The sequence below is a fragment of the Notolepis coatsorum genome (genome assembly GCF_963971535.1).
Source record: "Notolepis coatsorum genome assembly, chromosome: 5".
NCBI classification, from domain to species: Eukaryota; Metazoa; Chordata; class Actinopteri; order Aulopiformes; family Paralepididae; genus Notolepis; species Notolepis coatsorum.
In genome coordinates this window covers 58,425,814-58,497,902 of record NC_140169.1, presented here as the reverse complement: position 1 = coordinate 58,497,902, position 72,089 = coordinate 58,425,814, and the positions used below count along the sequence as shown (strand labels likewise).

General features: G+C 47.2%; 1 protein-coding gene across 1 annotated transcript; it reads right to left on the bottom strand.

Annotated features, from left to right (window-relative positions):
• Positions 1–33,030: 33,030 nt before the first annotated feature.
• On the bottom strand, positions 33,031–71,236 carry rad51 (RAD51 recombinase). Its single transcript, XM_084314504.1, has 10 exons — positions 71,155–71,236; positions 65,902–66,014; positions 56,102–56,239; positions 52,072–52,189; positions 48,633–48,724; positions 43,447–43,541; positions 40,719–40,832; positions 39,214–39,343; positions 35,809–35,930; positions 33,031–33,517 (listed from the first exon to the last, which is right to left on the bottom strand). The coding sequence occupies exons 2-10, from the start codon at positions 65,983–65,985 to the stop codon at positions 33,394–33,396; spliced, it is 1,017 nt and encodes a 338-aa protein (XP_084170630.1). The 5' UTR covers positions 65,986–66,014; positions 71,155–71,236; the 3' UTR covers positions 33,031–33,393.
• Between the last annotated feature and the right edge of the window lie 853 nt (positions 71,237–72,089).

Genomic DNA, 72,089 nt, shown 5'->3' with positions numbered 1-72,089 from the left:
GTCTTGTTTAGACTCTTCCTATTCTATGCTGTTTAATTAGTCTCAATAAACAAGCCCCTGTTTTTGGCAACTCTGAATCCTACTCTCTTGTGTCGTTGCGTTTGGGGTCGGTGTCAAACCATAACAGTAAGGCCTTGGAACAGGGCGAGGGCTGGAGCTGCATACTGGGACAGAGAAAAACAGGGTAAGGCCTTGGAACACAAGCATTAATGAATGTTGCTGCTCTGCAGCTTCTCCCGGGATGGTAGTCTGGGGAAGCAGACGATGACATCAGAGCCGCTCTGCAGACTTCTCTCGGCAGAATCTCCGAGGTGGTAGCGGGACCGAGAGGGAGAGAGGGAGCGAGTTAGCTCAGAGTGCAGTTGGAACAGAGCAGGTGACAGGAGAGGTGACTTCTACCCAAAAACAGAGTAATCCAAGTGACTGAATCTTCGGTGTATATACACACTGTGAGTAACGTCCCAAACACAATTCCACGTGATAGAAATCTTCGGTGCAAAATAAACACTGTGAGCGAAGTCCCAAAATACAAATCCAAGTGATAATATCTTCGGTGTGTAAACACACAGTGAGCGATGTTAAGGCCAAAATATTATCCCAATGAAACAATCCAAAAAAGCTGAACGCTGGGTGAGTGACTGTCTGATAAAAAGCAGGAAATCTTCAGTGTTATATAAACACACGAAAAACGGATAGGATCAAAGACAGTCATAAAAACTCACCCAGGCGCTGTGCGTAAAGAGCGTTGGAACAAAACGGAGCGAGCGCGTCGCCACGGGAAACGGGTTGTCCAAGCGGAGGTCTGAGTGGTGCGCGACTGCTTGGAGTACGCGCCGGTACGGAGGGCGCATCTGGCGCGGAGGTCTGAGTGGTGTCTGGAGTGAAGAGCGCGTCTGCGCGGAAGAGCGCGCCGGCTCGGAGAGACGCATCCTCCCGTAGAGTATTAGGAAGCGATGCGCGTCTGGAGTGAAGAGCGCGTCTGCTGCGCGGAGGTCTGGATGCGCGTCTGGGCGTCTGCTGCGCGGAGGTCTGGATGCGCGTCAGGACGTCTGCTGCGCGGAGGTCTGAAGTGGAACACTGGGATACCTCCCGTGGAAGTTTAGAGAGCGCAGTCCAGTGTCTCCCTCAGGCAACGGCGACAGGAGGCGAAGGCTGGAGCACATCTCACGCCGGAGATGAAAACAGCATAAACAGACAGAGGACCTCCCGAAGGAGTCTTGGTGATAGAGAATATGATACGGAATGAAACGGCACGACCCGACAAGGGACAGAGGGGAGAGCGAGGTACTTAAAGCCCACAGGGGAACTAATTAGAATGCACCACAGGTGCGTGAAGGTAATTGATACTTGAAACTAAAAGTGTGTGTTCTGCACCAGACCAATCAAACACATAATGACAGGTAGTCCAAGGGTGTGGTTGCTGAAGAGCAAACGAACGCGAGGGTGGGGGCTAGTGAGGTGAGGAGAATGCAATTGATTAACAGTAGGCTTAAAGGAACAGAGCGAGTAGGTGAGCAACAGGCTTAAAGGAACAGAGCGAGTAGGTGAGCAGCGGACAAAACCTCACAGTACCCCCCCCTCCACGGGAGCCACCCGGCGACCCAAAAATACAGACAGAGTGGCAGGGGACAAAACAAGGCAACAAACAAAAAGTACTGGGCCATGCCAGCAGGGGAAGCCACAACAAAAGTGGGGCTAGCAAAATAACAGGGTAGCTGAGGGGTAACTAGGGTAGCTGAGGGGTAACCATGGTAGCTGAGGGGCAACCAGAGGAGCTGAGGGGTAACCAGAGGAGCTGAGGGGTAACTAGAGGAGCAGAGGGGTAACCATGGTAGCTGCCAGGGCACTGATAGCTACAGGGCCTATGCTAGCTGTACTGCTACATTAACAAAGAGGCCGCGCTAGCTGCCGGAGCTAGGCTGGCAGACAGGGCTGGACCAGCATGAGAGAACAAGCTAGCTGGAAGACAGTCCTAGCTGTGGGGAACTGACCTCGCTAGCTGAAGGGGCAGTCCTAGCAGTGAGAGAAAACTGACCTTGCTAGCTGAAGGGGCAGTCCTAGCAGTGGGAGCAAACTGACCTTGCTAGCTGAAGGGGCAGTCCTAGCAGTGGGAGACAAACTGACCCTGCTAGCTGAAGGGGCAGTCCTAGCAGTGGGGGCAAACTGACCTTGCCAGCAGAAGGGGCAGTCCTAGCAGTGGGAGAAAAACTGACACTGCTAGCTGAAAGGGCAGTCCTAGCAGTGGGAAAACTGACCTTGCTAGCTGAAAGGGCAGTCCTAGCAGTGGGAAAAACTGACCTTGCTAGCTGAAAGGGCAGTCCTAGAAGTGGGAAAACTGACCCTGCTAGCTGAAAGGGCAGTCCTAGCAGTGGGAAAAAACTGACCTTGCTAGCCGAAAGGGCAGTCCTAGCAGTGGGAAAACTGACCTTGCTAGCTGAAAGGGCAGTCCTAGCAGTGGGAAAAACTGACCTTGCTAGCTGAAAGGGCAGTCCTAGCAGTGGGAAAACTGACCCTGCTAGCTGAAAGGGCAGTCCTAGCAGTGGGGCAAACTGACCTTGCTAGCTGAAGCGGCAGTCCTAGCAGTGGGAGCAAACTGACCTTGCTAGCTGAAGGGGCAGTCCTAGCAGTGGGAGAAAAACTGACATTGCTAGCTGAAGGGGCAGTCCTAGCAGTGGGAAAAACTGACCTTGCTAGCTGAAAGGACAGTCCTAGCAGTGGGAAAAAACTGACCTTGCTAGCTGAAAGGGCAGTCCTAGCAGTGGGAAAAACTGACCTTGCTAGCTGAAAGGGCAGTCCTAGCAGTGGGAAGGCTACACAAAAAGTGGAGGCCATGCAGAGGGACCGGGTTAGCCGCCTGGGCATGGCTAGCTACAGGGCCTAAGCTAGCTGCAAGGGCTGCACTAACCTAGAGGCTGTGCTAACAGCCGGGGCTAAGCTAGCAGACTGGGGCCATGCAGAGGGACTGGGTTAGCTGCCTGGGCATGGCTAGCTACAGGGCCCATGCCAGCAGCAAGGGCTGCATTAACATAGAGGCTGTGCTAGCAGCCGGGGCTAAGCTAGCAGACAGGGGCCATGCTGGTAGTAGAGGCCTAACAAGCTGCAGGGGAGCTAACGAGGCTAACAGGGAAGCAAACAGGGGAGACTAACAAGCTAACAGGGGAGCTAACAGGGCTAACAGGGAAGCTAGCAGGCTAACAGGGGAGCCAAACAAGCTAACAGGGGAGCTAACAGGGGAGACTAACAAGCTAACAAGGAACAAAAAAAAAAGTCAAACTCAACATACACCGTCTGTGCTGGCTGGGGTCGTCGATTGGTCGGGTCGTACTGTTATGGTTTGTAACCGACCCCAATCGCACAACACAAGACAGGTATGAGAGTAAGCCAAGAACTGGGCATTTATTGAAAACACACAGAAACGGCACTGTCCCTTTAAGGGAGAACACAAATTACAGGAATAACAAGAAAGGGAAAAGGCACAGTGCCTTTAAGAGGCGAGCTGGCTAAGGGGAAGGCTAAGGGAAGGCTAACGGAAAACAGGGCCGGGGCAAGGGAAGAAGGCAGGAAAAGGGAGGACTAGGAGGACTGGACAGGGAGGACTAGGAGGACTAGAGAGGGGAGACAGGGACAGAGGCCCGCGGAGGCGGGCTGGGGACAGGGAGGACTAGGAGGACTAGAGTGGGGAAAACAGGGACAGAGGCCCGCGGAGGCGGGCTGGGGAGAGGGAGGACTGGAAGGACTAGACAGGGAGGACTAGAGAAAAACAGGGTAAGGCCTTGGAACAGGGCGAGGGCTGGAGCTGCATACTGGGACAGAGAAAAACAGGGTAAGGCCTTGGAACACAAGCATTAATGAATGTTGCTGCTCTGCAGCTTCTCCCGGGATGGTAGTCTGGGGAAGCAGACGATGACGTCAGAGCCGCTCTGCAGACTTCTCTCGGCAGAATCTCCGAGGTGGTAGCGGGACCGAGAGGGAGAGAGGGAGCGAGTTAGCTCAGAGTGCAGTTGGAACAGAGCAGGTGACAGGAGAGGTGACTTGTACCCAAAAACAGAGTAATCCAAGTGACTGAATCTTCGGTGTATATACACACTGTGAGTAACGTCCCAAACACAATTCCACGTGATAGAAATCTTCGGTGCAAAATAAACACTGTGAGCGAAGTCCCAAAATACAAATCCAAGTGATAATATCTTCGGTGTGTAAACACACAGTGAGCGATGTTAAGGCCAAAATATTATCCCAATGAAACAATCCAAAAAAGCTGAACGCTGGGTGAGTGACTGTCTGATAAAAAGCAGGAAATCTTCAGTGTTATATAAACACACGAAAAACGGATAGGATCAAAGACAGTCATAAAAACTCACCCAGGCGCTGTGCGTAAAGAGCGTTGGAACAAAACGGAGCGAGCGCGTCGCCACGGGAAACGGGTTGTCCAAGCGGAGGTCTGAGTGGTGCCCGACTGCTTGGAGTACGCGCCGGTACGAAGGGCGCATCTGGCACGGAGGTCTGAGTGGTGCGCGACTGCTTGGAGTACGCGCCGGTACGGAGGGCGCATCTGGCGCGGAGGTCTGAGTGGTGTCTGGAGTGAAGAGCGCGTCTGCGCGGAAGAGCGCGCCGGCTCGGAGAGACGCATCCTCCCGTAGAGTATTAGGAATCGATGCGCGTCAGGAGTGAAGAGCGCGTCTGCTGCGCGGAGGTCTGGATGCGCGCCTGGAGTGAAGAGCGCGTCTGCGCGGAAGAGCGCGCCGGCTCGGAGAGACGCATCCTCCCGTAGAGTATTAGGAAGCGATGCGCGTCAGGAGTGAAGAGCGCGTCTGCTGCGCGGAGGTCTGGATGCGCGCCTGGAGTGAAGAGCGCATCTGCGCGGAAGAGCGCGCCGGCTCGGAGAGACGCATCCTCCCGTAGAGTATTAGGAAGCGATGCGCGTCTGGAGTGAAGAGCGCGTCTGCTGCGCGGAGGTCTGGATGCGCGTCTGGGCGTCTGCTGCGCGGAGGTCTGGATGCGCGTCAGGACGTCTGCTGCGCGGAGGTCTGAAGTGGAACACTGGGATACCTCCCGTGGAAGTTTAGAGAGCGCAGTCCAGTGTCTCCCTCAGGCAACGGCGACAGGAGGCGAAGGCTGGAGCGCATCTCACGCCGGAGATGAAAACAGCATAAACAGACAGAGGACCTCCCGAAGGAGTCTTGGTGATAGAGAATATGATACGGAATGAAACGGCACGACCCGACAAGGGACAGAGGGGAGAGCGAGGTACTTAAAGCCCACAGGGGAACTAATTAGAATGCACCACAGGTGCGTGAAGGTAATTGATACTTGAAACTAAAAGTGTGTGTTCGGCACCAGACCAATCAAACACATAATGACAGGTAGTCCAAGGGTGTGGTTGCTGAAGAGCAAACGAACGCGAGGGTGGGGGCTAGTGAGGTGAGGAGAATGCAATTGATTAACAGTAGGCTTAAAGGAACAGAGCGAGTAGGTGAGCAACAGGCTTAAAGGAACAGAGCGAGTAGGTGAGCAGCGGACAAAACCTCACAGTACCCCCCCCTCCACGGGAGCCACCCGGCGACCCAAAAATACAGACAGAGTGGCAGGGGACAAAACAAGGCAACAAACAAAAAGTACTGGGCCATGCCAGCAGGGGAAGCCACAACAAAAGTGGGGCTAGCAAAAGAACAGGGTAGCTGAGGGGTAACTAGGGTAGCTGAGGGGTAACCATGGTAGCTGAGGGGCAACCAGAGGAGCTGAGGGGTAACCAGAGGAGCTGAGGGGTAACTAGAGGAGCAGAGGGGTAACCATGGTAGCTGCCAGGGCACTGATAGCTACAGGGCCTATGCTAGCTGTACTGCTACATTAACAAAGAGGCCGCGCTAGCTGCCGGAGCTAGGCTGGCAGACAGGGCTGGACCAGCATGAGAGAACAAGCTAGCTGGAAGACAGTCCTAGCTGTGGGGAACTGACCTCGCTAGCTGAAGGGGCAGTCCTAGCAGTGAGAGAAAACTGACCTTGCTAGCTGAAGGGGCAGTCCTAGCAGTGGGAGCAAACTGACCTTGCTAGCTGAAGGGGCAGTCCTAGCAGTGGGAGACAAACCGACCCTGCTAGCTGAAGGGGCAGTCCTAGCAGTGGGGGCAAACTGACCTTGCCAGCAGAAGGGGCAGTCCTAGCAGTGGGAGAAAAACTGACACTGCTAGCTGAAAGGGCAGTCCTAGCAGTGGGAAAACTGACCTTGCTAGCTGAAAGGGCAGTCCTAGCAGTGGGAAAAACTGACCTTGCTAGCTGAAAGGGCAGTCCTAGCAGTGGGAAAACTGACCCTGCTAGCTGAAAGGGCAGTCCTAGCAGTGGGAAAAAACTGACCTTGCTAGCCGAAAGGGCAGTCCTAGCAGTGGGAAAACTGACCTTGCTAGCTGAAAGGGCAGTCCTAGCAGTGGGAAAAACTGACCTTGCTAGCTGAAAGGGCAGTCCTAGCAGTGGGAAAACTGACCCTGCTAGCTGAAAGGGCAGTCCTAGCAGTGGGGCAAACTGACCTTGCTAGCTGAAGCGGCAGTCCTAGCAGTGGGAGCAAACTGACCTTGCTAGCTGAAGGGGCAGTCCTTGCAGTGGGAGAAAAACTGACATTGCTAGCTGAAGGGGCAGTCCTAGCAGTGGGAAAAACTGACCTTGCTAGCTGAAAGGGCAGTCCTAGCAGTGGGAAAAAACTGACCTTGCTAGCTGAAAGGGCAGTCCTAGCAGTGGGAAAAACTGACCTTGCTAGCTGAAAGGGCAGTCCTAGCAGTGGGAAGGCTACACAAAAAGTGGAGGCCATGCAGAGGGACCGGGTTAGCCGCCTGGGCATGGCTAGCTACAGGGCCTAAGCTAGCTGCAAGGGCTGCACTAACCTAGAGGCTGTGCTAACAGCCGGGGCTAAGCTAGCAGACTGGGGCCATGCAGAGGGACTGGGTTAGCTGCCTGGGCATGGCTAGCTACAGGGCCCATGCCAGCAGCAAGGGCTGCATTAACATAGAGGCTGTGCTAGCAGCCGGGGCTAAGCTAGCAGACAGGGGCCATGCTGGTAGTAGAGGCCTAACAAGCTGCAGGGGAGCTAACGAGGCTAACAGGGAAGCAAACAGGGGAGACTAACAAGCTAACAGGGGAGCTAACAGGGCTAACAGGGAAGCTAGCAGGCTAACAGGGGAGCCAAACAAGCTAACAGGGGAGGTAACAGGGGAGACTAACAAGCTAACAAGGAACAAAAAAAAAAGTCAAACTCAACATACACCGTCTGTGCTGGCTGGGGTCGTCGATTGGTCGGGTCGTACTGTTATGGTTTGTAACCGACCCCAATCGCACAACACAAGACAGGTATGAGAGTAAGCCAAGAACTGGGCATTTATTGAAAACACACAGAAACGGCACTGTCCCTTTAAGGGAGAACACAAATTACAGGAATAACAAGAAAGGGAACAGGCACAGTGCCTTTAAGAGGCGAGCTGGCTAAGGGGAAGGCTAAGGGAAGGCTAACGGAAAACAGGGCCGGGGCAAGGGAAGAAGGCAGGAAAAGGGAGGACTAGGAGGACTGGACAGGGAGGACTAGGAGGACTAGAGAGGGGAGACAGGGACAGAGGCCCGCGGAGGCGGGCTGGGGACAGGGAGGACTAGGAGGACTAGAGTGGGGAAAACAGGGACAGAGGCCCGCGGAGGCGGGCTGGGGAGAGGGAGGACTGGAAGGACTAGACAGGGAGGACTAGAGAAAAACAGGGTAAGGCCTTGGAACAGGGCGAGGGCTGGAGCTGCATACTGGGACAGAGAAAAACAGGGTAAGGCCTTGGAACACAAGCATTAATGAATGTTGCTGCTCTGCAGCTTCTCCCGGGATGGTAGTCTGGGGAAGCAGACGATGACGTCAGAGCCGCTCTGCAGACTTCTCTCGGCAGAATCTCCGAGGTGGTAGCGGGACCGAGAGGGAGAGAGGGAGCGAATTAGCTCAGAGTGCAGTTGGAACAGAGCAGGTGACAGGAGAGGTGACTTGTACCCAAAAACAGAGTAATCCAAGTGACTGAATCTTCGGTGTATATACACACTGTGAGTAACGTCCCAAACACAATTCCACGTGATAGAAATCTTCGGTGCAAAATAAACACTGTGAGCGAAGTCCCAAAATACAAATCCAAGTGATAATATCTTCGGTGTGTAAACACACAGTGAGCGATGTTAAGGCCAAAATATTATCCCAATGAAACAATCCAAAAAAGCTGAACGCTGGGTGAGTGACTGTCTGATAAAAAGCAGGAAATCTTCAGTGTTATATAAACACACGAAAAACGGATAGGATCAAAGACAGTCATAAAAACTCACCCAGGCGCTGTGCGTAAAGAGCGTTGGAACAAAACGGAGCGAGCGCGTCGCCACGGGAAACGGGTTGTCCAAGCGGAGGTCTGAGTGGTGCGCGACTGCTAGGAGTACGCGCCGGTACGAAGGGCGCATCTGGCGCGGAGGTCTGAGTGGTGCGCGACTGCTTGGAGTACGCGCCGGTACGGAGGGCGCATCTGGCGCGGAGGTCTGAGTGGTGTCTGGAGTGAAGAGCGCGTCTGCGCGGAAGAGCGCGCCGGCTCGGAGAGACGCATCCTCCCGTAGAGTATTAGGAAGCGATGCGCGTCAGGAGTGAAGAGCGCGTCTGCTGCGCGGAGGTCTGGATGCGCGCCTGGAGTGAAGAGCGCGTCTGCGCGGAAGAGCGCGCCGGCTCGGAGAGACGCATCCTCCCGTAGAGTATTAGGAAGCGATGCGCGTCTGGAGTGAAGAGCGCGTCTGCTGCGCGGAGGTCTGGATGCGCGTCTGGGCGTCTGCTGCGCGGAGGTCTGGATGCGCGTCAGGACGTCTGCTGCGCGGAGGTCTGAAGTGGAACACTGGGATACCTCCCGTGGAAGTTTAGAGAGCGCAGTCCAGTGTCTCCCTCAGGCAACGGCGACAGGAGGCGAAGGCTGGAGCACATCTCACGCCGGAGATGAAAACAGCATAAACAGACAGAGGACCTCCCGAAGGAGTCTTGGTGATAGAGAATATGATACGGAATGAAACGGCACGACCCGACAAGGGACAGAGGGGAGAGCGAGGTACTTAAAGCCCACAGGGGAACTAATTAGAATGCACCACAGGTGCGTGAAGGTAATTGATACTTGAAACTAAAAGTGTGTGTTCGGCACCAGACCAATCAAACACATAATGACAGGTAGTCCAAGGGTGTGGTTGCTGAAGAGCAAACGAACGCGAGGGTGGGGGCTAGTGAGGTGAGGAGAATGCAATTGATTAACAGTAGGCTTAAAGGAACAGAGCGAGTAGGTGAGCAACAGGCTTAAAGGAACAGAGCGAGTAGGTGAGCAGTGGACAAAACCTCACAATTACTGTATTACTGTGGAATTAGACTGAAATTACACACCCAATAGGGAATCAGCGCAAAATAGCAGCCATGTGCTGTTCACACTGTGAATTGGGCCACTCTTGGTCTGCAGTGTGAACGCAACTTTCAAGTATAATGTATTTTTCAATATGAACAACGTGTTCAGGTACACAGAGATGATGATGATGATGATGGTGATGATATCAGCCTTGCTTCCTCGCAGGGCAACTCACTACATGGCTTTTTCATCCTGTGGAGGAAGATAAAAACTATTTTGAGTATCTAAACAGAGAAAGTTCCAGAGGATAAGACATTTACTGGCAGTGGCCTGAACGGCCCAGATTCTCAGTCGACCTTTTGACCCGTTGACCCTAAACTGAGCTGTTGAGGAGTAGTTAATGTTTTACTTTAGTTGTTTAGAGTTGTGCCACCACGAGGCCAGATTAACTCCACAGGCATATTTGTCAAGTTTGGTGGAAATTGGACAGTGTGTTCACAAAAAACACATTTACCATGCACATCATTTAGCAATTATTTCCCAAATTCCTTCAGAAATGTTATCTGGCAGGTCATATGGTTTGGCCTAAATGACACATTTGAAGATATTCACCCAGATAACACACAGCAGGTCTGGTCAACTCTGTGCATGAGGTCACATCATGGGTATCCTCAAGGTTATTGGGACAGTCCGTTCACAAGAATCTCTTCCTGTTTACCATGCTTTTCCTAAATTTGATTGGACCAGGTGCTCATATGGTTTTGGCCTATCAAAGATCTATGACACATTTAAAGGTGGTAGTCCCCAGATTCCACACAGCAAGCTGATATCTGAAGAACGGAATATGTCATTTCAGAGAAGAAAAAAAAAACATATTTGAAATTTTATGACGATAATATATATCTTTTTCTCTCTTGACTCTACATTAGCCTTTTATCTTCTTTTTATCCACTTTTTTCTCCTTATTTTCTATTTTTCTCCCATCCCAATTTTGTGTATCCAATTCTCCCCTCCCCTGTCTTGAACGTTGCTCGACTATGCCCTCCACTGGTCGGTTGTAGTGAGGATAGAAGCCTTGCATCATGTGTCCCCTCCGGCACACGAGGAGGCAGCCTGTCACATCTTTTCACCTGCCAGCGCGGACTCTCAGTGGCGAGGTGTAACGCATGGGAGGCTCACACTACCCTCGCCACTTCCTGTCTCTGCTGTGCAGGCGTCTCCCAACCGACCTGTAGCGGTCGCTGTCCACAACATCCAATCCCCACCCATCGACTTCCACCCGCTGACTCTGCCAAATGAGCCAGTACGACGGCCGGCCCAAGCCGAAGGCAATGCTGAGACTGGGATTCGATACCAGAGTCTCTTGCATTGGTGACGAGCGCAATCTCCGCTACGCCACCCAGCCGCCCGTATTAGGAGGGAGGGGGAGGGAGGAGGGAGGGAGGGAGGGGAGGGAGAGGGAGAGGAGAGGGGGAGGGAGGATAGGGAAGGAGGGGGAGGAGAGGGGGAGAGGGAGGGAGGGGGAGGAGGGAGGGGGAGAGATGGAGAGGGGGAGGGGAAGGGAGAGGGGGAGAAAAGGGGGGAGAGGGGGGGGGAGAGGGGGAGGGAGAGGGAGAGGGGGAGGGAGGGAGAGGGGGAGGGAGGGGGAGAGGGAGGGAGGAAGGGAAGGAGGGGGAGGGAGGGAGGGGGAGAGGGGGAGGGAGGGGAAGGGAGGGAGAGGGGGAGGGAGGGAGAGGGGGAGGGAGGGAGAGGAGAGGGGGAGGGAGGGGAAGAGAGGGAGAGGGGGAAGGAGGGGGAGAGGGGGAAGGAGGGGGAGAGGGGGAGGAGGGAGGGAGAGGGAGCTGCTCACTTGGTCCTGGACGATCTGCAGCAGACGCTCTACCGCTGCTTGGAGCTCAGCGAGGGCACGCAGGTCAGCAGAGGGCTGTCTTAAATGCTTCGAAGCTTCGAACGTTCGATTCGATGGCACAAGCTTCGAACATTAAAAAAAAAATCGAAGTTAAAAAAAAAAATTCTAAAAAAAAATAATTTTTTTTTTTTTTACTTCGATTTGTGTGTGTGTGTGTGTGTGTGTGTGTGTGTGTGTGTGTGTGTGTGTGTGTGTGTGTGTGTGTGTGTGTGTGTGTGTGTGTGTGTGTGTGTGTGTGTGTGTGTGTGAACTACCCATCCCAGTTAGGACAGCCGAATCCCGTCCAATCTTTCGCCGTCGACTAAAGACTCACTTCTTCAACCATTATCTGAAATGATAAAAAAAATAAATAAAAATCTAACCGTGACTAACCTTACTGTCATGCACTTGTCCTAATAAACTAACCTACACTGTAACACGCAACACTTTGATGAACATTGTTACTCAGCTGATAGAGTTGTACCCTTCTTGCTGTCTTGTCGTACAGAACTTGTAAGTCGCTTTGGATAAGAGCGTCAGCTAAATGACTAAATGTAAGTGTGTGTGTGTGTGTGTGTGTGTGTGTGTGTGTGTGTGTGTGTGTGTGTGTGTGTGTGTGTGTGTGTGTGTGTGTGTGTGTGTGTGTGTGTAGGTGTGTGTGTAGGTGTGTGTGTGTGTGTGTGTGTGTGCGCGCACCTTGTAGAATTCCACACATAAGAAAGAAAGATACTGGGATGAATAAACAAAATAGGAAATAAAATGTAGAAATGCATGCAATACATAAATAAATATGAATCTCCATATATGAAATATAACATTTAGATAAGGTGCTACTGAGATGTTTTGGTGAGTTCTTTGTTTTTTTGTGGAAGTTGCCCTTCTTAAAAATGCATGAACATTCACTGATAATTGGTCTGTAGTGGAGTCTACAAGGTCTACATTGCCGGACCATGTAGAATCCGGACCTTGTAGACTGACATAATTCTGTGCATAGTTTAGTCTACACAGGCCATATTTCAAATAATCAAAATCTTACTTCATTCATCTTAAACATTCTTGATTTGGGGGATTGGTAGTTCCCATGAAATCTGAAGTTGTTCAAACGACAACAGCGATCCACCTTGAATTAAATCACACAGCCGAGTGAAACCTTGTTGGATGCGTCAGTCACGAAAGGGGCTACTTAATTAATTAATCCAACCCACTTTATTTATAGAGCACATTTAAAAACAACAACGTTTACGAAAGTGCTGTACAAGTCCCACAGCATAAGATAAATAAAAAAAAAAAACACAAAAAAAAAAATATAAAAAAAAAAAAAAAAAAAAAAAAATTCGAAGCTTCGAATTAAAATCGAAGCTCGGCCCCGAAGCTTCGATTGCCAAAAAAAGCTTCGAAGGTCAGCCCAGACGCTCTACCTGCTTGGAGCTCAGCGAGGCGGACACGCCGGTAGTCACTGCGCAGCTCCAGCTCCAGCAGCTGCTGCTTCATGCGGTTCGCTTGAGGGGGAGAGGGAGGGAGAGGAGAGGGGGAGGGAGGGGGAGAGAGAGGGAGGGGAATGGAGAGGAGAGGGGGAGGGAGGGGGAGGAGGGGGAGAGGGAGGGAGAGGAGAGGGGGAGGGAGGGGAAGGGAGGGAGGGAGAGAGAGGGGAAGGGAGAGAGGAGAGGGTGAGGGAGGGAGGGAGGGGAGGGAGGAGAGGGGAGGAGAGGGGGAGGAGGGAGGGGAAGGGAGGGAGGGAGGGAGAGAGAGGGAGAGAGAGGGGAAGGGAGAGAGGAGAGGGTGAGGGAGGGAGGGGAGGGAGGAGAGGGGAGGAGAGGGGGAGGGAGGAGGGAGGGAGGGGAGGGAGAGGGGGAGGGAGGAGAGGGGGAGAGGGAGGGAGGGAGAGGGGGAGGAGGGAGAGAGGGGTGGAGGGAGGGAGGGAGGGGGAGAGGAGGGAGGGGAAGGGAGGGAGAGGGGGAGGGAGGGAGAGGGGAAGGGAGGGAGAGGGGAAAGGAGGGGCAGAGGGGGAGGGAGGGAGAGGGATGGAGAGGGAGCGAGAGAGGGAGGGAGGGAGAGGGGGGAGGGAGGGAGAGGGGGAGGGAAGGGGAGGGGGAGAGGGAGGGAGAGTGGGAGAGGAGAGGGGGAGGGAGTGAGGGAGGGAGAGTGGGAGAGGAGAGGGGGAGGGAGAGATGGAGAGGGGTAGGGAGGGAGAGGGGAAGGGAGGGAGAGGGGGAGGGAGGGGGATAGGGAGAGAGAGGGAGGGAGGGAGAGGGAGAGTGGGAGAGGAGAGGGGGAGGGAGGGAGAGCGGGAAGGGGAGGGAGGGGGAGGGAGAGTGGGAGGAGAGGGGGAGGGAGAGGGGGAGAAAGAACAAATACAAAAATGTTAAAGGAAAACTCCAACATTTTGGGAAATTAGCTTATTTAACATCTTCCCTGGAGTTAGACAAGAAGATACATACTTTTTTGTCTCTGTGCGTGCATTTAGCTTTGGGAACAGTCGCTCCGTTAGCGTAGCTTAGCTTCATCACTGGAAGTGGGGGGGGGGGGCCGGAGCCTGACGTTCCCTACAGGGTCTTACAGTCACCAAATACAACTTAGAAAACAGTAATCCAATGGCTGGTATTGATAATATAATACTAACTACTGCACGCTCGGAGCTAACCGGAGCTAACACAGAACATGATGGTAAAGCAAATATAATGACTTCCTTTCTGGGGTTTTCAAAATAAAAGTGCGACGTTTATAGCAGCGGAAAGCGTTTATTTTGTACATTATCTAACGTTAACACGAACCTAAACTAACTTTAGGTTAGTTGTAACGTTAGTTTAGGTTCGTGTTAACGTTAGATAATGTACAAAATAAATGTTTTCCGCTGCTATAAACGTCGCACTTTTATTTTGAAAACCCCAGAAAGGAAGTCATTATATTTGCTTTACCATCCTGTTCTGTGTTAGCTCCGGTTAGCTACGTGCAGTAGTTAGTATTATATTATCAATACCAGCCATTGGATTACTGTTTTCTAAATTGGGGAGGCTTTTAATTGTCAAGGTAAGAGGATTTTAAGTCATGGTATCCATAAACTTCAATCGGTTCGGATCCTTTGAAGGAATGAGAATATCAACAAACACGGCTTCACGTTGAAACCACTGACTGCGCCCAGAGACTCGAGTGGTTAGGCAAAAAATAGTTCAGAGTATATTTGCTTATAAAACATAATTGTCTAATTCAATAATTTTTTATTTCTCCACGTGGTGAATACACAGGTCACAACATGTTTACAGGAACGTTTTGGAGTTGTATTTGGTGACTGTAAGACCCTGTAGGGAACGTCAGGCTCCGGCCCCCCCCCCACTTCCAGTGATGAAGCTAATCTACGCTAACGGAGGGACTGTTCCCAAAGCTAAATGCACGCACAGAGACAAAAAAGGTATGTATCTTCTTGTCTAACTCCAGGGAAGATGTTAAATAAGCTAATTTCCCAAAATGTTGGAGTTTTCCTTTAAAGGATCAGTGCCAAAGCAGAGGCAGGAGGCAGAGACCCAAACGGCCCAGAGAAACCTCCACTTGAAAACAACATTAAACACAAAACTTAGAGATTTATAATTGTAAACATTCAGAGAAGAAAATGTTATTGCATTGTTTTGATAGTCATTCCAATGAATCATGAAGTATCTTCTCTTCATTTATACCTATCTAAGTTCTGTGATCGTATATTGTCTTTTATTACCCTTCTCCTGCATTGTTTGATATTTCAGATGTTCGGTTCAATTAAAGGGAAGCTGACGAGGTGGTCAAATCAACTGCTGTGTTTATTACTATTTCTTAATAAACCACAGCTTAGGAAATCAAAACACGTACATCGTCTCTTTGGTATATCTAATTGTCTCTTTGATGTGGCAGTTTGGTCCATGCTCGGATCAGCTTGCGGCCGTCAGAGCGTTCTTCTCTCGTGCTGGGGTGGTATGGTTGTTGTCTCGGGTTTCCCATGCCAACACTCGGCTTCTCTCGTGGTTGGTGGTGTGGTTGCCAAGGCAACCTGGGTCTCCGTGTATCAGCGCTCAGGCAGAGAGAGCGCTCGTTTTTCGTCTCTCCTCGGTGGTAGGCTCTCCTGCTGCGAGGCGATCATCTGTCATCGGGGGTGTCCCTCTCGCTGTGTCTCAGGCTCGGCTCTCGAGTTCTGTGTGGCTCGCCCTCCAGGATCCTCCCCGTCTCCGGGTCTGTGTCTCTCCTGTCCGTCCCCATCAGCCCTATTTAAAAAGGGAAGAACAAGACCTCTCCCCTGCCTGTCTAGTGACGTCACTCCCACAATCTGGTTTCCCCATTGGCCAAATTCCTTTTCTAGCAGGAACTTGTCTGTAGTCACGTCATCCTAGGTCTTGCGACAACATGTTACACAGCCTTGGTCTGCTGACACTACACAGTTTCACAATTAGAATCTGCCGGGCTGTTTAATTATTACCTTATGAGGGAATTCGTTTTTCACTGAGTGCCACATCCTCATGCTTGTGACAAAATGTTTACACAGTGGAACTTTGAAAAGACTGGTTCTCAGTGCCCAGACAACAAACCATATCCGTCCTTCAATAGAACACTTTATTTCTTGCTATTTTTCATGCTTGCTAAACCTATTATCAAATGTGTTTTTGTATGACAGTTTTACTTGTAGTTAGGTTATGCTAGCATTATTTCTAGAATGTATTTAACTCCATTTGGCTTTTCTAGTGTCCAATGTTCCTCATGTTTGATACCTAACTGAATGTTTCTGAAACTCCCTTGCTTCTAGACCAGTGGTTCCCAACCTTTTTCCCCCCAGGGACCCCCAAACATCTCTGATGAAATTCGCGGACCCCCTCCTAATAAGATAACATAAAATACTTATTTTTTTTTCATTTTAATAACAAACTGCTTATACACAGGCATATGCATCACAATTAGACCCACTATGCTTCTTTGACTTGTGCCTTCAATCAACAAATCTCATCTTGCACCATATGCATTTCAAAATGTTTGGCCAATATTCAAATGCTGTATTCATCCTCTCAAATCAGGCCCTAATGGTGAACGGTTTGCATTTATGGAACAAATCAATGCAACAAATTAAACTAAATATGAGACAGGAAATTCCAATCAGTAGCAGAGAGAATCTGTCCTAGCTGGGTTTAATACCTTTTTTTTGTCATTTTAATAACAAACTGCTTATACACAGGCATATGCATCACAATTAGACCCACTATGCTTCTTTAACTTGTGCCTTCAATCAACAAATCTCATCTTGCACCATATGCATTTCAAAATGTTTGGCCAATATTCAAATGCTGTATTCATCCTCTCAAATCAGGCCCTAATGGTGAACGGTTTGCATTTATGGAACAAATCAATGCAACAAATTAAACTAAATATGAGACAGGAAATTCCAATCAGTAGCAGAGAGAATCTGTCCTAGCTGGGTTTAATACCTTTTTTTTGTCATTTTAATAACAAACTGCTTATACACAGGCATATGCATCACAATTAGACCCACTATGCTTCTTTAACTTGTGCCTTCAATCAACAAATCTCATCTTGCACCATATGCATTTCAAAATGTTTGGCCAATATTCAAATGCTGTATTCATCCTCTCAAATCAGGCCCTAATGGTGAACGGTTTGCATTTATGGAACAAATCAATGCAACAAATTAAACTAAATATGAGACAGGAAATTCCAATCAGTAGCAGAGAGAATCTGTCCTAGCTGGGTTTAATACCTTTTTTTTTGTCATTTTAATAACAAACTGCTTATACACAGGCATATGCATCACAATTAGACCCACTATGCTTCTTTAACTTGTGCCTTCAATCAACAAATCTCATCTTGCACCATATGCATTTCAAAATGTTTGGCCAATATTCAAATCCTGTATTCATCCTCTCAAATCAGTCCCTAATGGTGAACGGTTTGCATTTATGGAACAAATCAATGCAACAAATTAAACTAAATATGAGACAGGAAATTCCAATCAGTAGCAGAGAGAATCTGTCCTAGCTGGGTTTAATACTTTTTTTTTTTCATTTTAATAACAAACTGCTTATACACAGGCATATGCATCATAATTAGACCCACTATGCTTCTTTGACTTGTGCCTTCAATCAACAAATCTAATCTTGCACCATATGTATTTCAAAATGTTGGCCAATATTCAAATCCTGTATTCATCCTCTCAAATCAGGCCCTAATGGTGAACGGTTTGCATTTATGTTGAATGAAGTAAGAATCCACTGCAGTAAAAATATCCTCACCTCGAGTGGTGGTAGTAAGGTTGACTGACATGAGAATGTCCTGCTTCAGATCCTCATTTTCAATATATTGCACATAAACGATGAGCACAGCCTCGTCTGCGACAGTTGTAGTTTCATCAAGTTGTATGGCAAATGGACCCTTTATTTTTTATTTTTTTTTGTCTTTTTCCCCCTCCATTTTCCTCCGATTTTCTCCCATCCCAATGTTAGTCGTATGCCAATTCCCAGTCCCTTCCTGGTCGCTGCGCACTTACCCCCCACAGTCAGATCATCTGGGAGAGTGGAGGCTACCACGTGCTTCCTCCGACACACGTCCAGCCAATCACCGCTTCTTTTCACCTGGCAGCGCGGATTCTCATTGAGAGGGCGTAGCGTGTGGGAGGACCACACTATCCCCCTCACGTCCAATCCGCGCTTAGCAGGCGCCCCGACCGAACTGTAGGAGTCGCTGTTTACAACGACCCGGACCCACCCCGCCAGCTTCTCCCACCCTCTGATACAGCCAATTGTATCAGTGCAGACGGCCAGCCAAGCTGGTGACAACCCCGGAGCTGTGAGCTGGATTCGAACAGGCAAATCCAGCTCAGCTCCGGGGCTGGTGACGAACGCAATCTCCGCTCGGCCACCTAACCGCCTCAAATGGACCCTTTCTAAGCTTTTCTGACAGCTGCTGCTCGCAATCACTTGACATCTTATCAATTCGGTCTTTCACTACATTGTTCGAGAGTGGTACTGATTTTAGTTTATCCGCCACCTGTGGGCCGCACAGTTTCTAAACCATTTTGATGCAGGCTGGTTTGATGAGCTGCTCGCCAATATTGTGCGGTTTCTTTGCTTTTGCAATTAAAAGCGAACACTCAAAGGAGGCTTCGGTAGCCTTCTGTAAATCACTGCCACCCCTGCTACACGCTACTCTAACATCAACAGGCTTGTTCGCCTTGAGAGACTGTTCTTTCCTCCGAAAAAAGTCTGGATCCTTCCCAACGGTTTCTGGGTGCTTAGACGCCTGATGTCTCTTCAGCTTGCTGGGCTTCAGGCTCGAGTTTGCCAACTTTTCTCCACAAATCACACACTCAGGTCGTTTTGTCTGGTCCCTCAGTGAAGCAAATGGTGATGTAATTTTCGCGATTGCTGTAGGTCCTAACTTTTTTTGCAGATGAGCTGCCGTCATCTCCTTTTCATTTGTCACACATTTTCGCCTCTGGCGGCTGACTGCAGACGAGCCGAGAAAGTTAACTAGCGTGCTAGGCTAGCTACAGAAAGTGATACAGTCAACTGATTCGCGTTTTAGCGGCTACCCGGTAGCCTACTGTTAATGTTCAAAAATCATGTCTAGATGTTTATTTATTTATCTTTATTTTTTATTGTAGTGGAGAGACTATTCATGCTTCTGATGATAAAAAAAAAATCAAAAAAAAAAAATCAAAAAAAAAATCAAAAAAAAGACCTCAAATCATCTGTGGTTTGGCGGACCCCCTGCGCCCCCTGGCGGACCCCCAGGGGTCCGCGGACCCCAGGTTGGGAATCACTGTTCTAGACTAACCTTTAGTATATGTGATAATTGTATTTGTTTAATTTTCTATACTCTGAAGCCTAGTCTCAGACCAGCTGCCGTAGCAGGGAAATACCCTCCAGTCCTTTTCCTGGGTCAAACGGCTGGTCAGCTATTATCTACAAGACCTCTGACCTCCACAATCGATGAGCCTTCAAATGCTAGGTTTCATCATCCTACAGAATGTATTCCCTTCCCCCCAGTCCTGTTCCTGCCTGTTTCTAAGATAATCAGTTCCTCTTTTAGTCTCTTACCAAATAGGTTCGACCGTGGGGGAAACAGAGATTAGTTGATTTCCTTTACCTAAAATCAACAAGCCTCTCTCCTTGCTTCCTTCAAGATAGCCTGGAGGGGTCAGTAATTATCTTAAGGTCAGCCAGCTGGTGGGGTGATGGGAGAGTCGACTGTCTCTACCCTCTTTAGCCTAGGGCCACAGAAATAACTCACATGGGGTGTTCAAATGACCCTTTCTATCAAATCAACTTCTCTATCTAATCATTACTTTGTACATTTCAGTTGCTATGTTTCATGTTTTCATTTAGAAATATACGACAATCACATCCTTGTATTTGAAAGATAATTTGCCATGGGAGGTAATAAGGAGTTATTATTATTATTATTATTATTATTATTATTATTATTATTATTATTAATAAGGAGGGTGGAGACGGGATGACTGCCTGGTGTTCTGCCTGTACACTTTTTTTTATTAATCTGGAAATAATTATTGAAGGGTTGGGAACGGACTCTGGGACACACTGATACTTGAAAGGAAAGGACAATGAACTAGACTTACAGCATTGGATAGGACGACCAACTCAGACTTCATCCTCATTTCAATTGTAAAGGGTTTACTTTTAATCCAGTACATTTTTGGTAGTTAATACTAGCACGCCGCTAATGCTAACCAACAACCAAAAGAGGATGTTAGACACTTTGCATTGTGGGCTAGATTAGGACGACTGAATGGCATCAAACATGGGGGCAGTCATACTTAATACAGTGTCAAATAAAAAAAACTTTGAAAACACTAACCGTTGTACTGTTGTTTACTATTATGCATACTCTGCTACTAAGGAATCTACCTTGCGTATACTACTATCTACTATGCTAATATGTCTTTACACTGTAGCACTCAAGTTCAACACTGTTTGACGAACAATGTTACTTACTTAGCTGCCAGAGTTGTACTCTTCCTGCTGACTTGTTGTACACAACTTGTAAGTCGCTTTGGATAAAAGCATCAGCTCTGTTACATCCCAATGTATATATTCCCCAGTGTGTGTCTCCATGTGTGTGTGTTCTCCATTTTGTTTCCTCCCTCCAGCCATTGTTCCCTTCCCCATTGGTCCCTGCCAGGCCAATCCTTCCATTATTGCAACACAGCAGTGATTGGTGGATGGCTTTCCAGACTCCAACACTCAATCCACACCACCCAATCATGGATCACCCCACACCTGTTAAAACATGGCTTCTCACTTCAGTCTCTCTCTCTCTCTGGCATGAGGCTAGGCCTGTTGTGATTTTGGTAAACCTGTAACTTTGACAGTATTGCATTTCGTTTATTGGCCTTTGGTGCTTAGTAGTAATTTCCTTGTGTGTGTATGGCCACAGAGAGAGCATTGTTAGTTATAGTTTGTTTTTGTACATATTCTGCTTTTGTTTCTGTATAATTAATGTGTTTTTCTCTCTTTCTCAGGAAGCACAGATGGGGTGAGCTGCCATTTCCTTTGGACATTGTTTTCTCCTGTTTTGGTTAGGTAAGAGTAGTTTAGGTAATGTAATCTCTTTTACCATAGATTAGATTGTGTTTATTTGGAGTATAGTGGTGTTTGTTTGTTGTTTTGGCCTGGGCTCACCCCTGAGCTACATGTGCTTCCTTTGCCTCTATTCAATAAATATCATTGTTGTTTACAAACCTGGTCCATCTTTTCTGTCAACCAACTGTTATGTTACAGCCCTTTACCCTTAGACTCACAGGGGTCGTAACATAAATGGGGGCTCGTCCGGGATCTTGTAACCCGTGTTCAATTGTTGGTTGATGGATTTGGTGAACTGTGTTTGTTTACACTTGTATAGTAATTAATTAATTTGTGTGTAAAAATGGCATTTGTGTAAAAAAAATGGCAGTTAGTACTTTTGATATGGGGAAATTCTTGAGCAATCCTACTTGGGAAGCGCTAGATAGCTGCCGCAAGGCAGACTTAGTGGAGATTGCCACACATTTTAAACTCTCGGTTCAACAAAAGCATCTTAAGCAGGATATCAGGTGTCTTGTGGTAGATAAGCTGTTGGAGCAGGGGACGCTTGTTTTACCTGCGGTCTCTGATGAACATGCAAGTCCTCCTGGTGAACCTACGGAAGCACAGCCTTCTGAGGAGCAAGCCCATGGTGCTGAAAAGGCAGGTGTGAACGTCACATTGCCACATTTTCACTTGACCTCTCCTGTGTCAACTGGGTCTCGAGAAGGGGCCCAGGTCAAGGTTAGAATAGCACGTCTCCAGATGGAGGCTCAGGAGAAGGCACAAGCACGTGAGGCGGAGTATCGGCTTCGTAGAATGGAGCTTGAGGCAGAAAATGAAAGGGCTGTTAACATTCGTAGGTTGGAGCTTGAGCATGAAGTGGAAAAAGAGCTCAGACTGCGGAGGTTGGAGCTGGAAGTCCTAAGGAGTGAATCCAACTATGCTACACCGACTCCTCCACAAGGCCCGGGTATGTCCTCCTCCACAGCTTATTCATCACACACTTTTGATATAAGTAAACACATTGCTTTGGTGCCTCCGTTCCGAGAGACAGAAGTTGATACTTATTTTAATGTGTTTGAGCGTATTGCTGCTTCATTGCGCTGGCCAAGAGAGGTCTGGCCTTTGTTGCTTCAATGCAAATTGACTGGTAAAGCCCAAGAGGTTTGTTCAACACTTTCCCTAGAAGATAGTTTACTGTATGATACTGTGAAGGCTGCCATCCTTCGTGCATATGAGCTTGTGCCCGAAGCTTATAGGCAGAGGTTTCGCAGTCACAAGAGAGCTGTCAACCAGACCTTTGTAGAGTTTGCTAGAGAGAAGGGAACTCTCTTTGATAAATGGTGTGCAGCAAGCAAGGCCTCAGATCTTAACTCTCTCAGAGAACTCATTCTATTAGAAGAGTTTAAGAATCGTTTGCCAGAGCGTATTGTAATTTACCTGAGTGAGCAGAAAGTGTCCACTCTGCAGCAAGCTGCTGTATTAGCTGATGAGTTTGCGCTAACCCATAAAACTGTGTTTGTAGATAGGCGTGACTCGTTTCTCCCCCATGATTTCTCTCAGAGACCTTCTGTCCCCAACCATTCAGAATTCACACACCCCCGACCAAAAATGTCACCTCCACGCTCAAAAGAGGAGCGGACATGTTACTACTGTCATAAATCTGGTCATGTTATTTCTGACTGTTTAACATTGAAACGTAAGCAGCAACCGTCCTCTCAGAACTTTAGGCAACCCAAAGGGGTTGGTCTGATTAAAATGGCACCTGATTCCGATCAACAGATGCACAATGATCAGGATGTTCTCGATCCTTGTTTCAGGCCATTTACTTCCAAGGGTTTAGTTTCCTTGACAGGGGATCCAAAAGATCAGTGTACAGTTCAGATCTTACGAGATACTGGAGCCTCACAATCCTTTATCCTCTCTGATGTACTACCTCTGTCTGAGAAATCTTCCTGTGGTTCTAGTGTCCTAGTTCAAGGTATTGAGATGGGTTTCGTGCCAGCCCCGTTACGCTGTATTCATGTACAATCTGATTTGGTCACTGGTTTCTTTAAAATAGGGGTGAGACCTTCCTTGCCAGTTAAAGGCATTTCCTTTATCATGGGAAATGATTTAGCTGGAGGACAGGTGAACGCTGTGCTGGAAGTGTTGGATCACCCAGACACAGATTCTCTGCCTGATGACTTGTCACAGAACTTCCCTGAAGTTTTTTCTGCAAGTGTTGTCACTCGGGCTCAATTGAAAAAGAGAGGTGATGAAATTAATTTGTCTGACTCTGTTTTTGCTTCAGCCTTTGTCAGGGAGGAGTTGCTGGCTCCAACTTCTGATACCGCTGACAAACCACCGACTCATAGTAAGGTACCCCCACAGACAACTGTAACTAGTTCCGACGCTTTGAAGTTACCCGTTACTCGTGAAATGCTAATTACTGCCCAGAAGGCTGACCCTTCTCTTGCAAAATGTTTCTCTTCTCTTGAAATAGAACAGAGGAGAGAGTTGCATTCTTATTTTGTGGATGGAGTTTTGATGCGTACATGGAGGTCCCATGGTACTAGACTGGCAGAGCATGCACAATCGGAGATAGGGCTACCAGATCAGGTACCAGACTGGAGCACTGTTTATCAGATTGTTGTCCCTGCAGTTTATCGTCAGCATGTACTGTTCTTGGCCCATGACCACCCTTGGTCTGGACACTTGGGAGTCACTAAAACATACAACAGAATACTTCAAAATGTCTTTTGGCCCAGTTTGAAGTCCGATGTAGCACAATACTGTCGTACCTGTAGTACTTGTCAGATCACCGGAAAGCCAAACCAGGTAATTCCACCTGCTCCCCTCTGTCCTATACCAGCGGTCGGTGAACCATTTGAACATGTCATAGTTGACTGTGTTGGTCCGTTGCCAAGGACCAAAGCCGGCAATCAGTTTTTGTTGACAATAATGTGTACCGCCACCCGTTTCCCTGAGGCTATCCCTCTTCGCAGAATTACAGCGCCTGTAATAATTAAGGCTTTGACGAAGTTCTTCTCCACGTTTGGACTGCCTAAGGTAGTACAAATGGACCAAGGCACCAACTTCCTGTCTAGGTTATTTGAGCAAGTGTTACAGTCCCTGGGTATCCGACATATAGTGTCCAGTGCCTACCACCCTGAAACTCAGGGGGCTCTAGAACGTTGGCATCAGACCTTAAAGTCCATGCTGCGTAAATATTGCTTAGACACAGAGAAAGATTGGGATGAGGGTGTCCCCCTTGTTCTATTTGCTGCGCGAGAGACCATACAGGAGTCTCTTGGTTTCAGTCCTGCTGAGCTCGTTTTTGGGCACACTGTTAGAGGGCCTCTGAAAGTTCTTAAAGAACGGTTCATGTCAAAGGGTGCCAGCACACCCACTAATGTGCTAGATTTTGTTAGCCAGTTTCGAGAGCGACTGCATCAGGCGTGCTCTCTCGCAAAAGAAGCGCTCTCTTCTTCCCAGAGAACTATGAAACGGCACTATGACGAGAAAGCTGTTTCTCGATCTTTCCAGCCAGGTGATAAGGTTCTAGTCCTGTTACCTATCCTTGGTTCTGCTCTTTCCGCTCGTTTTTCCGGACCGTATGCAATAGACAAGAAGATAAGTGATACAGACTATGTGGTTCGCACCCCTGATCGTAAACGTCACTCTCGTGTTTGCCACATCAATATGCTTAAACCATATTTTTCCAGAGATAGTGTGCAGGTGAAGACCTCAGACCAGACAGCCGGACTGGCCGTCTCTGCTGTTGCCTCAACTCCAATAGTTCCGGACTCTCCTGACGTTAGTGGTGAGGATGTAGATGGCTTGGAGTTGCGCAATGCAGCCCATCAGGGTGCTAGATTGTCCAACACTGAGATGTTATTGAACCTGCCCACTCACTTAGCACACTTACCTGAGGAGCAGCGAGAGGACATCACAAATTTGATTCAGGCCTACATGGCTCTGTTTGGTGATGTTCCCTCCTGTACTTCTGTATTGGCCCATGATATTAAAGTTAACAATGCTGTGCCTATCAAGCAACATGCATACCGTGTTAACATCACCAAGAGGGCCATGATGCAACAGGAGGTTGACTATTTGTTAAAACATGGTTTAGCCAAGCCAAGTTGCAGTCCCTGGAGTTCACCTTGCTTGTTAGCTCCCAAATCGGATGGAACTCCTAGATTTTGTACTGATTTCCGAAAGGTAAATGCTGTCACCGTGCCTGATTCCTTCCCACTGCCCCGCATGGAAGATTGTATTGACAACCTTGGATCTGCCACCTATGTTAGCAAACTAGATTTGTTAAAGGGTTACTGGCAGGTCCCTTTGACCCCCCGTGCCTCGGAAATCTCGGCGTTTGTTACTCCTGACAATTTTTTGCAATATACTGTAATGCCTTTTGGAATGCGTAATGCCCCGGCCACTTTCCAGCGACTGGTGACCCTAGTCCTGGCTGGTGTTCCAAATTGTAATGCCTATCTCGATGACCTGGTTGTCTATTCGACCAACTGGCGTGACCACATGACAACCTTGCAAACTGTCTTTGACCGCTTAGCTGGAGCCTCCCTGACCCTTAACCTTGCCAAGTGTGAGTTCGGCAAGGCTACGGTTACCTATCTTGGTAAGCAGGTAGGACAAGGCCAAGTGCGTCCGGTGGATGCAAAAATATCTGCAATCACAACTTTTCCAGTGCCTACTACTAGGCGGGAATTGCGTAGATTCCTTGGGATGGCTGGGTATTACCGTGGTTTTTGCCGAAACTTTTCTTCTGTCGTCACTTCTCTCACTAGCCTGTGTAGCCCGTCCAAACCATTCATTTGGACAGCTGATTGTCAAAATGCATTTGATAGTGTTAAAGCTCTCTTATGCAGTTCCCCTGTTCTCTCTGCTCCAGATTTCTCCCTGCCGTTCCAGCTGGAGGTGGATGCCAGCGGGGTGGGAGCTGGAGGGGTGTTATTACAGGAAGATCACGATGGTGTCAGTCACCCGGTTTGTTATTTCTCCCGGAAATTTAACAAACATCAACTAAACTATTCCACTATTGAAAAGGAGACTTTGGCTATGTTGTATGCGTTGCAACATTTTGAGGTGTATGTCGGTTCGAGCGTATTACCAGTGGTAGTATACACCGACCACAACCCATTGGTTTTTCTGTCGCGGATGTACAACCACAATCAGCGCCTCATGCGTTGGGCGCTCATAGTGCAAAATTATAACCTCAGCATAACGCATAAGAAGGGGTCTGAGAATGTGTTGGCGGATGCTCTATCTCGGAGTTAAATCTCTCGTGCTGTCGACTTGTTCTATTTTGCTGTCGACTCGTTGTCTATTGCTGTCGACTCGTTCTACTGTATTTTGCTGTCGACTTGTTCTATTTTTGCTGTCGACTCAGTCTCTCTTGCCGTCAACTCGTTCTGTCATTGTTGACCCGAGTGGTTGTTGTACCAACTGCTAGTTTTTTTATAGCTCTTTGTTTTGGAGTGCATGTTAACTCGGAGATGTTGAAAAACATGTTTAGTTGGTGTTAAGTGTCAAACATGTTTTTGTCTTATGTATGGGGGTGTTACATCCCAATGTATATATTCCCCAGTGTGTGTCTCCATGTGTGTGTGTTCTCCATTTTGTTTCCTCCCTCCAGCCATTGTTCCCTTCCCCATTGGTCCCTGCCAGGCCAATCCTTCCATTATTGCAACACAGCAGTGATTGGTGGATGGCTTTCCAGACTCCAACACTCAATCCACACCACCCAATCATGGATCACCCCACACCTGTTAAAACATGGCTTCTCACTTCAGTCTCTCTCTCTCTCTGGCATGAGGCTAGGCCTGTTGTGATTTTGGTAAACCTGTAACTTTGACAGTATTGCATTTCGTTTATTGGCCTTTGGTGCTTAGTAGTAATTTCCTTGTGTGTGTATGGCCACAGAGAGAGCATTGTTAGTTATAGTTTGTTTTTGTACATATTCTGCTTTTGTTTCTGTATAATTAATGTGTTTTTCTCTCTTTCTCAGGAAGCACAGATGGGGTGAGCTGCCATTTCCTTTGGACATTGTTTTCTCCTGTTTTGGTTAGGTAAGAGTAGTTTAGGTAATGTAATCTCTTTTACCATAGATTAGATTGTGTTTATTTGGAGTATAGTGGTGTTTGTTTGTTGTTTTGGCCTGGGCTCACCCCTGAGCTACATGTGCTTCCTTTGCCTCTATTCAATAAATATCATTGTTGTTTACAAACCTGGTCCATCTTTTCTGTCAACCAACTGTTATGTTACAGCCCTTTACCCTTAGACTCACAGGGGTCGTAACAAGCTCAATGACTAAATGTAAATGAGGGGGGGGGGGGGGCATGGTGCAGAGGAAAGGACTGTGTGCCTGCAACTTGATTTTATTTTATTAGGGATTTTAGTAAGGGTTGGGTGAAAGTGAAACACTCTTATATTAACTTGTCAACCTACCCCAGGCCTCGGCCTCGGCCTCAACAGACTCCAGCAGCATTGGTCCATCTTTGTAGTTAATGGCCTCGTAAAACAGCTGTTGTGATCTTCGCCTGCTTACTTCTTTGTACTTCAGGAACGCGATCAAGCCAAGGCCAGAGGTTGTTGGTCTCCCCGGTTAGCTCCCCTGTTAGCCCTGTTAGCTTCCCTGTTAGCCCTGTTGGCTCCCCTGCAGCTTGTTAGGCCTCTACTACCAGCTTGGTCCCTGTCTGCTAGCTTTGCCCCGGCTGCTAGCACAGCCTCTATGTTAATGCAGCCCTTGCTGCTGGCATAGGCCCTGTAGCTAGCCATGCCCTGGCAGCTAACCCAGTCTCTCTGCATGGCCCCAGTCTGCTAGCTTAGCCCCGGCTGCTAGCACAGCCTCTATGTTAATGCAGCCCTTGCTGCTGGCATGGGCCCTGTAGCTAGCCATGCCCAGGCAGCTAACCCGGTCCCTCTGCATGGCCTCCACTTTTTGTGTAGCCTTCCCACTGCTAGGACTGCCCTTTCAGCTAGCAAGGTCAGTTTTTCCCACTGCTAGGACTGCCCCTTTCAGCTAGCAGGGTCAGTTGTTCTCCCACTGCTAGGACTGCCCTTTCAGCTAGCAGTGTCAGTTTTTCTCCCACTGCTAGGACTGCCCCTTCAGCTAGCAAGGTCAGTTCCCCACAGCTAGGACTGTCCTTCCAGCTAGCTTGTTCTCTCATGCTGGTCCAGCCCTGTCTGCCAGCCTAGCTCCGGCAGCTAGCGCGGCCTCTATGTTAATGTAGCAGTACAGCTAGCATAGGCCCTGTAGCTATCAGTGCCCTGGCAGCTACCCTTTCCCTCTGCTAGCCTAGCTCCGGCAGCTAGCGCAGCCTCTATGTTGATGTAGCAGTACAGCTAGCATAGGCCCTGTAGCTATCAGTGCCCTGGCAGCTACCCTTTCCCTCTGCTAGCCTAGCTCCGGCGGCTAGCGCAGCCTCTATGTTGATGTAGCAGTACAGCTAGCATAGGCCCTGTAGCTATCAGTGCCCTGGCAGCTAACCTTCCCTCTGCTAGCCCTTTTCCCGGTGCTCCTCTTAGTTACCGCTCAGCTCCTCTAGTTGCCCCTCAGCTCCTATGGTTACCCCTCAGCTCCTCTGGTTACCCCTCAGCTACCATGGTTACCCCTCTGCTCCTCTAGTTACCCCTCAGCTCCTCTGGTTACCCCTCAGCTCCTCCAGTTGCCCCTCTGCTACCCTAGTTACCCCTCGGCTACCCTGTTCTTTTGCTAGCCCCACTTTTGTTGTGGCTTCCCCTGCTGGCTTGGCCCAGTACCTTTTGTTTTTTGCCTTGTTTTGTCCCCTGCCACTCTGTCTGTATTTTTGGGTCGCCGGGTGGCTCCCGTTGAGGGGGGGGTACTGTGAGGTTTTGTCCGCTGCTCACCTACTCTCTCTGTTTCCTTTAAGCCTACTGTTAAGGAATTCCCTTCTCACTCACCTCACTAGCCCCCACCCTCGCGTTCGTTACTCTCGTTTGCTCTCAGCGGCCACACCTTGGACTACCTGTCATTGTGTGTTTGATTGGTCTTGTGCCGAACACACACTTTAGTTTCAAGTATCAATTACCTTCACGCACCTGTGGTGCATTCTAATTAGTTCCCCTGTGGGCTTTAAGTACCTGGCTCTTCCCCTCTGTTCCTCGTCGGGTCGTGCCGTAACATGCCGTTTCATTCGGTATCATATTCTCTATCACCAGGACTCCTTCGGGAGGTCCTCTGTCTGTTTATGCTGTTTTCATCTCCGGCGTGACATGCGCTCCAGCCTTCGCCTCCTGTCGCCGTTGCCTGAGGTAGACACTGGACTGCGCTCTCTAGACTTCCACGGGAGGCTTCCCAGTGATCCACTTCAGACCTCCGCGCAGCAGGCGTCCTGACGCACATCCAGACCTCCGCGCAGCAGACGCCCAGACGACCATCCAGACCTCCACGCAGCAGATGCGCTCTTCACTCCGGGCGCGCATCCAGACCTCCGAGCCTGGCGCGCTCTTCCGCGCAGACGCACTCCAGATGCGTCTTCCGTCCCGGCGCGCATTCCGCGCAGACGCGCTCTCCACTCCAGACCTCCGCGCAGCAAATGCGCCCTCCGTACCGGCGCGTACTCAAAGCAGACGCGCACCATCCAGACCTCCGAGCCTGGCACGCTCTTCCGCGCAGACGCACTCCAGATGCGTCCTCTGTACCGGCGCGCACTCCAAGGAGTCGCGCACCACTCTGACCTCCGCTTGGACAACCGGTTACCCGGTGGCGACGCTCTCGCCCCGTTCTGTTCCAACGCTCTTTACGCACAACGCCTGGGTGAGTTTTTTATGACTGTCCTTGATCCAATTCCGTTTTTCGTGTGTTTTAAAACACTGAAGATTTCCAGCTTTTATCAGACAGTCACTCACCCAGCGTTTTAGCCATTTTTGGATTGTTTTCATTGGGATAATATTTTGGCCTTTACATCGCCTCACTGTGTGTTTTCACACCGAAGATATTTTATTCACTTGGATTTTGTTTGGGACGTTTACAGTGTGTATATTACACCGAAGATTCTGTCACCTTGATAACTCTGTTTTTGGGACTAGTCACCTCTCCTGCACCTGCTCTGTTTTCCCCATTGTACTCTGAGCTAACCCACTCCTCTCTCCCTCTCGGCCCCGTTTACCCACCTCGGAGATCTGCCGAGAGAAGTCTGCAGAGCGGCTCTGATGTTCCCACCTGCTTCCCCAGACTACCATCCCGGGAGAAGCTGCAGAGCAGCAACCTCATTATTGCTTTTTCCAAGGCCTGACCCTGTTTACTCTGTCCCAGTTTGCAGCTCCAGCCCTCGCCCTGTTCCAAGGCCTTACCCTGTTTTTTCCCTAGTCCTCCTAGTCCTCCCTATCTAGTCCTCCCAGTTCCTCCCTGTCCCCAGCCCGCCTCCGCGGGCCCCTGTCCCTGTCTCCCCTCTAGTCCTCCTAGTCCTCCCTGTCCAGTTCCTCCTAGTTCCTCCCTGTTCCTGCCTTGTCCCTTGCCCCGGCCCTGTTTCCTTTAGCCTTCCCTTTGCCTTCCCCTTAGCCAGCTCGCCTCTTAAAGGCACTGGGCCTTTCCCTTTCTTGTTTATCCAGTATTGGTGTTCTCCCTTTAAGGGACAGTGCCTTTTTCTGATTGTTTTCAATAAATGCCCGTTCTTGGCTTACTCTCATACCTGTCTTGTGTTGTGCGATTGGGGTCGGTTACAAACCATAACACTAGTTTTTTCTTAATCCTTGAAGTGTCTATTTTAAGATTTTAACAGGTAACAGGTTGAAATAATGTCCCATGGGGTTTATTTTTAACCCTTTATTACACCTATCCTGAACAAAACCTGAAAAAGAAGAAAAAGAAAACAGCATAACTTTTGAAGCCAAAACAATATTGACCCAAGGAATTCAGTAAAATTGTTATTTTTAAGATTCAAACACATCTTGATTCTATTTCAGGACAAGAAAATGCAAAAAAAGCTGAACATGTTTAGAACACATCTATTTTTTCCCACTTTACTCAAATGTAGTCCATCAGATGAGATCAATTTGAGGTTAATATTGGAAATACAATGTTAATAAAGATTGTATCATGCTGTTATGCCCTAAATATAGTAGATTTTGTGTAAACAAGGCCAAAAGTGGAAGACTAATGTGAAAAGTCCTACATAGACAAATTAACAAATTTTCCTATACAATTTGAAATCCAATGAAATATGTTTTGTTAACACTTTCTGCGCCAAAAACGTCGTACAACGGGTTTCAAGTTCATGCGAATTCTGCCAGATCACGGCGTACAACGTTATTTTGATCATATTTCATATTTTCGCCATGGTATTGATGTTTCCCTCACGGAGGCTGGTCTGATGCTGTGGGACTCGGCACAACTCTGCAACGCTTCAATACTGCCACCTGGTGGATGATCGGCGAGTTGCCAAACCGGATATGCCGGTTGGATATCGGTGCGTCTCCTAAATACGTCCGGCCACTCGCTTATCGTTGCGGGACTCAAGACACACGTCCATGTGTAGCGATCACTGCCATAACTCAATAATCGACATGATTTGGGCTGTTATTATTATACAAACCGGAAATGGATCGCCTCTATCCCCATCAAATAACTGGGATCTTTTTGCTCCAGTGTCATCGGTAAGAGGAGGCTGCCGTGACTTTCAGCATTTTTGTTTATTATTATCCATGCAAACTGCTCTGATCTATATATCACCCATACTACATGAAGCATTTAACGACGATCACGGAATTATAAACGACCCCCCCCCCGTTCACCCGTGCATGATCAGTCATAACGTTTAGGACCATGTACAGTTGATATTTTTTATATAGCGTGGATCGGTATCAAACGGCATTTGATAATCTAATATATGCATTTATGCCTATATCTCACGTTCTAGGAATTACTGCAGAAAACGATAAAAACATATTTATACTCTAGACGGTATTTTCGTATGAATGTGTGAATGAAAAAGTAAAACGTTCCTACATCCTGAACGATAGATAATCGATGTTGAATGGGCCATAGTAATGTCAATTTAGCAATACAATTTAAAAAGTTATAGCCCTGCAAAGAAGGTAAACATCTCCATAGACTTAGACTGGTGGCAGTGATCAAACATTGATGGATATAAGCGTGGCAGTTAATGTGTTAAGGTTCAAACAAAGTACTATTACAGTACATCTTCTCTGTTGGCACAACATTAAAACCTAAACTACGAATCATCATCATCATCATCATCATCATCATCATCGTCAAAGTCTATTATATGTTGTACCACTGTATTGCACATCGTTGCGGGCAAGACCACCCGCATTTCATTGTATACTTTTTTTTTTTAAACTTTGACCAGTCAGCTGGTTCTTTTTAGCGTTTATCGCTTTTTCGTCGCATTCATACTTGGTCAAGTTCGACCGACAGAAGCAGGCTGAAAGGGTTCAGATGGGGGGAAAGACACTCTGGGAAAGGCACGGCTGCCGTCCGGGATTCGAACGCGCTCAGCCCCAGATCCGCGCGAGCGCGGTTGTCCACGGCGCTGAAATAGCACTCGCGGTACGTGGTGAGCTACTGGAGCTCCCCTTCATTGTATACTTGTATGCCGTGACAAATAAAACTCTTGACTTGACGTCTAGTTTAATTTAGAAACGTGCGAAAACCACTGAAACACATTCACACGCAGATACAAAAAAAATTAACTACAAACGATCCTAACAATAAAACAAATTTATTACCCTACTTATATACAACAAGACAAAGAAAAAGACAAAGAAAATAGACACGACAGGAGACAGTTTACTTACAAACAGATGCTGGAGAAAGTTGCATCTATAAAGCTTGTAGGAACGCCTTACTTGCTGAATAACAAAAATAAATACACTATTTGAAATGTCTCAAGCAGGTGTCCATCAGAAGGAAGACATCCGACACATCTTACCTCAGAAATTATATTAAAGGAAAACTCCAACATTTTGGGAAATTAGCTTATTTGCCATCTACCCTGGAGTTAGACAAGAAGATGCATACCTTTTTCTTCTCTGTGCGTGCAGTAGGAGTAGGAAGACGTTGGGAACTAGGCTAATGGAGGAACCTACTTCCAGTGACTGACGCTAAGCTAGGCTAACAGTGAGCATCTTCCTACTCCTACTGCAGGCACAGAGAAGAAAAAAGGTATGTATCTTCTGGTCTAACTCCAGGGTAGATGGCAAATAAGCTAATTTCCCAAAATGTTAGAGTTTTCCTTTAAATAACAAAATGGACATTTTTCCCTCTTTCTTTCTTTCAACCAGCTGAGGGGAAACATGTTCCACACGTTTCAGTCGACTCGAGTCATGCACAACAGGAAATCAGTACATCACAGCGCCCCCCGGAGGACTATACCACGCATGGCCTAGTCATCTTCCGGACCAAAACCACGTATAACCAACCGTCGCGGCCGTCGACTCCCCGGCGGTCACGTGTCTCGGTCGCTGGGAGGGGAGTAGTGTGTGTGTGTGTTGTGTGTGTTTGTGCGCATGTCACGCGAGAGCGCGACAGTTCTTCTGAGTGACAGTAAAGGGGGCGTGTTCGAACACCCGCCTGCCCCCTCCCTCTCTCCGCCGCACGGCGTCTCTCAGTCCTTGGCGTCGCCCACTCCGTCCGCGTTGATGGCGAACATGGCCTCGGCCTCCGGGAGGCAGGGAGAGTCGTAGATCTTGCAGATCCTCGTCTCCCCGCGGCCCTTCCTCAGGTACAGCCTGGGGGGAGAAGACCAGCTTCCGTCAGGAGTTCTTTTCTTTTTCTTATCGCTTATTATTTTATTCACGTTTTTTTCTTTTTGCACACACACACACACACACACACAGGACATCAAGACAACAAAAGGTATCGACATATATTACATTTAAATCAACATATGCCAGTCTTGAAAAGACAACACACACACCAAAAGACCACAAACATCAAGACTACAGTGACAACACCCCAAAAGATGAAAGATGATAAATCAAATTTATTATAATACAGAAAATAAAACTAAATAAATAAATCACATCATGTCGACATACTCATACACTTGTCAGGTACCCATTCACACAAACGTTTTTTTTTTTTTTTTTTTTTTTTATTCCTAAACCTGTACCGTACCCTCCCCCCTCTCAGGTCCAGAGTGAGCTAGAGTAACTGTACCTTCACCACTTTTACGTAGAGCCATATGAAATCCGTTTATTTTTGTTTTCAAATTCCATTTATATTTTTTCCCAAATTACGTTTTTTTTTTCATTTTAATATTTCAGAATTCTGTATTTTACTTTTTACGCTCATTTTACCATCAGAAATAGTGTCTAATAAGTGGGAATGAATAAATGTCCACAATTAAATAATTTTATGTTTTTAAGTGCTGCAACTCAGAAATAGTTAAATTTTACACTATTTTTCAAATAATACTGTGACAAAATAAAAATACACATTTCAAGTGTAAACAATAGATACAGCTAGCTACTACTGACATTATCACAATGTCAGTAGCCTAGCTATATCTATTCTATTGTGATGAAATATAGTAATGCATAATTTATGCACCTTTAGTTTAGTTTATTTCGTTTATAAAGGACAGTGTGTACCGACAATCATTTGCATTAAACAAATAGATGGGTGCACCAGATTTAGCAAAAAGCTATCATTTCCATCTATAGTCCTATGTACTGTAACGTTACATAGCTATTTAATCACAATAGTGTCAGTGATTAGCCTCGCCCTCTAGCTGTATCTATTGTGATCACCAGAGATCATCGTTAAGAGAGCTTGTGTTTTGGGAAGCACAGTGTTTTTCCTTGTTCCTGACATGGCTTTTGGAGACCAAGTGATCTTCGCACGTGTTTTTGCGGGTCCAGTCAACGGTATATGTTGACCAAATTTGCAAAACACTGTATCGCCTTATCTCTAGTTTGCTGCGGGTGCAAACTAGACACCTGTTCCACCTGTTGCCATCGGGAGGCGATACAGCTGCATCAGAGCCACAACAAACAGGCTCAGAGACACCTGTTCCACCTGTTGCCATCGGGAGGCGATACAGCTGCATCAGAGCCACAACAAACAGGCTCAGAGACACCTGTTCCACCTGTTGCCACCGGGAGGCGATACAGCTGCATCAGAGCCACGACAAACAGGCTCAGAGACAGTTTCTTCCCCAGAGCCGTCACCACCCTGAACTCTAACATGCACCAATAATTCACCCGTCCCCCTCCTCCCACACTGTGCAACATCCTACCCTTCAAGTGCAATATCCACTACCACCCACTACCACCCACTACCGTCTGACACTGTGACTGTTATGTTGTATATGGTACAGTATTGTAACATTGTTTTATTGTTTTGTTTTTTCTATCTACTTTTTCTCCCCCTTTTTCTGTATTTTTCTCCCATCCCAATTTAGTCGTTATGGCAAACCCCCCCCCCCCCCCCCCCCCCTTCCTGGTCATTGCACCCATTTCCCCCCTACTTGCCGGTCTAGGGAGCGCTGAAAACGATCGCATGTCTTCCTCCGATACATGTGGAGTCAGCCAGCCGCTACCTTTCACCCGACAGCGAGGACTCTCATTGGGGGGGAACGTAACGCGTGGGAGGATCACACTACCTCCCCGAGATGCCTTCCTCGCCGAGCAGGCGCCCCGACCGACCTGTAGGAGTCGCTGTTTACAACAACCAGGATACACACCCCCCCGCCGGCTTCCCTCCCGCTGACACTGCCAATTGTGTCAGTATGGACGACTGACCAAGCCGGAGGCACCGCCGACAGCTGGATTCGACACCAGTGTCTCTGCGGTGGTAGACAGACGCTTAGTCCGCTGCGCTACCCAGCCGTCTCACATTGTTTTATTGTATACTATTTTATGTTTCTCTTTTATTACTTGTGTGATTTTATATTTGCTTCCACTACGGCACCTTATGGTTGAGTCCGAAATCTTGTTGTATGCAAATATAATGACAATAAGGTATATTCTATTCTATTCTATTGACGTTGTGTGTTTCGCTATTATACACCACTCACCGTGTAGTGGAGGCGTGCGCCATGATGTTGCCCCCAATAGGTTTCTTGGGGTCCGCGGAGAACATGGCGGCACCATCCACCTGAGCCACCACCTGATTGGTGATCACCACGGCAACGCCAAACTGGGCGGGGCCACAGCGTCGATGACAGACGAGCAAAGACACCCACGGTTTGAAAGTGAGCATTGGTGCATCATAATCATTTAGATATTCATAAGATTCACATTACAGGTGCATCTCAATCAATTAGAATATTGAGGAAATATATTGGCTGCCTCCACGGCCGCGCCGCATTGATTCATGCAAAAGGACCAAGTATTGAGTGCATATACTTTTCAGTAGGCCGACATTTCTGTAATATATATATATATATATATTAGGGGTGTAACGATGCATCGATTAATCGAAATGCATAGATTCTAATGTGACGATTCAACTGCATCGATTTGAAAATGTTAGAATCGATTATAATCTAAAGTTTAAAAAAAAATATTTTTTTTTATGTTTTATTTTTGCGTGTATTGTTTTTATTGACCTATATGCTATATGATGAGTGAATCAGTTCCCCAAGCCACATTTGTGTATTCAAAATTTTTTGGGGAATTAACTGATAGAAAATTAATCGAAAATTAATCGAATCGAATCGTGGTCAAATGAAGAGATTTCATGATGCATTGAATCGTCGCCTGAATAATCGTAATCGAAATTAATCGTCTGTGAGGTCGCATCGTTACACCCCTAATATATATCTATTTTTTTTTATTGGTCTTATGTAATATTCTCAGATACAGAATTTTGGATTTTCATTAGCTGTAAGCCATAATCATCAACATTTTAAGAAATAAGGGCTTGAAATTCCCTGTGTGTAATGAGTCTATATAATATATGATTTCCACTTTTTGAATTGAATTATACTGGAATAAATGTACTTTTCCTCGATATTCTTAATTTATTGAGATGCACCCGTATTTTCCATTAGTGTTGATTAGACAGGTTGTATGACAGGTGCAGGAGCATGCGGCCTCGGTCAGTATATTGGTGAACATGTCTTCATGATGATGTCTCTCGGTCAGTATATTGGTGAACATGTCATGATGATGTCTCTCGGTCAGTATATTGGTGAACATGTCATGATGATGTCTCTCGGTCAGTATATTGGTGAACATGTCATCATGATGATGTCTCTCGGTCAGTATATTGGTGAACATGTCATGATGATGTCTCTCGGTCAGTATATTGGTGAACATGTCATCATCATGATGTCTCTCGGTCAGTATATTGGTGAACATGTCTTCATGATGATGTCTCTCCGTCAGTATATTGGTGAACATGTCATGATGATGTCTCGGTCAGTATATTGGTGAACATGTCATGATGATGTCTCGGTCAGTATATTGGTGAACATGTCATCATCATGGTGTCTCTCGGTCAGTATATTGGTGAACATGTCATGATGATGTCTCTCGGTCAGTATATTGGTGAACATGTCATCATGATGATGTCTCTCGGTCAGTATATTGGTGAACATGTCATCATGATGATGTCTCTCGGTCAGTATATTGGTGAACATGTCATGATGATGTCTCTCGGTCAGTATATTGGTGAACATGTCATCATGATGATGTCTCTCGGTCAGTATATTGGTGAACATGTCATGATGATGTCTCTCGGTCAGTATATTGGTGAACATGTCATCATGATGATGTCTCTCGGTCAGTATATTGGTGAACATGTCATGATGATGTCTCGGTCAGTATATTGGTGAACATGTCATCATCATGATGTCTCTCGGTCAGTATATTGGTGAACATGTCATCATGATGATGTCTCTCGGTCAGTATATTGGTGAGCATGTCATCATCATGGTGTCTCTCGGTCAGTATATTGGTGAACATGTCATCATCATGATGTCTCTCGGTCAGTATATTGGTGAACATGTCATCATCATGATGTCTCTCGGTCAGTATATTGGTGAACATGTCATGATGATGTCTCGGTCAGTATATTGGTGAACATGTCATCATCATGATGTCTCTCGGTCAGTATATTGGTGAACATGTCATCATCATGATGTCTCTCGGTCAGTATATTGGTGAACATGTCATCATGATGATGTCTCTCGGTCAGTATATTGGTGAACATGTCATCATCATGATGTCTCTCGGTCAGTATATTGGTGAACATGTCATCATCATGATGTCTCTCGGTCAGTATATTGGTGAACATGTCATGATGATGTCTCGGTCAGTATATTGGTGAACATGTCATCATCATGATGTCTCTCGGTCAGTATATTGGTGAACATGTCATGATGATGTCTCTCGGTCAGTATATTGGTGAACATGTCATCATGATGATGTCTCTCGGTCAGTATATTGGTGAACATGTCATGATGATGTCTCTCGGTCAGTATATTGGTGAACATGTCATGATGATGTCTCTCGGTCAGTATATTGGTGAACATGTCATGATGATGATGTCTCGGTCAGTATATTGGTGAACATGTCATCATGATGATGTCTCGGTCAGTATATTGGTGAACATGTCATCATCATGATGTCTCTCGGTCAGTATATTGGTGAACATGTCATCATCATGATGTCTCTCGGTCAGTATATTGGTGAACATGTCATGCTGATGTCTCTCGGTCAGTATATTGGTGAACATGTCATCATCATGATGTCTCTCGGTCAGTATATTGGTGAACATGTCATGATGATGTCTCTCGGTCAGTATATTGGTGAACATGTCATGATGATGTCTCTCGGTCAGTATATTGGTGAACATGTCATCATCATGATGTCTCTCAGTCAGTATATTGGTGAACATGTCATCATGATGATGTCTCTCGGTCAGTATATTGGTGAACATGTCATGATGATGATGTCTCGGTCAGTATATTGGTGAACATGTCATCATGATGATGTCTCGGTCAGTATATTGGTGAACATGTCATCATCATGATGTCTCTCGGTCAGTATATTGGTGAACATGTCATCATCATGATGTCTCTCGGTCAGTATATTGGTGAACATGTCATGCTGATGTCTCTCGGTCAGTATATTGGTGAACATGTCATCATCATGATGTCTCTCGGTCAGTATATTGGTGAACATGTCATGATGATGTCTCTCGGTCAGTATATTGGTGAACATGTCATGATGATGTCTCTCGGTCAGTATATTGGTGAACATGTCATCATCATGATGTCTCTCGGTCAGTATATTGGTGAACATGTCATCATGATGATGTCTCTCGGTCAGTATATTGGTGAACATGTCATCATCATGATGTCTCTCGGTCAGTATATTGGTGAACATGTCATCATCATGATGTCTCTCGGTCAGTATATTGGTGAACATGTCCCTCGTCATGGTGATGGTGGTACCGGGGGCTCTCTCTCTACCTCGTCTGCCAGCCGGAGCAGCATGCGCAGGAAGCGACCCAGGTGCCCCTGTCTGGCCGCCAGCTCTGCCCTGCCGGAGAAGTCCGTCCTGTACAACGCCATGGCGCTGTCCACTATCAGCAGAGCATACCTGGGACGACAAATGGTAAATGGCTGCTTTTTTATATAGCGCTTTTTTATATAGCGCTTTTTTATATAGCGCTTTTATCCAAAGCGCTTTACAATTTGTTCCTCACATTTTACCCACACCGACGGCGGAGGCAACCATGCAAGGTGCCAACCTGCTCATCGGGAGCAATTAGGGGTTAAGTGTCTTGCTCAAGGACACATCGACACGCTGCCCGGGAGGAGCGGGAATCGAACCGGGAACTTCCGGATTGCCAGACGACTGCTCTACCTCCCGAGCCACTGTCTGTCGCCCCACAACAACAAGAACACACAACACTGTCCACTATCAGCAGAGCATACCTGGGACAACATCAACACACAACATCACATCACACAGACAACATGGCCGGTATTACAAAGGATCTATCCGGCAGTCCGTTTGAGGTGTGAAAGCAATTCAGACCAAAAGCGGGGAAAATACCTAAAAAGAAAGTGTGCATTTAATGAAGCCGATTGGGCAGTTTTTGTTAACAATTTGCCATATCTTTCCAAATCTGCCACTATTAACAAAAATCAGACAATTATAATTTTCTCTGCTGGCAAGTTATGTCATCAAATAATGTCATGATGTTGAATAAATATCTCGCGTGGATAAGGAGCCTAGACAGTAGCCTGTAGAGATGCGCGGGTTGACTCGAACACCACTGGTACCGGGTGCCTGAATACTTTTACCAACGGATTTCCAGTTCCGCGTTCGCGTTCTGTGCGCTGATTGGCCACTGACGTTTCTGGTCGCGCCAATCGTGTGACGCCCGTTTCTTTCGCCGGTTAAGCTTAGGCGACTCTTTCGAAGTTGGTTAAGGTTAGAGTTTGTCTTAGAGCAGGGCGATAGAACGCCAGCCCTGATTCCAAACTCTAACCTTAACCAACTTCGAAAGAGTCGCCTATAAGCTTAACCAGTGATAAACTAGGCGTTAGGTAGTTTGCTGCTGTTCGAGGCGGAAATGGGCGCGTCACGCGATTGGGCGCACATGTCACATGGCCAGAAACGTCAGTGGCCAATCAGCTCGCACCAGAAACGTCAGTGGCCAATCAGATCGCAGAACGCGACCCGCGGAACTGGAAAACGAAAAAGTAGTTGGACAATGGCTAGGCTACCCGGTCATGTCCGCTTGCATTCATTGTGCTAAGCTAGGCTAACGTGCGGCCAGATAGCTTTTTTCTACTGAACGCACAGTAGAGGAAACTGGTATCCATCTTCTTGTCTCTCTCTCTCTCTGGAGAAGACGGTAAGCTAATTTCCCAAAATGTTGGAGTTTTCCTTTAAGAAGCAACAGGCTCCTCCTTGTCCTCAGGCTGACGCAGGGGAGCGAGCGGAGGAGGCTGGCGGGACTGACCTGGACTCAGCCATCATGGCTGACGCCTGGTACAGCAGCTGGGTCTGGTGGTCCGTGTTGAAGGCCCGGGCGTACGCCACGTTGTCCAGGACGTCTGCGCCCACCAGACCGTACCTGATGGGAGAGAGAGAGAGAGAGAATGAATGAATTCTTTCTTTTAACCCTTTCACTGCCACACGACAGAAGGTTAACCCTTTACCATCACACAACCGACCGGCGGCTGTTGTGTGGCAGTGAAGGGGTTAACCTTCTGTGTGAATTGTCGCAGTGAAAGGGTTAACCGTTTTGGTAGTGCGGCAGTGAAATGGTTAAGAGCACTGTAATTTTAAGAGCACTGCTCTGTTGTAATTCAAAATTGAACTATTTTATTTTATTATTTCTTACTTATGCACTGCTCTGTTGTATGTTAAATACCCTGTTGTATGTCCGTTCTATTTTATCATTTTTAGCCTATTTTTAAACTGAATCATTTTAAACAAATTTTATTATTTGTATTACTGAATGAAACTGTAAACAGAGAGCCTATTGGGATGCTAGATCCTAATGTGAAACACTAATTTACCTTACCTTGCTACCTCTCCATCTTTTTTTATGTTCGCTTATGCCTGTATTTTTTACTGTTGTGAAGCACTTTGAACGGCAACTTCTGTATGAAAAGTAGGGATGCACCGAATGGGAAATTCTTGGCCGAAACCGATACCGAAAATAGAAAACAGTTGGCCGAAAACCGAAAGGCCGAAAATGATTCATAGAATAGATTTTTTTTACCAATGTTGTGGAACATTATGATTATGGAAAAATAAACTTAACTTAAATAATAAATAATCACTATTATGGGTCCATAAAACATTTATTCAGCACTTCTGAATGCATACAGTACATTAATTCCATCTTTTCTCTGGCTGCCGCAGCGGACATCTGTGCTCTACTGAGCGCACCTTTCTAGTCCCCAGCTGAATGTGCTCTCTGGACTTTGGCACAGTAGACGCGCGACAGACAGACAGCGTCAATGTGAGAAACACAATCCCCCCCCCCCTCTCGCTCTGAATAATATGCATATTAGATCACTCAGTGATTAACCGCGACGGGCATATAGAGAATAAGGATATAAAAGCATGTTAAAGACGCATTTATTGGACGCGTTGCGCGCAGAGTTTACATAGAAACAGCGCGACTCCCGACAGCGCGACATCATCACAACAACACGCAAGGTTGTTAGGTTGTTTCTGTTTCGGTGATATATTTTCGGTGAAAAAACTCTTTCGGCCAAAAGCCGAAAGGCCATTTTTTGCCATTTTCGGCCGAAAACTTTCGGTGCCAAAATTTCGGTGCATCCCTAATGAAAAGTGTTATACAAATAAAGTTATTATTATTATCATGAATGAATTTATTCACACACACGATATATTACATATACATATCTTCATGGTGAGAACATCATCGTCGAGAGTGTGTGCGTGTGCCAGGTCTCCAAAGAAGCTATTTAAAGCTTTTGGAGGGAGAGCCTGATCACAACCGTCTGTAGTGTGATAGTAAAGGGTTAACCTTATGTAGTGCGGTAGTGAAAGGGTTAACCTTATGCATTGTCGCAGTGAAAGGGTTAACCATTTGGTAGTGTGGTAGTGAAAGGGTTAATAAAGTAATCAATCAATCAATCAATCAACCTTCAACCCTCTCCAGCCTACCCCCAACCCTTTTGAATATTTCCCATGTTACGAAGCAATAATGTGTCGAGAGCTTGTCAGTTGAAGAAAAGGATTATGGATTATCCAGAACGTTTCAGAAACCATTACAAATTTGCATAATTTACCATCCCTTTCCCAAACCCTTATGGCATAGTGGTGGAAACCAATTGACCGTTTGTTAATTGTATTGATGGCAGTGTCTCAGGAAGCACTATTTATTTTATTTTAATACTTTATACTGTATCTTGTACACTGTCATCCTTAACTGAATCGGATATTAAGAGTGGATGAGATTGTTAATGATGTAATGACTTATGTCTTGAATATTGTTGTATTGTTTTAAGTGTCGGACCGCAGGAAGAGTAGCTTTTGTCAAGTGCAAAAGCTACTGGGGATCCTAAATAAACTAGCCCCATTCGGGTCTGTGATGCACTCCAACAAGGTTGGACGAGTGAATACACAGTCCCTTATTCCTCCATAGGAAAATCCCACAATTAACTTTGTCTCGCTTTTCTCTATCAAAAACGCTTCTCGTACAAGTATCGCAGAGATATTTCAAAGGTACTCAGTCGCACAAGGGTTTCGGAACAGACAAACGCTAGGGTTTGAAAGCTCTGCATTGCTAATAAACATTTAAAATAATTTTTATAAACTAGTCAACACTGCTCAAAACGGCTTTAGCTGCCTGATGCGCCTGCGCTGTGATCACAGCACATGCGCATCAGGCACCCAATGCCGGAAATAAAGCTGTGTTGACCAGTTAATAAAAATTATTTAAAATGTTTATTAGCAACGCCGAGCTTTCAAACCCTAGCGTTTGTCTGTCCGAAACCCTTGTGCGACTGAGTACCTTTGAAATTTCTCTGCTATACTTGTACAACGAGTGTTTCGCTGAGGACCAGTTCTTCAGAGTTAATTGTGGGATTTTCCTATGGAGGAATAAGGGACTGTGTATTCACTCTGTGCATCACAGTCACGGAAGGGGCTATAAATAAACATAAAGTGTTGGAGGATCAGCGCCGGTGAACAGGAGCTGCCGTTACCTCTCAGCCACAGCCAGCAGCCTCTCTGGTCTGAAGGTTCCCTCCGTGTCGATGTACATGGCTTTCCCTTCTCCGCCTCCCTGGTCGATGGGCAACTGCATGAGGAGGGAATCATGAATGAATGAATGAATTTTATTTGTATAGCGCTTTTCCAAACAAAGTTACAAAGTGCTTTACAGACATGATCTCACCTGGTCGGGGACTGACCTTTAGATTAATCTGTCTAGTTTAGTTAGGATGTCTATTTTCCCCCATGTCTGCTTTTTTGCAGCACCACAAACATGGGAACTCTCTAACTCCTCCCCCCCCCCCCCCCCCCTCCCCTTCTAGGGGTTCTCTCCTCCACACTGCCTGTGGAGCATTTTTCCCTATTGTTAGGTTTTAGTGAGTTTTTCCGTACCTGACCAGGGTGAGGAGTGAGCGTACCTGACCAGGGTGAGGAGGAGTGAGCGTGCCTGACCAGGGTGAGGAGGAGGAGTGAGCGTACCTGACCAGGGTGAGGAGGAGTGAGCGTACCTGACCAGGGTGAGGAGTGAGCGTACCTGACCAGGGTGAGGAGGAGTGAGCGTACCTGACCAGGGTGAGGAGGAGTGAGCGTACCTGACCAGGGTGAGGAGGAGTGAGCGTACCTGACCAGGGTGAGGAGGAGGAGTGAGCGTACCTGACCAGGGTGAGGAGGAGTGAGCGTACCTGACCAGGGTGAGGAGGAGTGAGCGTACCTGACCAGGGTGAGGAGGAGTGAGCGTACCTGACCAGGGTGAGGAGGAGTGAGCGTACCTGACCAGGGTGAGGAGGAGTGAGCGTACCTGACCAGGGTGAGGAGGAGGAGTGAGCGTACCTGACCAGGGTGAGGAGGAGTGAGCGTGCCTGACCAGGGTGAGGAGTGAGCGTACCTGACCAGGGTGAGGAGGAGGAGTGAGCGTACCTGACCAGGGTGAGGAGGAGTGAGCGTACCTGACCAGGGTGAGGAGGAGTGAGCGTACCTGACCAGGGTGTGGAGGAGTGAGCGTACCTGACCAGGGTGAGGAGGAGTGAGCGTACCTGACCAGGGAGCAAAAAAAAATACGCAAAAAAACGAACGAACGAAAACGAAAATGTACACAAAAAAAACATAAAAAAAGAACAAAAAAAACGAACAAAAAGAAATTTACGCAAAAAAATGTACGCAAAAAAACGAACGAACTAAAACGAAAACTAATGCAAAAAACTAACGCAAAAAAATGAAAACCAACGCAAAAAACTAACTAACTAAAACGAACTAAAGCGAAAACTAACGCAAAAAAAACATAAAAAAAGAACACAAAAAAACGAACGCAAAAAAACGAATGCAAAAAACGAACGCAAAAAATGTAGGCAAAAAAACGAACGAAAGAGCTCCAGTAGCTCACCGCGTACCTCGGACGCTATTTCGGCGTCGGGGACAACCGTGCGCGTCACGGATCTGGGGTACACGAGTTCGACTCCCGGACTCGCCGTATTTTCTCAGAGTGTCTTTCCCCCGATCTATACCCCATTCAACCTGTTTCTGTCGGTCATGCTTTACCAGAAAAAGCGATAAACGCTAAAAGAACCAGCTGACTGGTCAAAGTATTAAAAAAAAAAAAAAAAAAAACTAACGAACTAAAACGAAAACGAATGCAAAAAACGAACGCAAAAAAATTGAAAACCAACGCAAAAAAACCAAAGCAAAAAACGAACGCAAAAAGATTTACGCAAAAAAAACATAAAAAAATTACACAAAAAACGAACGCAAAAAACTAACTAAAACGAAAACGAACTAAAGCGAAAATTTACGCAAAAAAAACGAACACAAAAAAACGAACGCAAAAAGATTTGCGCAAAAAACGAACGCAAAAAAATTCAAACCAACGCAAAAAACTAACTAAAACGAAAACGAACTAAAGCGAAAACGAACGCAAAAAAACATAAAAAACGAACGCAAAAAAAAGAAAGCAAAAAGGAGGAGTGAGCGTACCTGACCAGGGTGAGGAGGAGTGAGCGTACCTGACCAGGGTGAGGAGGAGGAGTGAGCGTACCTGACCAGGGTGAGGAGGAGTGAGCGTACCTGACCAGGGTGAGGAGGAGTGAGCGTACCTGACCAGGGTGAGGAGGAGTGAGCGTACCTGACCAGGGTGAGGAGGAGTGAGCGTACCTGACCAGGGTGAGGAGGAGGAGTGAGCGTACCTGACCAGGGTGAGGAGGAGGAGTGAGCGTACCTGACCAGGGTGAGGAGGAGTGAGCGTGCCTGACCAGGGTGAGGAGTGAGCGTACCTGACCAGGGTGAGGAGGAGGAGTGAGCGTACCTGACCAGGGTGAGGAGGAGTGAGCGTACCTGACCAGGGTGAGGAGGAGTGAGCGTACCTGACCAGGGTGTGGAGGAGTGAGCGTACCTGACCAGGGTGAGGAGGAGTGAGCGTACCTGACCAGGGAGCAAAAAAAAATACGCAAAAAAACGAACGAACGAAAACGAAAATGTACACAAAAAAAACATAAAAAAAGAACAAAAAAAACGAACAAAAAGAAATTTACGCAAAAAAATGTACGCAAAAAAACGAACGAACTAAAACGAAAACTAATGCAAAAAACTAACGCAAAAAAATGAAAACCAACGCAAAAAACTAACTAACTAAAACGAACTAAAGCGAAAACTAACGCAAAAAAAACATAAAAAAAGAACACAAAAAAACGAACGCAAAAAAACGAATGCAAAAAACGAACGCAAAAAATGTAGGCAAAAAAACGAACGAAAGAGCTCCAGTAGCTCACCGCGTACCTCGGACGCTATTTCGGCGTCGGGGACAACCGTGCGCGTCACGGATCTGGGGTACACGAGTTCGACTCCCGGACTCGCCGTATTTTCTCAGAGTGTCTTTCCCCCGATCTATACCCCATTCAACCTGTTTCTGTCGGTCATGCTTTACCAGAAAAAGCGATAAACGCTAAAAGAACCAGCTGACTGGTCAAAGTATTAAAAAAAAAAAAAAAAAACTAACGAACTAAAACGAAAACGAATGCAAAAAACGAACGCAAAAAAATTGAAAACCAACGCAAAAAAACCAAAGCAAAAAACGAACGCAAAAAGATTTACGCAAAAAAAACATAAAAAAATTACACAAAAAACGAACGCAAAAAACTAACTAAAACGAAAACGAACTAAAGCGAAAATTTACGCAAAAAAAACGAACACAAAAAAACGAACGCAAAAAGATTTGCGCAAAAAACGAACGCAAAAAAATTCAAACCAACGCAAAAAACTAACTAAAACGAAAACGAACTAAAGCGAAAACGAACGCAAAAAAACATAAAAAACGAACGCAAAAAAAAGAAAGCAAAAAGGAGGAGTGAGCGTACCTGACCAGGGTGAGGAGGAGTGAGCGTACCTGACCAGGGTGAGGAGGAGGAGTGAGCGTACCTGACCAGGGTGAGGAGGAGGTGTTAGCGTACCTGACCAGGGTGAGGAGGAGGAGTGAGCGTACCTGACCAGGGTGTGGAGGAGTGAGCGTACCTGACCAGGGTGAGGAGGAGGAGTGAGCGTACCTGACCAGGGTGTGGAGGAGTGAGCGTACCTGACCAGGGTGTGGAGGAGTGAGCGTACCTGACCAGGGTGTGGAGGAGTGAGCGTACCTGACCAGGGTGTGGAGGAGTGAGCGTACCTGAGCAGGGTGAGGAGGAGGAGTGAGCGTACCTGACCAGGGTGAGGAGGAGTGAGCGTACCTGACCAGGGTAAGGAGGAGTGAGCGTACCTGACCAGGGTGAGGAGGAGTGAGCGTATCTGACCAGGGTGAGGAGGAGGAATGAGCGTACCTGACCAGGGTGAGGAGGAGGAGTGAGCGTACCTGACCAGGGTGAGGAGGAGGAGTGAGCGTACCTGACCAGGGTAAGGAGGAGTGAGCGTATCTGACCAGGGTGAGGAGGAGTGAGCGTATCTGACCAGGGTGAGGAGGAGTGAGCGTACCTGACCAGGGTGAGGAGGAGGAGTGAGCGTACCTGACCAGGGTGAGGAGGAGGAGTGAGCGTACCTGACCAGGGTGAGGAGGAGGAGTGAGCGTACCTGACCAGGGTGAGGAGGAGGAGTGAGCGTACCTGACCAGGGTGAGGAGGAGGAGTGAGCGTACCTGACCAGGGTGTGGAGGAGTGAGCGTACCTGACCAGGGTGTGGAGGAGTGAGCGTACCTGACCAGGGTGAGGAGGAGGAGTGAGCGTACCTGACCAGGGTGTGGAGGAGTGAGCGTACCTGACCAGGGTGTGGAGGAGTGAGCATACCTGACCAGGGTGAGGAGGAGGAGTGAGCGTACCTGACCAGGGTGAGGAGGAGTGAGCGTACCTGACCAGGGTGTGGAGGAGTGAGCGTACCTGACCAGGGTGAGGAGGAGGAGTGAGCGTACCTGACCAGGGTGTGGAGGAGTGAGCGTACCTGACCAGGGTGTGGAGGAGTGAGCGTACCTGACCAGGGTGTGGAGGAGTGAGCGTACCTGAGCAGGGTGAGGAGGAGTGAGCGTACCTGACCAGGGTGAGGAGGAGTGAGCGTACCTGACCAGGGTAAGGAGGAGTGAGCGTATCTGACCAGGGTGAGGAGGAGTGAGCGTATCTGACCAGGGTGAGGAGGAGTGAGCGTACCTGACCAGGGTGAGGAGGAGGAGTGAGCGTACCTGACCAGGGTGAGGAGGAGGAGTGAGCGTACCTGACCAGGGTGAGGAGGAGGAGTGAGCGTACCTGACCAGGGTGTGGAGGAGTGAGCGTACCTGACCAGGGTGTGGAGGAGTGAGCGTACCTGACCAGGGTGAGGAGGAGTGAGCGTATCTGACCAGGGTGAGGAGGAGTGAGCGTACCTGACCAGGGTGAGGAGGAGTGAGCGTACCTGACCAGGGTGAGGAGGAGGAGTGAGCGTACCTGACCAGGGTGTGGAGGAGTGAGCGTACCTGACCAGGGTGAGGAGGAGGAGTGAGCGTACCTGACCAGGGTGAGGAGGAGTGAGCGTACCTGACCAGGGTGAGGAGGAGTGAGCGTACCTGACCAGGGTGTGGAGGAGTGAGCGTACCTGACCAGGGTGAGGAGGAGTGAGCGTACCTGACCAGGGTGTGGAGGAGTGAGCGTACCTGACCAGGGTGAGGAGGAGGAGTGAGCGTACCTGACCAGGGTGTGGAGGAGTGAGCGTACCTGACCAGGGTGTGGAGGAGTGAGCGTACCTGACAGGTGACGGCCAGGGTGTGGCACAGCTGGGTCTTCCCTGTACGGAATTCGCCAAACATCTCCGTGATGGAGCCCGTCTCGATGCCTCCTGATGAAGGAGAACAATTTAGAGGGAAACCAAGAGAGAACAAACAATCCAAATGAATCAATACGGTGATTGATATATCTCAAACCCTGCCCTCTTTTCTTGATCCTCCCATTACAACTGTTGCTTGCCCTCTGACAGAGGGCATCGCGCAGAAAGCCTACCTCCTCCACCTGTGTACGAAGGATTCCATTCTCCATCGACATGCTTCCCCCTTGGTCAAATAATTCAAAAATACAATATTTCCTTCCACTGTTATGCAGACGACACACAGCTGTACCTCCCGCTGAAACCTAATGATCGGTGCAATTTAGATCGCCTCATGGTGTGCCATGAAGACATTAATAAGTGCTGTATGGCACAAAACCTCTTGCAACTGAATGAGAGCAAGTCAGAAATGGTCCTATTTGGACCCCCTGACTCCATCAAACTGATCTCCAACAGCCTGGGCAAGCTGTCCACCCTGTAAGTAAGGTTTATTTATATAGCACCTTTCACAGACCAGGGTCACAAAGTGCTTCACATAGTAAATTAAAAACACCAGTAAAGGGTAGCAGCATGTTAAAAGAAAAGTAAATAAAAACGTGAAAGAACAAGGAAAAAAAACAGATACAAATAAATAAAAGATTTACACAGAGCATAATTAGCCAAATGCCCGTTTGAACAACACAGTCTTTAGCTGCCTTTTAAAGGTGTTTACCGAGACCACAGATCTTAGGTCCATGGGCAGAGCATTCCATAGCCTGGGAGCCACGGTTTCGAAGGCTCCGTCACCTTTTGTTTTTCAATCTAGACCGGGGGACAGCCAGCAACAAGCCCTGGTCAGATGACCTGAGAGATCGACTCGTGGTGTAAGGACGCAATAGGTCGCAGGTGTACGCAGGTGCCTGACCGTGGAGTGCTCTGTAGGTGATGACCAGAACCTTAAAATGAATTCTAAATTTGATGGGGAGCCAGTGAAGGGAACCTAAGATGGTACCCCTGTAGTGTGTACCCCTGTCTACCCTCCAAACCTCATGGTAAAAACCTTGGTGTGTTTTTTTGACTCCACCTTCAAGTTTGACAAGCAGGTCAATGCTGTAGTAAGACAATTGTCCAGCTCCACACCACTGCCAAAACCAAGCATCATCCCTAGACTACTGCAACTCCCTGTAACTGGGATTCGTCAGTCATCCCTGTCCCACCTGCAATTAGTACAACCCCCCAGAGTCAGGCTCCGGAAGAGGGACCATATTAGTCCTGTTCTAGCCTCTCTCCACTGGCTACCAGTACAGCATGAAGTCCATTTCAAGGTTCTCCTGTTTGTTTTTAAAGGCCTAAATGGGCAGGCCAGCGAAGTTAGAAAGACAATACCGTTAATGGTTTTTGGGATTGTTTTGGATTATGAAAAGGCACGAGGCTGCAGAGCTGGTGAGAGCATGTTTACATTAAGACATTCTGACGACGTAGATGTAGGGCTGACCTTCGTTTTTTTTTTTTGGAATTCGAAGCTTCGAGGCTGAGATTCAATTTTAATTCGAAGCTTCAAAATAAAAATTAAAAAAAAAAGAATAAATTTAATAATATTTTTTGTTATTATAATTTTTTTTTTTTTTGTTGTGGGACTTGTACAGCACTTTGTTCAACTTTGTCAGTGCTGTAAAGTTTAAACCTTTTTAAATCTTAGACAAACTAAACACTTTGCTTCCATGAAATATTGTAAGCCGTCATTTGAGGCTTTATAAAAGCAGCACAATGAACACAAATCTGTCAAGTGCCGAGTCCGACCTCATCTTAAATAACAAACAGCATTGCTTGTTGTAATTAACAAAGAGAGGCAGAGTTGATTTAGCAAAAAAAAAACATAATCTAATTGTAACTGAGGGGTTACAAAACCCTGACTGTATTAAAGATTGTGATAGATTAAACCACTGCTAGTTATGTACTTTAATTACTGGCCAGACAGTACATCAAATATAGATGGTGAACACCCACAAGAACACGGCATTGACAAAGAAATAGTATTTGAGGGTAATTTATTATTATTAGGCAACGTTAGGTTACAGAATGAGAATTAGGGTCGCGCTTGTATGGCGAAGAATATACGTAAAGTCAGTCAATAGCATGAGTCACTAAGAATAGCAGGAATCCTACGATGGGTCTAAGTTGACACCACCTGTCGTATAGTAGCAACTAGATAGGGCAACACTGGTACCGCCTGGAGACAATGGGTTCCCTCCGGGGGTGTAAGGCCTGGAGGGTAGAGGAATGTTCGGGTACTCCGTCTGATTCAATGAGGAATAAAGAGACTCCAGGTACAGGAGTCGGTCCTTGTAAATCCCTTGATCAGCAGCAAAGTAATAATTGTAATCCAAATGCTCGACAGCATTGATGACAGCTAGCCAGCATCCGTCCACGAGGCCAGCCCGAGTTGTAATCCTCACGAGGTTGAATCCCAAACGACAGTGGAAATCAACGATGCTCTTCTCCGGGTACCACGTTCCAAATCAATATAATCCAACCAGTAATGGTTCTGCAATCGCCGACGCCGATTCTCCTGTGTACATGTCCAACGGTTCTCCGCCTAGGACTCCTCGGGTGTGGGCGACGTATTTAGGCCACACACCCTGGCTAAGTACACTAGCTAAAGACACGACGAACCGCTGGGTAATGCTACACACAAACAAACTGTGGCCGCACGATATACAATAAATGAACGACTATTCACTTCACATTAGATTAAGTCGAACTCAACGTTACTTCATTAAACTCTGACACTTTTACCATTCTATTCGCACGCGGTTCTCAATGCTCTGTTAGACGCAAGGTTGCTCACTTCACTGCACGTTGACTCGTGGTGAAGGTGGGTAAGGTACTGAACGAAGACACGAAGCTAAGCACGGTGTGCGCACCTTGCGCTGTATTTATACTTAAGTGAATATCTAGTCCCAAACCGCAGTCTTTGTCTGGTATCACTACGCTGACTCCGGGCATGTTCTGACATGCCTGCACTTGTCTTTGAACCTGCCGTTGGGGGCTTGCGCGCTAGCGCCTGGGGGCGCTGTCCAATAGGAGAGCGAATATTACTCTGGTTTGAACGCAGGTAAAGGGATATTCCGTGTATATATATAAATAATATACAAAGTATATCAAACAATAAAGGTAGATTCTCAGTTTAATCTGGCCCTTCACAACACTAATTTTATTTTCAAATTCGAAGCCCATGCCCATCGAACGAAGCTTCGAAGTATTTAAGACAGCCCTACGTAGATGTTCCATTTAGTTCAAACAAATGACGCTTTACTTTGTCTTCGTTCAAACTTGATCTCTGGGGAAAGTGCTGTGATTACGTTACACGGGGGACTACTGACCCTGCAGAAGCTTGTCCAGCTCCTTGGAGCCCGTGGAGATCTGGATGATCTCCGCTCTCCTCTGGTGGAACTCCGTGGCCGTGGTGAAGCCCATGGGCACCAGCTTGGCGGCTTCCGCCTGGAGAGACAGAGACAAATTCATATAATAATATAATACACTTTATTTAATTAATCCAACCCACTTTATTTATAGAGCACATTTAAAAACAACAAAGTTTACGAAAGTGCTGTACAAGTCCCACAACATAAGATTAAAAAAAAAATATTAAAAAAAAAAAAAAAAAAATTTATTCGAAGCTTCGAATTAAAATCGAAGCTCGGCCCCGAAGCTTCGATTGCCAAAAAAAAGCTTCGAAGGTCAGCCCTACTTTGAGGAACATTGTTACTCAGCTGATAGAGTTGTGCCCTTCCTTCCTGATGACTTGTCGTACAGAACTTGTAAGTCGCTTTGGATAAAAGCGTCAGCTAAATGACTAAATGTAAATAAAAAATTTAAACTGTTTGGTAGTGTGGCAGTGAAAGGGTTAAGTTCAACGCCCTGTGCACCAGTTTCAATGTGTTGCAATCTCCCAGTATCTTTTTTTTTTTTTTTTTTTTTTATTATCTTATGTTGTGGGACTTGTACAGCACTTTTATTATTGCAAAACAAAATGATTAAAAGTCAGTACTCAACACACAATGCATAATGAAACTAACAATTAATATGGCATACACTACTACAATACACTTTATTTCTATAGCACCTTTCATACAAGAATTGCAGCTCAAAGTGCTTCACAACAGAAAAAAAAGACAGGCATAAAAAAGACATAAAGTCCGTTTTTCACATTAGGATCTAACATCCCAATAGGCCACCTTGTTTATGGTTAGATTCTATTGCAGTTTTAAAAATAGACAATAATAAAAAAAAAAATTAAAAAAGAGTCAAATAGAATAGACAGAGTAAAATGATGCAACAGTGCAGTGCAATAAAATTGTTCTGGATTACTGTTAAACAGTTTAGAGCCGTCTTTACCTTCCCTGTTTGGTACCCACTTTGACCCTGTGAAGCTCCCTCTCATGGCGCAGCGCAGATTAGGGATATGTCTAGCGATTCATTACTTTTATAGTTGTGTTCAGAATAGAAGTAATTAGTCCTTGATTTCAGAATTTGATGGGAATTTGAAAATATGTTAAGATATGATTTAGTAACCCCCCCCCCCAGGGAGCCTAGCCTTTTGGATCTTGCTCCGTAGACAGGTTTCTCATCAACGTCAGACTCATCCTGAGGGTCAGACTACAATAGATTTGCATTTGTTAGCCATGCTAGTTATGTAAACTATCAATCCATGCCATGGCGTTTTTGTTTGAAACAACTTTTAATCAGGGGAGTGTCATGGTTTCTCCATAGAGCCCTGTTGTACTTTCTTTTAGTGCAGCAGCTCACGCAGGTAGGGGGTAACTCAGTCACGTGATTCAGAGGGTATTGCTGATTGGCTCAAACATGGCATTTTTTTTTATTCTCATCTTTTTCCTCCTCCTTTTTCCGATTTTTCTCCCGTCCCACCGTTAGTCGTTATGCCAATTCCCAACCTCCTTCCTGGTTGTTGCGCACCCCCCCCCCCCCCCCCCCTACTGTTGGTCCGGGAGGCCGGAGACTGTCACATGCTTTCCTCCGACGCGTGTGCAGCCAGCCGGCAGCCAGCCTGGTAGGGCAGATTCTCACCGGGAGAGTGTAACGTGTGGAAGGCCACACTACCTTTCTCCAGATCCTACCCTCGCTGTGCAGGCGCCCCGACCGAACTGTAGGGGTCGCTGTCCACAACGCCCAGGACCCACCCACGGCTTCCCTCCCCCTAACTCAGCCAAACGAGTTAGTATAGCTTACCAACTTACTGCTTACCTCTTACAGAATGACCTCCTAGACCCTAATCAGTCAGGCTTCAGGACTGGTCACTCCACAGAGACAGCCCTCATTGCGGTCACAGAGGCACTTCACTTAGCAAAAGCTAAAGGCCTCTCCTCTGTCCTGATTCTCCTAGATCTATCTGCAGCCTTCGACACAGTCAACCACCAGACCCTCCTCGTGGCCCTCGCAGGAATGGGAGTGGCTGGCTCTGCGCTGACATGGCTGTCATCATACCTCAATGACCGCTCCTACCAAGTGTCATGGAGAGGGACCCTGTCGGCCACCTGCCCTCTGCGGACGGGTGTCCCCCAGGGCTCGGTTTTAGGACCCCTTCTCTTCTCCCTCTACACTAAATCACTGGGTAACATTATCACGTCTCATGGCTTCTCCTACCATAGTTATGCCGACGATACTCAACTCTTCCTCTCCTTCCCTCCCTCAGATATCCACGTCTCTGAGCGGATTTCGGCCTGTCTGTCCGACATCTCCGCCTGGATGACGACCAACCACCTCAAACTGAACCTAAGCAAAACAGAATTGCTCCACCTGCCGACCAAATCCTCCCCCCTGACCGACCTTTCCATCACAGTCGAGAATGCAGCTGTGACCGCGTCCCCGACCGTCAAGAACCTTGGTGTTGTCCTCGACGACCAGTTGAACTTCTCTGCTCACATCGCAGCGACAACCAGAACCTGCCGATTCCTCCTGAGCAACGTCAGAAGGATCCGCCCCTTCCTGACAAAAGAAGCCACCCAACTCCTCGTCCAATCAACAGTCATCTCCCGCCTCGACTACTGCAACGCACTGCTCGCTGGCCTCCCGGCCACTGCCACTAAGCCTCTTCAACTCATTCAGAACGCAGCGGCCCGCCTGATCTCAAACCTACCGAAGTCGGCCCATTTCACCCTAATTCTTAAGGACCTGCACTGGCTCCCCATTGCTGCACGAATCCGCTTCAAGGCCCTCGACCTAACATACCGTGCAGCAAAGGGAACCGCTCCCGCCTACCTCCGGTCAATGGTCTCTAACTACACACCCTCAAGACCCCTACGCTCTGCATCTTCTGGCCGCCTCAGACCTACTCCTATCCAAGCTCCGGGAGGGTCATCAAAGAGAAGTCGCCTATTCTCAGTCCTTGCCCCACAATGGTGGAATGAACTACCCACCCCAGTTAGGACAGCCGAAACACGTCCAATCTTTCGCCGTCAACTAAAGACACACTTCTTCAACCATTATCTGAATTTAAAAAAGAAATATCGAACCCTAACTAACCGTACTGTCAAGCACTTGTCCTAATAAACTAACCTACACTGTAGCACTCAACACTTTGATGAACATTGTTGCTCAGCTGATAAGAGTTGTGCCCTTCCTGATGGCTTGTCGTACAGAACTTGTAAGTCGCTTTGGATAAAAGCGTCAGCTAAATGACTAAATGTAAATGTAAATGTATAGCGATCAGCCCAAGCCAAGGCAATGCGGACTCTCCGGGAGTCGAGACCGCAGCCTCTTGCATTGGTGACGAGCACAATCTCCGCTACGCCACCTGACCGCCCAAACATGGCATGTTTATAAACAAGAAACCCATCTATAAAACAGTGACAGATCTGACCGTCATCTCCTACCAGAATCTTATCAGCCTTGGCCTCACTGATCCTTGATGTTGAGGATCTCCTACCAGAATCTTTTAAGCAAGACCTCAAGACCCCTACGCTCTGCATCTTCTGGCCGTCTCAGACCTACTCCTATCCGAGCTCCGGGAGGGTCATCAAGGAGAACCTGCCTTTTCTCAGTCCTTGCCCCATAATGGTGGAATGAACTACTACCCACCCCAGTTAGGACAGCCGAAACCCGTCCAATCTTTCGCTGTCGACTAAAGACGCACTTCTTCAAACCATTATCTGAAATAAAAAAATAAAAAAATCTAACCCTAACTAACCTTACTGTCATGCACTTGTCCTAATAAACTAACCTACACTGTAGCACTCAACACTTTGATGAACATTGTTACTCAGCTGATAGAGTTGTGCCCTTCCTGATGACTTGTCGTACAGAACTTTGGATAAAAGCGTTCAGCTAAATGACTAAATGTAAATGTAATAAGCTTTAGCCTCACTGATGCCCTTGATGTTGAGGATCTCCTACCATAATCTTATCAGCCTTGGCCTCACTGATGCCCTTGATGTTGAGGATCTCCTTCTTGGGGGCGTACGTCACGGCCTCGATGGTGTGGAACCCTGCGTCCTCCAGCTTCTTGAGGTCACTGGCACTGATGCCGCATTGCTGTAAAGGAGAGACATCAGCAATGAGTCACCCAGCCAGACAGACACATCACCATTGTAGAAGCAGAAACCGACTTGGTGGATTTGTATTGCTAGAATATTAGAATTCATATCGTTTAGACTAGAGGTTATTTATGTTTGAACACTAGGGGGCACACCACCTCCATTATAGCACCTCCTCTATAAGTAACCTAGTTGATTACTGTAATTTCATGCACCTGTTATGGAGATTCGTTTTTTTCCTACCTGTTTCACTGTTTGGAACTGACAAATAGAGCAATTGACAACTGTTCTGATTTAACCTTTCATTCACTATTGTTACAAAGGATCAGATTAAACCGAATATATATATTTATTTATTGATATATATTGCATAGTATTTGTATATCGTTTGATATCCCCTGTATATTCCTTGTACATATACACGGAATATCCCTTTAGCCCAGACCATAATATTCCATTCTCCTATTGGACAGCGGTCCACCGGCGCCAGAGACCGGCCTCCGGAGCCAGGTTCAAAGTCACCGTCAAGATGTGTCTGGACATGCCGGGCCTTGCCCAGGGATACGCGACAGAAGTGAGAGTGGAACTAGTTTTGTTCACTGTGCGTATAAATACGGCGCAGGTGAATGTAGAAGCCCCTTACCTTCCTTAGCATGTTACCGATAAGTTGAAGCCTCACCCACGATACAACGTGCGGTGAAGTATGGCCTGTTTGGCCCAGAATAGAGCATCGAGACCGCATGCGAATTAATAACTGAATTGTCAGAGTTTGGCGCTATACCGTCGAGTGCGACATATTTCTATTAAGTCTTTAATAGTCTATTTGTGTATAGTGTATCGTGCGGTTAGAATTCTATAGTGACCAGCATCTCCCACGCTTTCTCGTATTAGCTAGAGTTCTTATCCAGGCTGGGCCGACCGCATGGCGCTTTCACCCGAGGAGACCTAGGCGAGAACCGTATGGACATGTACACTGGATTAATCTACCCGACGACTGCATAGCCCTTTGCGGCTGGAATATATTTGCTTTGGTCCTGTGATTTATGGAGCGGAGAACCAGCCAACGCTGCACGTGTTGGATTTACCCCGAGAGGAGTCAAGTCGAGTCGGCGCCCAGAGAGCCTGAGGTCGACTAGCTTTCTTCCCTGTGGAGCTACAGTCTACAAGAGAACCAAGCTGTATTCATCTGTGGATCAAGAGGCTACTGCACCGGCTTCTGTACCTGAAGTCTCCCTAGTCATCGTTGACCAGACGTCCTACTACCGACAGATCTTCTACCCCCCCTGCTGGCTTACAACCAGTGGGAACCCCTTCCAGTATCTTCCGCTATATTACCAGTGTACCATAGATATAATTCCCTAAGATTCAGGTTGTATAATTACCTCCTGCGTAACCAGAGAATGGACATTCGTTGTTGATTTGCCTACGCATACTCCTTTGCCTTACAAGTGCATTCAAAGAATAATGTAAAGTATCCTATGTACCTTTTGCTCCATTAAATACTTGATTAATACCTTTGACTGGAACCGATTTCATTGTGGGAAGTGTTCATCATATTCATATATCGTGTACTGAATGGCCAGTAATTAAAGTACATAAAGCGGTAGTGGTTTAATGATACCATACTTATCAATACAGTCAGGGAATTGTACCCCTCAGTTACAATTGGTCCTTCGAGCCGGAGGGTAACTAGTGTAATATTAATATAGCGGTATTAATATTGACATGGCCTATGATGAACACTCCACAAAACGGTTCTCCTAAAGTAGATCGCCCGCAGCGTAGACGGCAGACACCTCAGTACTTAGAGGATTACGTTGCCAGTATACTACCTAGCCTTCTACAGACGGTAAACGCGGAAAAAGTAGATAGTAAAATTATGTCCGACCCTATCGCCCAGGCTACCCCGCCAATAGAGGCCCTAGTGGGTTCTAACGTAACTGACCAAGCTCACGGTAGGGACCAGGAGGGACCCGACACGACTTTACCCCCCGCCAAGACCGAAGAAGTAGTCCCCGGAGAGTTCCAGGATAAAGACAGCTCTCCAGGGATGGAACCCGACCCACCACAAGAAGAGACGCGCACCCAGGAGATGGATCTCCTCGGTACGCGACAGGAGAACGGATCTCCATCGAGTACTGCCGGGAGCCGATCGCCTCGACCGGCGTCTTCCCCCAGCGAGGCGGACAAGATGCTGGCGCAGGCACTCATCGCCACCCTGGCAGCCTCCACCGAACGCGATCGACTTCAAGCGCAACAGACGCGCGAGCGCGAACATTTTGCAGCCGAGCGAGAGCGCTTCCAGGCGCAACAAAGGAGTGAAGACGACCGCATAAGACTGGAGACCAGACGCCTTCAGACGGAAGAGAACATTGAAAGAAGCCGCGCCGATGCACAGCACGCCGCCGCCAATGCACAGCGCGACGTCGCAAATGCACAGCTCTACGCCGCCCATGCCAGCGCCAATGCCCAGCGCGACGCCGCCAACGCACAGCGCGACGCCGCCCAGGCCAGCGCCAATGCCCAGCGCGACGCCGCCAACGCACAGCGCGACGCCGCCCAGGCCAGCGCCAATGCGCAGCGCGACGCCGCCAATGCCCAGCGCGAAGCAGCGCGCGACGCAGCCCATGCCCAGCGCGAGGGAGAGCACGACCGGCTGCAGGCGGAGCTGATGGACAAATTGGTTGCCATGGCGACACCCCCTCTCTCCGCACGGAGCTCCCGGAGATCGTCACGACAAGGGTCTAGGACGCATTCCCCTACCCGACCAAGCGACCCGGGACCCCGCCAACAGGAGGATCCTGTCCACGTCTCCGAATCCCCTTCCCGGCCGGTCCATACGAGACCCAGCAACAGGGAAGAACCGGACCACGCCGAGAGACTGAACAGAAGACTCCAGGTCCTAGCAGAGGAAGAGGAGGAGGAAGAGGAGGAATGTCAAGCCGACCAGCAGCAACGTGCTCTGGACCAGGAGGCCCAGTACAGCCCCGACCAGCAGCAACGTACTCTGGACCAGGAGGTCCAGTACAGCCCAGACGTCAGCCCAGAGGCACTGCGCTACAAACCCCCGACTCAACTCACGGGTGAGTTTGACGCACCGCCAGCCCAGAGGAACAGCACCTGGGTACCCGGCCCTTGGTACCCACCAAGTACCAGCCCAAGACGACACGTAAGAGGAGACTCGCCTAGGAGGCCTCTCCCCCAACGCTCACCGATGTGCCAGTCATCCATGGCATCGTACCTTGGCACACCGACGTTCCCGGACTTCACACATGAGAACAGAGCACAGTACACAGAGCTACGAATGTGCTTAGAGACAATGATGTCCGATGTAGTTGATGAACCGTACAAATATGCTATCCTACTGAAGCACCTCAAGGTGCCCCGAGCGCACAATATAGCGCTGGCCTATGCCACCTCTACTACCCCATACACCGCGGCTCTAGCAGCACTCGACCAAAGATATGGACGCATATGGGACTACGTAATACAAGAGATAAGGCATATTGACCGCCTACCCCCAGACAATCGCTCACTAGATGACCTGTCTATCAAGGTACAATCCCTGGTAGGGATGCTGGGGGCGCAAAGAGAAAAGGGTATGCACGAACTGTACGCGAACTCTAATGTCGAGAGGATTTTAGAGAAGCTTCCGCCCGCCCGACAAGAGCGTTTCAGGCGGCAAAGAGACCACCGTGATCCTAACGGTCCCGAGCCATCCCTCCTAGACCTAGCCGACTTCCTGGCGAGAGAAGTCAACAGCCTACGGTTGGATACGTTCATGCGGAGCACACCAAGCTCCAGAGAGGGACCTAGGGGAGCAAACGATGGCCGCAGATTGGTGACCGCCATGCACCAATCAGAATCAGTACCGAGCAGCAAGAACCACAGTACCCCCTCGACGAAAGAGGACCAGTGGAAGATTGAGTGCCAGTACTGTGAGGGAGAACATCGGCTGTATCAGTGCGAAGATTTCAAGAAGCTGACCACGGATGATGTGAGTCAGTGGGTCAAGGACCACCGCCGCTGCTTCCGCTGCGCGCGCAGCCACCTAGCAGCTGAGTGCCGCTTGAAAAAGAAGTGCAGCAGGTGCGGTGGCACCCACTTGGAGGTCCTGCATGACATCAACAGGCGTCAGCCAGGACAACAGAGTGGGCCCGTCGCGGTAATGTACCATGCCGAGGCGGTGGCACCAGCACCAGAGTTCCACCAGACCGCTCCCTGGTGTCCCGACTGCTACAGCAGACACTGGGAGTCGCGGTGCGACTCGCACCATATAGATTCTATGTCACCACCAACAGGAGTGCTCCACATTGACCAGCATAGCGGGACCCCCCGAGTGCTCCTCAAAGTGGTCAGAGTGCTCCTGAGCTACGAGGACAAGGTCCTGGACACTTACGCCGTCCTGGACGATGGGTCTGAAAAGACTCTCCTCCTCGCTTCCGCAGCAGCCCAGTTGGGCCTGCGGGGTGTCAAAGATACCATGACCATACGCACCATCAGAAGGGACCAGAAGACCATAAAAGGTGAAAAGGTCTCCTTCAAGATAGCAGCGGTGGACCAGCCCGAGAAGCAGTATAATATAACCAACGTCTTCACCAGCCACGACATAGGCCTGTCCCAGTACACCTACCCCATCCCACAGCTGATGGAGAAGTATGTGCACCTACGTCAACTACCTATACCGCTTATCGACGGCGCCACACCGACCCTGCTCATCGGCTCCGACCACGCGGACCTCATTCTCCCAATTGAGGCGGCCCACATCGGACCCAAAGGATGCCCAGTCGCGGTTCAGACCCGACTGGGATGGACGCTCCAGGGCCCCCTCTACGGACTTGACAGTCAACCCACGTCTACACGCTGCCTACACACAAAGGCGAGCGACACCGGCCACTCCCTCGTACAGCAGAGGCTATTGACATTAAGCGAGAGGCCCGTGAGAGAACCGTGGGCACCAGAGGGAGTTCGGAACTCCACCCCCCTCAGCTGCGATTCAGACGTAGCTGACCTCGAACCCAGCACCCCAAGCGACTCCTTGACGGGGCGGCCGGGACCGGCCCCTCCTCAGACGGGGTACAGAGCAAACAAGAGAAACAGACGGAGGAGGAGGAGGCACAGCCAAGCACAGATCAAAGCAGTCTCAGGCCCGCTTCCTCCTAAGCCCCCCTTCATCCCGTCCAATCGTCATGACCATAGACCAGTCACTACCCCGAGCTGCGTGGCCGGCCGGCCGCGTAAGCAAAGTGACCACTGGTGCCGACGGAAAGGTCAGAGTGGCAGAAGTGCTCGGCCAAGGGCGGACATACAACCGACCCGTGGCGAGGCTGATAGAGTCGCCAAGGCTCCCCGACTCGCTTAATGACGACCATGACCCATGACTTTGTGAACTGCCCGACCCCTCACAACAGACATTGAGTAGAGGACAGTGCGGTTAATCTGTCTCTGCTTAGCTAATTAGGTGGGACTAATTAGGGGTGCGGCTGTTACAAAGGATCAGATTAAACCGAATATATATATTTATTTATTGATATATATTGCATAGTATTTGTATATCGTTTGATATCCCCTGTATATTCCTTGTACATATACACGGAATATCCCTTTAGCCCAGACCATAATATTCCATTCTCCTATTGGACAGCGGTCCACCGGCGCCAGAGACCGGCCTCCGGAGCCAGGTTCAAAGTCACCGTCAAGATGTGTCTGGACATGCCCGGCCTTGCCCAGGGATACGCGACAGAAGTGAGAGTGGAACTAGTTTTGTTCACCGTGCGTATAAATACGGCGCAGGTGAATGTAGAAGCCCCTTACCTTCCTTAGCATGTTACCGATAAGTTGAAGCCTCACCCACGATACAACGTGCGGTGAAGTATGGCCTGTTTGGCCCAGAATAGAGCATCGAGACCGCGTGCGAATTAATAACTGAATTGTCAGAGTTTGGCGCTATACCGTCGAGTGCGACATATTTCTATTAAGTCTTTAATAGTCTATTTGTGTATAGTGTATCGTGCGGTTAGAATTCTATAGTGACCAGCATCTCCCACGCTTTCTCGTATTAGCTAGAGTTCTTATCCAGGCTGGGCCGACCGCATGGCGCTTTCACCCGAGGAGACCTAGGCGAGAACCGTATGGACATGTACACTGGATTAATCTACCCGACGACTGCATAGCCCTTTGCGGCTGGAATATATTTGCTTTGGTCCTGTGATTTATGGAGCGGAGAACCAGCCAACGCTGCACGTGTTGGATTTACCCCGAGAGGAGTCAAGTCGAGTCGGCGCCCAGAGAGCCTGAGGTCGACTAGCTTTCTTCCCTGTGGAGCTACAGTCTACAAGAGAACCAAGCTGTATTCGTCTGTGGATCAAGAGGCTACTGCACCGGCTTCTGTACCTGAAGTCTCCCTAGTCATCGTTGACCAGACGTCCTACTACCGACAGATCTTCTACCCCCCCTGCTGGCTTACAACCAGTGGGAACCCCTTCCAGTATCTTCCGCTATATTACCAGTGTACCATAGATATAATTCCCTAAGATTCAGGTTGTATAATTACCTCCTGCGTAACCAGAGAATGGACATTCGTTGTTGATTTGCCTATGCATACTCCTTTGCCTTACAAGTGCATTCAAAGAATAATGTAAAGTATCCTATGTACCTTTTGCTCCATTAAATACTTGATTAATACCTTTGACTGGAACCGAATTCATTGTGGGAAGTGTTCATCATATTCATATATCGTGTACTGTATGGCCAGTAATTAAAGTACATAAAGCGGTAGTGGTTTAATGATACCATACTTATCAATACAGTCAGGGAATTGTACCCCTCAGTTACAACTATCATTCACTTTTGGACAATAAAACCCTGCAAACTGTATCAGCCGCAACTTGGACATTCTTCTATATTTACATCACAAACTTTGTTACTGAGTAGAGAACTAATTATGGGTGCATCGTGACGCCTGTCAGCACATTCGGGGAGTGACAGTCGGCCACTACAAAGTAGGAAAAACTCCTCACGAAAGAAGGACATGCGAGTATTAGGGCTGTCCCTAACCTCGTTCCCAGCTTTATCTCGAGAGATAAAGCCTGGTAAAGCACTACGGCCGAAAGTGGGAATCAGGTAGGAAGTCCCGCCCCTGAAATCACGACACGGTGCTCATGAAAATGTATTCCCCCCAGAAACAACCTTGTTATCGCTTCCCTCGACAGGCTGACAGACCTGCTTGTTGTTTGTTTCGCTGGGGACTATAAACAGATCAGGGGGTGCCCGGAAACCGGAAAGCCTGTAGCCGGTATTTCTGTATTTCCGATTCACATTTTAGGAGGCATAGCTTTACCAGCCTAGGGCTGTCCCCGACTAAGGATTTGGATGGTCAACTATGATTGGCCAACATTTGCCGTTAGTCGACTATTGGTCGACTCATTTTTTTTATTTAATATATATATTTTTTTATTATTCCATTTGGGCTGTGGGGGTGCTTAATGTCTGAAGGAGTCGACTGAAGGCTTCTTGTCCTCTGCAAAAGAGGCAGTTAGGCTCTGGTATGCGTGCCATTAGCGTTAGCCACGCTTCTAGACCTCTTTTCTTTTGGAAAGAATGATGAAAAAAATTATATATTTTTTTTATTTCTTTTTTTACTATTCGACTAAGAGGTTGGTTAGTCGACTACGGCTCCTTTCGACCGATTAGTCGACTAATCGACTAATAGGGGTCAGCCCTAGTGAGTATAAAGTTGGACAACCTCCCTCACCAAAGAAAACCAGAGGTAAGAAGATTTATGAATAACACCTCTGTTGATGAAGACCTGGATAAAGGATTTGAAGGACGTGAAGAGCCAAATGGCCTACCGCGATGGGGAATTGTTTGGTGGACGCTGCTGTATTTATGAATGAAATAGGAAATATACCAGACCAAATCCCATATAACGCTTATATTCAAGATGCTATCAAATGGGAACGTATTGATGAAAAAATTATTTCTTTAAGCCATTTTGAAGGGACGGTTTATAGTGTCAATTGACAATGAGAATGGACAGATAGCAATAATATAAAGTATAGATTTAGCTCTACAAACAGCCTCACACACAATGAAAGTTTATTATGAAATGCTGGCCGTATAGTGAGATTAGACCGATCCAAATGGCCATGAATGTGTTAAAGAAGACGTGTCCGGCCCATGGGGACATTAATGTGCGTTGTCGGGCCTTACAAATAAATTTGATTTGATTTGTGAACAGTAACAGTAACGTCAGGTCAACAGTCAGGTCCAGGGGTATATTTATATATCCATGGCCACCATATTTATGGGGTAGCAGCCTAAACAGTGAAATTATGATAGTGTTCCCCGGAGATCCATCTGCAATGTGCGATATCTTCAAATAGTCAGGAACATAATGCAACAACAAAACCAACATGTCATCTAGGGCTGACCTTCGAAGCTTTTTTTGGCAATCGAAGCTTCGGGGCCGAGCTTCGATTTTAATTCGAAGCTTCGAAAAAAAATTAATTTTTTTTTTTTTTTTTTTTTTATCTTATGTTGTGGAACTTGTACAGCACTTTCGTAAACGTTGTTTTTAAATGTGCTCTATAAATAAAGTGGGTTGGATTAATTAATTAAGTAGCCCCTTTCGTGACTGACGCATCCAACAAGGTTTCACTCGGCTGTGTGATTTAATTCAAGGTGGATCGCTGTTGTCGTTTGAACAACTTCAGATTTCATGGGAACTACCAATCCCCCAAATCAAGAATGTTTAAGATGAATGAAGTAAGATTTTGATTATTTGAAATATGGCGCCTGTGTAGACTAAACTATGCACAGAATTATGTCAGTCTACAAGGTCCGGATTCTACATGGTCCGGCAATGTAGACCTTGTAGACTCCACTACAGACCAATTATCAGTGAATGTTCATGCATTTTTAAGAAGGGCAACTTCCACAAAAAAACAAAGAACTCACCAAAACATCTCAGTAGCACCTTATCTAAATGTTATATTTCATATATGGAGATTCATATTTATTTATGTATTGCATGCATTTCTACATTTTATTTCCTATTTTGTTTATTCATCCCAGTATCTTTCTTTCTTATGTGTGGAATTCTACAAGGTGCGCGCACACACACACACACACACACACCTACACACACACCTACACACACACCTACACACACACACACACACACACACACACTTACATTTAGTAATTTAGCTGACGCTTTTATCCAAAGCGACTTACAAGTTCTGTACGACAAGACAGCAAGAAGGGTACAACTCTATCAGCTGAGTAACAATGTTCATCAAAGTGTTGCGTGTTACAGTGTAGGTTAGTTTATTAGGACAAGTGCATGACAGTAAGGTTAGTCACGGTTAGATTTTTTTTTTTTTTTTTATCATTTCAGATAATGGTTGAAGAAGTGAGTCTTTAGTCGACGGCGAAAGATTGGACGGGATTCGGCTGTCCTAACTGGGATGGGTAGTTCACACACACACACACACACACATCGAAGTAAAAAAAAAAAAAAAAAAAAAAAAAAAAATTATTTTTTTAAACTTCGATTTTTTTTTAATGTTCGAAGCTTGTGCCATCGAATCGAACGTTCGAAGCTTCGAAGCATTTAAGACAGCCCTAATGTCATCATGACATGAACACAATACATACCTCCAGTTTTTTCAGAGGCTGAGGTCCAAAGCTCTCCTCCTCCTCCACCTCTGCCTCCACCCTGGCCTCACTTCTCATGGCCATAGTCTAGCAGTGGAAGATTACACCCAACACTGGAAAAGGAAGGCATGAGAAACATTAAAAGGTGCTGTTAAAATAAGTGGTCTACATGTTCAAATAATAGCTCTACACTCAGACAGCCACCCATCACTGATATAGTGTGTCTGGTCAGTAACATGGGTCTCCCAGTCCCTCCAGTCTGCAGTAAACAGCCATCACTGATACAGTGTCTGGTCAGTAACATGGGTCTCCCAGTCCCTCCACTCTGCAGCAGTAAAGAGAAAATACATTTTCTGGTATCCTGTTCCCACTTTATCCAATCAGGAGAGAGAACTCCACACCGATGACAAAAATAAGAAATTAAAACTAGTTTTTGAAACAAGTCAAATTATCTGCCAGTGCAGTAAACAAATTTGGCTTGCCAAGATTGGATAAATGGGAAGGGATACCAGAAAATCGATTTTGTGTTTACTGCAGAGCAGGCGGGACTGGGAGACCCAATGTTATTGACCAAACACTCTATATCAGTGATGGCTGTCGGAATGTGGAACTATTTAACACTTATTTAAACGAAAATATACCACTTACAGCACCATTAATATCTTAGTAAGAAGTTACACTGGGGTAATTTGATAAAACGTCAGAACTGGAGGTGGGGAGAACGCCAAGTAGGCTGCCGTTACAGCCACAAACTAAAGCCAGCAAGCTAGTAATCCAGTCTGTAACAATGTGAATTCACAATAACAAAGAAGTCAAATATAACGTTAATCGTTAGTCAGTCAACGAGACCTCACCCCTGCCCACTTTGACAACCTAGGATGGCTTAGAGTAGACGACAGAGTACAGCAACTTGCAATGGGCCTGGTCTACAAGATACACTATACGACTAAGGTACCCATGTACATGTCAAAATACTTCCCAAAGGTCAGTGAATACCACAACCACAACACCAGAGGAAGCTCCACAAACGAGATTCGGCTCAAACAAGGGACTAAACACGTTTCGCAATTATGCCACATCAATGTGGAACGCCCTACCCACAGCTGTAAAGGAATGTGAATCCCTACCCACATTCAAAACTGCTCTAAAAGAGCACCTACGGGAGACTGCAATTCGAAACTGGCCACCGTAAATGTCCAAACCCCCCCACCCCCTCCTAATAGACAGTCTCCTCCCCTCCGTATGTATATATTCTCTCCCCACCGCATGTATATTTCTCTCCCACCCACCCACCCCCTCCAAATGTACAGTCTTCACCCCACCGTATGTATATTTCTCTCCCACCGACCCACCCCCTCCTAATGTACATCCCCTCCCCATCATATGTATATACTCTGTCAGGATCTATGGGTAACAGTACTGTATATTTGAATATCGTATATGTCACAAATGTATCAGTACTAAATACTAAATACTAAAATAAATGGTAAGGCAAACATACTGTGCTTCTCAGAAACTAAGCTTGACGATTCTGTAAAAGATCCAGAGATAGAGATTGAGAACTACTCAATAATCAGGAATGATAGGAACAAACATGGAGGTGGTGTCTGTATGTACATACACAAAGACACCAAATTCATCAACAGAAATGACCTGAATCATAAATCAATTGAAACTGTATGGGTGGAAAATGGAAATCCTATTCGAAAGGGCGAAATCCCTACTGGTTGGCACAGTCTACAGGCCGCCAGATCATAGTGGCTTTTATGATACACTGGATGGGTGTTTAGCTGGAGTTGAGCATGTAGACAAAATTCTTATTGGAGACTGGAACAGGGATATGCAACGAAAAGATGCACCCGTCTTCAAGTCATTCAGTAGGTTTTGTGATCTGCACGGCCTCAGCCAGCTAATCACCCAACCCACACGTGTATGTGAATCAACTCAGACTACCATTGACCTCATTCTGACCTCAGACAAGTCCAAGATCTCCAATAAAGGGGTTATAGCATGCGGGTTAAGTGATCATTATATGATATTCTGTACCCGCAAAAAACTAAAACAAAAGGCTGGCTGCCACAAAACAGTCACATCTAGAGACCTCAAAACCTACTCTAGCGAGGCCTTCAACCTTGAACTGGAGAGTCTGGACTGGTCAGATGAACTCAATGGCACACTGGTTGAAGAAACATGGCTTGGTTTCAAAACCAAATTCTCAACAATACTAAACGACATGGCCCCCCTAAGAACCACCAGGGTAAAAAATTGCGCTGAGCCGTGGATGCACTCCGAAATATTGGCCGCTATGAAAACCAGAGACAAAAAATGCTCTGAGTTTCGTAAAATACAGTCAAAGCTTACTAAAAGCACGAGCAGTGAACTCCAAGCCCACGTGACTGAACTCAAACTAGAAAGAAACAGACTAAGAAACGACGTAAACTCCATGATAAAAACTGCAAAAAAGAATTTCATCAATGACAAAACTGAGGAAAACAAAAACAAACCACGTGAACTTTGGAAATTACTCAATAATCAACTAGGATGCAGTAAAAAACTTAAAACCCGATTCTCAAACATAAACATAAAAACGGACAACACGCTCATCACAGACAAGCTGGATGTAGCCAATTAGTTAAACATTTTCTTCACAAACATAGCCACAACACTGGTAAACAAACTACCCTCCCACTCAGGGCTTTATGGGGTAGAACACATAGTAGCTTACTACAAAAACCTAGGGGTCCGCAAGGACGACTTCAAGCTGGAAATGGTAACAACAGATGAGGTACTCAATAAACTGAGCGCCCTCCAACCTAACAAGGCCACTGGCCATGACAACATCCCCTCCAAATTCCTCAGAGACTCAGTAGCCGCCATCACCCCAATCATCACACACATAATAAACCTCTCCATAAAACAGGGACACGTCCCCAAGGACTTCAAAATTGCGAGGGTGACCCCTCTGCACAAAAAGGGCAGCAAATTAGACCCAGGCAACTACCGCCCTGTTTCTATTCTCACCTCCATCTCGAAAGTCATGGAAAAAATTGTCTACGAACAGGTCGAAAAGTACCTAGCGGAAAAAAATCTAATCTACGTATTCCAATCTGGCTTCAGAACATCCCACTCCACTGACACATGCCTTCTCTACTTGAACGACCACATCAAACAAGAGGTGGACGCGGGCAAATACTGCGGCATGGTCATGCTGGACCTACAAAAGGCCTTCGACACTGTCAATCACACCATTCTGATTGACAAGCTAAAAGCAATTGGTTTTGATAGTTTATCAGTGAGCTGGATGCAATCCTACCTTGAGGGGAGGGAACAGATGGTGGAGGTAAACGGTACCCTATCCCCCCCCCCTCACAGTGAGCTGTGGTGTTCCACAAGGAAGCATACTAGGACCGCTACTGTTCCTAATTTATGCAAATGACATGTCGTCAGCTTGTGACTGCAACTTGTTCCTGTTTGCGGACGACTCAGCCCTGCTGGTCTCTGACAAGAACAAGTTACAGGTTGAAAAAACCCTCAGCTCGGAACTAGGCAGAATCTGCATATGGCTCGCTGATAACAAACTATCATTACACATGGGCAAAACAGAGTCCATTCTCTTCGGTTCAAATAACAAACTCAGCAAGACCGACGGCTTCTCAGTTACAGTGGGTGACACTGACAATATTGTCACAAGGAAAGATGAAATTACCTACCTGGGTTCCATCCTAGAGGCTAATCTCTCCTGTGACAAAATGGCATCCAATGTAATAAAAAAAGTCAACCAACGAACTCGATTCTTGTACCGGATCTCCTCTCTGGTAAACAAGAATACCCTGAAGACTCTGGCAGGAGCACTCATTCAGGGGTACTACGACTATGCTTGCACCTCATGGTACCAAAGCACCTCAAAGGCGCTAAAAACAAAATTACAAACATCTCAAAACAAACTGGTCAGACTACTGCTTGACCTTACTCCTAGAACCCACCTCACCCCTGCCCACTTTGACAACCTAGGATGGCTTAGAGTAGACGACAGAGTACAGCAACTTGCAATGGGCCTGGTCTACAAGATACACTACACGACCAAGGTACCCATGTACATATCAAAATACTTCCCAAAGGTCAGTGAATACCACGATCACAACACCAGAGGGAGCTCCACAAATCATGTTAAACCCAGATTCGGCTCAAATAAGGGACTAAACACGTTTCGCAATTATGCCACATCAATGTGGAACGCCCTACCCAAAGCTGTAAAGGAATGTGGATCACTACCCACTTTCAAAACCTCTCTCAAGGGACACCTACGGGAGACTGCAATTCAACACTGGCCCCTGTAAATATCCTAACCCAACCCCCTCCAATGTACAGTCATTTACCTAGTATGGTTGTCAATAGTCCAATGTACAATTTTGTTTGTTTGTACAGTGTCTCCTCCCCCCCCCCCCCCCTCAATGTACAGTTTTGCTTGTTTATACAGTGTGCCCCCCCCCCCCCCCAACCACCTCCAATGTAAATTACCCAGTATGGTTGTCAATATCCCAATGTACCCAACCTCCTCCAATGTACAGTTTCTACGTCAAATGTATATACTCCCTTTTCTTGACTCCTTCTGTATCACAAACACTACTGTATTTGCAAATCTGGTATGTCATAAATGTATAGATGTAGCAGTACTGACTATCTGTATGTCATGTATGTCATATATGTCCTGATGAATTGAAAATGGGGGACCCTGATGTAAACAAGACGAAAGTCTTTCTCTGGTCTGCATCCCCTTAACAATTGTGTGTATTGAGCTGTACTGTATTGTACCCATTCTGCAATCTGTTAATAAAGTTTTCAATCAATCAATCAAAACCTATATGTCCCTATGCCATAAATGTCATGTATGTTGTGTATGTCATAAATGTCACTATGAATTGAAAATGGGGGACCCTGATGTAAACAAGACAAACGTCTTTCTCAGGTCTGCATCCCCTTAACAATTGTGTGTATTGAGCCGTACTGTATTGTACCCATTCTGCAATGCGTTAAATACAGTTTTAATTCATTCACACAGCTAGTTAGCTAATAGCATCACATAAACCGTTAGCTAAAGCTAGCTAGCGTCATTATTGCAGGTTCAAACTAGAGACGCAGTCAGTTGCACGACGACACATAGCATCTACCTCGGTTAATAGTTTTCAATCAACAATAATTGTGAAATAAACGTATATGGGTCAGGGTTTATAAATGGTAATGTCACCTAACTACCTTTCCGTATTGTTGTTGTTGTTGCCTCCTTCGAGTCTGCTGCCTGGTAGTCAGATCGTCAAAAGTCCCGCGTACGGTACTTCTTCCGCGTTGTGCGTGATGACGTAACACGCTGCAACGTCCCTGCGTCCTGGTGGCGTGTATATTTTCCGCGTGATTTCTTTCCGTAGCCTATGTTTGCGGAGACGCTCTCTGATTGGTTTAGCGCCGAAAGGTCTCTTCCGCCTTGTACATATTCTCTGCTTCAAAGTGGTTACTGGTTATGCTTTGGCCCTCTTTCGAAGTGGGTTATGCTTAGAGTTAGGGTTAAGGTTAGGGTTAGGGTTAGGGAACAACATCAATTGTTGTTGAATATGCGGAAGAGACCCTTCTGCGCTAAACCAATCAGAGAGGGTCTTCGCTGTACGCGGCTAGCCAATCAGAGAGCGTCTCCGCAAACATAGGCTACGGGGGGAAAACACGCATATTTTCCCTAACGGAGTTGCACTTCCGCGTTCGGTTTGCGCGACCTGATTGGCCACTGACGTTTTTTTCAGCGTCAATCACGTTACTCCTAACAATCGCACCAGCAGGCTGTTACCCTAACCCTAACCGTAACCAACTAACCCTAACCTTAACCAACTAACCCTAACCCTAACCCTAACCTTAACCAACTAACCCTGAATTTCCTGAATTTCCCCAAGGGGATCAATAAAGGAATATCTTATCTTAACCCTAACCTTAACCAACTAACCCTGAATTTCCTGAATTTCCCCAAGGGGATCAATAAAGGAATATCTTATCTTAACCCTAACCCTAACCTTAACCAACTAACCCTAACCCTAACCTTAACCAACTTCGAAAGAGAGCGACTTCGAAAGAGTCGCCAAGCTTAACCAGTTTGTTAGGAGTAACGCGATTGGCGCTGAGAAAAACGTCAGTGGCCAATCAGATCG

Coding starts and splice junctions, on each gene's coding strand:
- rad51 (XM_084314504.1), bottom strand. CDS start 65,985: ATGGCCATGAGAAGTGAGGCCAGGGTGGAGGCAGAGGTGGAGGAGGAG. Junction 40,833..43,446: donor CTGCTGGCTGTGGCTGAGAG/GTAACGGCAGCT, acceptor CTCTCCCATCAG/GTACGGTCTGGTGGGCGCAG. Junction 35,931..39,213: donor TGCTCCGGCTGGCAGACGAG/GTAGAGAGAGAG, acceptor GGCCCCGCCCAG/TTTGGCGTTGCCGTGGTGAT.